The sequence below is a fragment of the Martes martes genome (assembly GCF_963455335.1).
Source record: "Martes martes genome assembly, chromosome: 15".
In the NCBI taxonomy this organism is placed as follows: Eukaryota; Metazoa; Chordata; class Mammalia; order Carnivora; family Mustelidae; genus Martes; species Martes martes.
Genome location: NC_137903.1, coordinates 28759550 through 28829634, shown reverse-complemented (window position 1 = coordinate 28829634; position 70085 = coordinate 28759550). Strand labels below are relative to the sequence as shown.

Below are 70085 nucleotides of genomic sequence, written 5' to 3'. Positions count from 1 at the left end.
CTCAGTCCAGGCTGCCTCCCTCCCTACCATCCCCTGCCACTCCTCACCCCACACCCCCTCCTCCAGCTCTGCTGGTCTTCTGGACTCTTCTCTGAATGAGCCGTGCTCCTCTCCTTGACACCTCCTGCCTTCTGCCGGAATCCATGGCTTTGCCACCTCCCCTTCCCATGCTCTGAATCCTTTATACGTCCTTCAAGATCCAGCCCAGAGATCTGACCTCTCCCCACAGCGGCCAGCTCCCCACGTTCATCCTGTCACAGCACTGACCACACTGTGCTGTCATCCCATCTTTATTTGTACGGTCTCCCTGGGGAGATGCTAAGTTCCTTAAGGACAGCGGCCTCAGAACCCAGTGCAGGGCTGGCAGAGCAGAGCTCGGGGAAGAGGCCCAGTGAGCAAGCTACTGCCAAGGGTGTTCTGAAGGCGCGGCCACTTAGCCTGCCTTTACCGAACAGTGCTCCTGACCAAGATCACAGGCCCCACATTCAGAAAGAGGGAAGTGAGCTCAGGAAGGCAAAGTGGCATTGCCACCACAATGAGGTCAGGACCCAGATCCTGATCCTCGGCTCATCCTTCCATATGACGCTCCGTCTCGGGGGGCCTGTGCCTGTGCTCAGCTCTTTACTTGGGCCTCTCGATCGGTCCCGGGCCTTCTTCAGATCAGCAGGTTTCAACAGATACGGTTCAAGACCACAGTAAGCAAATGACCTCGAGAATGCACCTTGATCATTACCACTGGGGGAAGTCAACCACACTCTCAGAGGTTCGCAGAGGCAAACCAGGCATCACACTGCGAAAGACAGCCAGGTCTGGGGCTCTGTGCCTACGTCCTCCTCTCTGGGTTGCAGGGACTGCACCAGATGACCTTTAAGGCCCTTCCAGCTCTTACAGGACCCTTGCAGGCAAGGGTCAATGGAGAGAACCTGGAGACGGTTCCATTAAGGGTAGTAGGTGGAAACAGGCTGGGCAGGATTCTAGGCCCCAGCAACAACACTGGCAATACCCCTGTAGTTGGTGGTGGTCGGGGGGCTTGACCTGTGGTCAGCAGGTCGAATATCCAGCTGGGTGACTACGGTTAACAGGACCACATAATAGGTCTTTCAGGTCTCTGCAAACAACCAGGCCTGTTCTGAGCTATCCCAGGGTCCTTCCAGACTCAGGCTGGGTTGCTGGCAGAGGCAACAAAGACACGTGATGTGAAGATCAGGTGTGGAAATAAAAATGAGATGTCCTCTAAAAGCCTCTGTTCCCCTTAAAAATCCAGTGTGTAGCACTCGTGATTTCCTCTAAACCCCTGAAGATTCCAGTTCCACCTCTGGGTAACAACTTCAACACATCACTCCCTGCTGCGTGAGTGGGTCTCCTACGAAACTAACTGCACCATTTCTAGACCCTACACGCTGCCCCTCTGGGAGGAGCTGATGGACAAGGCCAGGTTCATGCACAGCACTGATAATCACTACTGGGACCTTCTGTTCTCCAGGAAGTCCCTATAAGCCTTCTGAGGACCAGATGCCTCCCTTGCTGAGCCACACGGGGTTCTGGTGTGGAAGGCCACTCCAGTACTGCAGTGGGATATGTGCACTCCCCACCAAGGGCAAGCCAGGTGGGGTGGCAGCGGCAGCTGGGAGGAGTGAACCCAGGTTCTTCAAACTGGAATCCTGTTATGGGAATAGGCTGTAAAGGGGTTCGGGGAACAGTAAATGGAAAGCTGAAAGCTTTCTGCTGTCTCTGGCCTCTTGCGAGTCAGTAAAACCCTAAACATGATCTTGCTCTTTAAGGATTTCATTTACCTTCCTGGGGATCGGTGATATCAAAAGACTTCAAGGACTGGTCAGAGGACATTAAGGGTGAGGTCTACAGAGAAAGATAAACTGGGTTTAATTCTCTGCTCCACCACGTCTTTTGTGATGGCAAGTAATTTACTTATACCCTCTGGGTCCCCATTTCCTTCTTTATAAATGGAGGTTGAACTCATCAGTGCCTTCCAGGCTGTGTTCCCTTCGGTACCCCAGGAGCCACTGGGCAAGAAGGCGGTGGACGTAGCAGCTGAGGGACCGGTCTCTCCTGGTGCCAGGTCTGATTTTGTTTCACATGTTGTGTTTCCAACACAGATTGTCTCTAGAAAGGTTTGATCTCTAGAAGTCAGAAAGACACTGAACCTACTTGGTTCCTTCCCACTCTGGGATGCCTCTGCCACGTATCTCCTTGGCAGACCCACCAACAGAGCATCACTGTTAGGGTTTCTGCCCTCCTGCAGGCGTGGTTATGAACTCCCAGCACTAGACGGTAGAACAACAGCAACGTGGGAACATAAATGCGGTGACCTGAGAGGCCCGCAGCTCAGACAGTTCTGGCTTCACTCCCCACAACAAAGGGCGCGAATATTCTCCCAGTCGTGGACCCAGGTGAAGCAGAGCAGTGACAGTGGCAGAGACCTGAAGACTGGTCTCTTCTGGCCCATGCCAGGGGACTGGAAGACCACAGGTCAAGCCCTACCCCACGCCTCAGGGATGTCACCAATGTTGTCGCTGGGTCCTAGAATCCGGCCCAGCCTCAGTTTCCACCTACTATCCTTAACGCAACTGTCTCCATGTTCTCAATTTAAGATTGTTCTTTGGGGGATCCCCTAATTCTGACTTGTAAGGAGAAGAAAATAAACTCTAGCCTGAGAGGTCCGGACAGCACTCTCTTCTCTCGGGCATCCAAGCCTGGGTCTGCAGGCCATACTCTCCGCCAGTGCCAGAGACAGGGCTACTAAAATCTGCTGTTGCCTTTGGGAGGCAGCCTTACTATCTGCTGTGGGGCTCAGTCTCTCAATTTATTTACTCATGTCATCTGAGCTATAACTGCAACATACAAGGAGGTCAAAGGGGCTCCTTCCAAGACTTCACATCTTAGGGCTTTGTGAATCCATCAGGACAGGCGAAACAAGATGCAAAGAGTCTGCTGTGCCAGCAGCTCCAGTCTTCTGGGCTGGGCTGTAAGTCTTATGATGAGTATCTATGTGACCTCTAACAAGGCCTGATAATATATATTAATATTAGCTAACATTTATACAGCACTTACTACGTGCCAGGCATTGTCCTAAGTGCTCCAATGACACAGGCATGTACAAGTGCGCGCGCACACACACACATTCTCTCTCTCAATACTCAAAATACTGCCATCCATCTTACAGATGAGGAAACTGAGGTACACTGGACATCAAGAAGTCACTTGTCACACGATGAACAAGGGGCCAACCTGGATCTGAAGCCAGGTGGGCCGGATCCCGAGTCTGCAGGTCTAGTTAGTCCACCTCTTGGAAAATCACTGACTATCTCAGAACTGAAGAAGTTCCAATTTCCCAAAGGCTGTACTGAACCAACCCCATAACCACCTAAGGAACTTTAAGAAAATGTTACTCCTGCTCCCCGATATTTCCTGAATTCAAATCATAGAGGGAAGGGATCGAATGTACAGCAGGGAAACTATAGTTAACACCATATCATATACTTGAAAGTAAAGAGAGCAGATCTTAAATGTTCTCACAACACGTGCACGAACACACACACATGCACGCGGTAATTATTGGAGGTGACGGAGGTAATCACTAACCTTACCATAGTAACATTTCACCATACGTATGTCCATCAGACCATCAGGTTGTACACCTTAAACTTACAGTGCTATGTCTAATGGATCTCAATAAACCTGACAAGAAAGAAAACAACGAAACCCCAAATCTTGGGGGCAGGTAGTGCTGGGAATCTGTATTTCCTCAAAGCCCACCTGATATTAACGCACAACGAAGCAGGGAACCTGACTGGGACACCCCCTCTCTGTGATGTGAATCCCTTCCACAGTGCCCTTAGCAAAGAATCACTCCATCTGTGCTCAGATCCCTCCAAGGATGGGGCTTCCCAACCCTTAAAATAGCCTGGATTAGAAACGCTTCCTCACCTCGCACTTACATCTGTTTCCCTGAAGCTACCCTTGAAGCTGTTTCTACTGGCTCCAATTCTACACTAAAAAACCACATTGAACATAACTGATGCCCACTGCCATGTGCCCCACTTCCCAGAGCATGCCAGCACTGCTCCTGGTGTTTGTCAGCCACTAGTTGTCTCCAAGTCCTTTCCTCTTCAAGCCTCCCTTAAGCCACTCCTTCTAGGAGATGATGCTGAAACTTCCCTTCACCAAGCTGGTCACCTTTCTCTGAATGAATCTGAGCTTCTTTTTCTCCTTTTTAAAGGGAAGCATCCAGAAATGAATTCAGGACTCCAGAAGTATAACTGAAATTTCCTCTTTAAGTTTTAGTCTCTGCAATTATAAAAAGCAAACACTACCTATCCCAATCTATCCCATCTACCTTACAAGGCATTAATGACACTGGTACAGAATAACACACGTAACAGAGCTTTGCAAAAGTACACAAAAGGTCCCATGTATGTGAGCATACTATCTACCTCACCCAATTTCTGTTACCATTTTGCATTACTAATAAACACCCAAATCAAAGCAAAATAACAAAATCCACTTCTCTGACCAGGAACCCCTCAGCTAGAATTCAAGACACCTGGGTCCTGTTCCCAACTGGCTGTGTGACCATGGACAAAACAGTCCTTTGTAGGCTCTAGTGGGAATGAAGGAGCAAGCTTATCCTCCAGGGATCCAAGAACCCCACTAAACACCTGTAACTTCAACTAGCGATAGCAACCATGAGCCAGCCTGTATGGTGCCTTACCAGTCCTTCTGTGACACATTCTGGTTGTAAATGTGACCACTGATGTTTCTGTATGGTGGACAGATGCATTTGCAACGGATGTCTTCAGAGCTCTGGAAGAGAGAGCACATGGTAGGCAGTCAGGCAGGGTCCCTGGCTTCAGGTTCTAGCAAGACTTTCAACTTTGAGTTCCCTGTTCCACATGTGAATGCTCTTGACCTCTCCCATCTCCAAGTTCAGAAAGGAAGGACTTCTGCAAAAAGGATGCTAATATCATAGGACCCTCAAGACAGAAACTGTCCAGGTGGCAAATGAGACTCACAGAAAGCTGCCTAGGGATGCCATTCCCCAGTAGGGTGCTTGGGAGCAGGGGGTGTGCGTGTGGCAAGCAAAGTGCCAGCCCTCTACACCGGGCCCCACACCTGCTGTGTGCATCTTGGTCCAGCAAAGGTGAGCCCCTTCCCAACCACCATCCCATCTCCAACTACGTAGCTTAGGGCTGGGGGGAGGTAAAGGTCAGGGGTACACAAAAAGTGGATCATTTCCATGGGAATACCGAAGCAACCCCTCAGAAAGTTCCTCCTCTCTGAAATGGGTAAGAGACACTACCACAAATACTTTCATTCCTATCAGGAATTCCCCAGAGGGGACGGAAGCAAACCCTCAGACTCAACCTTGCTTAAAGCCTTGGTGACCTTCAGGATTTTAAATTCCACAGAGCTACCCAAGGCCAGTTCTGGGTCATTTACCCTTAAAGAATGGAAATTTCTCAGGAGTCCCAGCGCTTAGGTTGGTCACCCTCCGTGTAACAGAAACTCCCAGCTGTGTAAGACTTCACACTGAAGGAGCATTTCCACCAACTATATTACTTGGCTCTCCTTAGGTAGACCAGTAGACATAACCACCCAGATTTTACCCAGGGGCAAAGGAAGCTATGGGAAACTTAAGTAACTCCTCCAAACACAAACTCCCTCGCTGGAATCCCACCTAGGTTTGGTCTGATCCAGAACCCGTGCTCTGGGCTCCACCCCTCTCCCCTCACTCCACCCTTACAAAGGCCTGCAGTCTGGCGCCCGCAAGAACACTCCCGAACCTATGGTCCACTGATGACTGAAGGACAGGGCTGGAGCAGCAGCCCTCTCTGGGGGCGGGGGGGGGGGGGGGGGCGGAGGCCCTGTCCTCAGGCACGGTGGTCGCGCACGAGGTGCTGCTGGCTCACCTCCCTCACCTTGTTGGCTTGCGCTGGGGACAACAGCAAGCATCCGACCACGGCCACCAAACATAGGAGCTTCATGCTGATCGGGCTTGGGAGGCCAGCCAGACCGGACACCTGCATAAGAGACAGGAAGTCGGGAAGGGGAAGGCGGCCACACCATACCCGGCACTCTCGGCCCTTGAGCCCTCCCGCCGGGACGTAGGAATGGAGTGGGAGGCTGGATTCAGCATTCCAGGGCCTCCCAAAACCCTGTGGCCAAATACTGCCTTCCCTCTCCAAGTCTCCGGCTCTCCATCGTCCACCTGGAGCGCCCGGGAAGAGGGGGCCTCCCGGGGCCACGGCCGCCGGGGGCCTCGAGTTCCTAGGACCAGGCCCTACTCTGACCCTCGCGGCGCGTTCCACCGCCCTCCGCCATCTCCGCCTCCGCCCGCCCGCTCGCCCAGCAGCTCCTCCCCACTCAAGGCCCGATGAAAACTTTCGGGGTACAGGCTGGGAGCCCTGATCCGACCGCCAAGGCCAGTGCCCACCTAATCAGGGGTCTCGGGCCAGCCCGGGACCCCCCGCGTGCCCCCGGGATCCCCGTACCCCACCCCCAACGCCCAGTCCGCTAACCTACGAGCCCCGCCGCCGCCGCAGAAGATCCAGCTGGTCCCGCCCCCTCCCGGCCTCTATTGGCTGCCGGAGCGGCCTCTCAGCCCAACCTCGCTATCGCCAAGGTAACAAGGCCCACCTTCGCCCGGGCTTGGAGGCTCCCGCGCAAGGGAGAGGAAGGCATTTCTCAAACCCGACCAAACAAGAAAAGGGAGCGTCAACCTTCCAGACGGAAACGAGGAAGGGTCTTGCCTTTGTGTGGCCTGTAAAACCCCCACAGCAGTGCTTCGCCGCTTCTCGTATTACACAACTCGGGGTCCGGAGCGGGGCTAAGTGTGTTTCATCGTGTTGTTTTATAAAGAGAAAGCACTTTATACACAATAAGCTAGTAACAACAACAATAACCTTAAAAACCCAGTAAAGGGCTTTGTCCTCGCTCCCAATTTGGAAATGTTAGTTAGGGACGCAGATCTTTGCTGCGGAGGACTTTAACTAGGCCCCAGCGCTGCTCTCCCCTCACTTAGCGCCCTGAGGAGAAGGAAACCAGGGGTGGCAATGAGGTGGTGGGCTGGGCCTGCGAGGAGCGGGTTCAGCTGCTGCTTACCTGGTCTCCCTGCCCCGAGAGCTGTCTGGACCTGGAGGACTGGGGCGAGGTGTGCAAGGCCCGCATGGGAAGCGGGGAGCGGGAAGCTGGTGGGGAGGGAGGGAGGGAAGTCTGGGGTGCTGAGGGGCAGATGTGAACTTCTTGCCAGCTGTGAGGACAGAGGAGCCATCCGAGTCCAGGGTACCAGACGTGGAATGAGGCCACCCAGGTTTTGGCCCTGGTTTGGCCACTGAGCAGCTTTGTGAGCCACCGCCCCTTTCTGGGCCTCAGTTTCCTTATCTGTAAAATCAATCGGTTGGATAGAAGGTGTCTTTCACCTTTGAAATGTGGGGATTCCTGGGAGTGGCCCACCCTGGCTGTTGGGGGCTAGAACCGGCATATGGGGTGGGTGCCGGCAGAATTAAACCCCTCTCAGCCACTGCGGACTGTGGTGGGCTCCTTGTGTGGAGGTAGTTGGGTTTATATTTGTTACTCCTACTCAAGTCTCACGCCTCTTTAATTCCTCACCACCTGGCAGACCACCGAACTCTTCACGGTGCTCAGGAAAAGTGTGCTCAACAGAACTGAATAGAATTAAATTAAACCTCACTGGACAGCAGGCAGGAGTCATAATGGTGTGACAAAGTCATAGCTCAGTGAGCTCAATGACTAGGGCATGAATCCTGGTTCTCCCCACTCCTTCCTAGTTGTAAAGATGGGGGTGGTTAGCTTCTCCTCTAGGGGAGCTTCGGTTTCCACATCCATAAAATGGGGCTAATATTACCTACCTTCCAAGGTCGTTATAAGAGTATAATGAATCTATATTGGCAAAACCCCTGGAACAATGGCTAGCCCCAGGTGGGAGAGGGATCTATAAATGGCAATGAGAGCTCATTCTGGGGGTCAGAATGTCTGCTTTGGTGAATGGGCTGGGGCAAAGGCAGGGTGCCTGCCACATGGGAGCAGAAGGGACAGTTCAGGCCCTGGACAAATACCCTCCTTCTCCCACTTCATCTGCTCTGTGGAGGTGAGGGTCTTCACGGGGACAACAGCAATGGGGCTGAGTCTCCATCGCCTCTGAGGCCTGCCCTTCTGATATCCAACACGAAAGGGGCCCAACGCTGAGTTCACCGTCTTGCTCACCTAATGGAAGCCAGATCTCCATCATCCTGCTTTTCTCAGGCCCCAGACAGTGGTGTCAAATTATCTTTAACTCCACTATCTCCCGTCTCCACATCTAGTCTGTCTAGGTGTCCCCGTGGGGCAGCTACATTCCCCTGTCTACATCCTGCCACAGCCAGCACTTCGCTCCCTGAAATACACTCCCTTCATCTGTCCTCCTGCTTCCATCCCGTCTTCCTCCAACCCTGTTTTCAGCACAACGCTCATTGCTCAGTAATCCCCAGTACCACGCTGTCGCATCAAATCCAGATCTTGCCACCTGACATCCAAGCCCTGGCCGCCATTTCTGCCCCCCCATCTCATCTCTGGTTACTGCCCCCCTCCACCAGCCATCTTTCCCATGTTCGACTTGGCTCACACCCGTCCTCCCATAGGTTGTCCTCATCCCCTCAGCCCTGCCCATCCTTACCCTTCATTTCTTTCCAACCACTGTCCCAAGCGTTTCTCTTCCAGAAACTTTCAAGTTGACCCAGGGTACCCCATCCTCACCCATTCCACCCTGTGCCCTTTGCTCAAGAACCAGACCATTGACGTGAGTCTGAACCCATTTGTTTGATTCAATTCTACAAACATGTACAGAGCATGTCAAGATGCCCCAGCGGACACAACTGATAAGCCACATGTGAACCCTGCTTTCAAGAAGTGAGTAGTCTCACAGAGGAGAAATCATAAGGCCAGGATATAACTTAAAATAGAAAGTGAGGTGTCACAGGAGAGTTTTCCCCTCCAAATACTGTTGAGCACCGTGTGCCAGGCTGTGTGCTAGTTGCCAGGGATATGTCAGTAGACAAGATCACCCTGTCCCTGCTCTCATGGACCTTGAAGCTTATCGCAGGAAAATGACAAATCCACTCGTAATCACAATTCCAGGTGATCAGAGCTATGGTGGGGAAGATCTGCTGGGGCTGGGCCAGGGTGGAAGGCAAAAGAGTGGCCTTGCCCAAAATCCCCACATCCAATCCCTAGAACCTGTGACTAGGGTACCTCCCAAGGCAAAAGGGATTTTTCAGATGTAGTTAAATGAAGTTTGTTGGACTGAGGAGAGCAGCTGGGATTATCCAGAGGAGCCGAATCTGGTCAGATGACCACAACCAGAAGCCTTTTCTGGTTGTGGTCAGAGAAGAAGATGACACAGTGAAGGGGAAGTCGGAGATGAAAGGGGCCATGAGCCAAGGAATGCGGGTGACATTTAAAGCTGGTGAGGCCAAGGATCGGATTCCTCCCTCTGCCCTCCTCCCCGCTCCCAGAGCCTCCAGAAGGAACTTCACTTTAATTCAGGGATATCTATGTGGACTTCTGACCTACAGAACTGTAAGCTAATAAATTTGTGTAGTTTGAAGCCACTAAGTTCATGGGAATTTGTTACAACAACAACAGAAAACAAATACGGCCAGGAGGATGGACAAGATTTGGAACAGAATTCAGGAGCCCGGTGAAGGTGGGGAAGGACATTCTGAGTAGCTCAGGGGTAGGAGGAGAAAAGAGATGGCCCTGGGAAGACACAGGAGGAGAAGAGTGAATAGTTCCGTTTGGCTCAAACCCAGGGCAGATGAATGGGAAGGGAGGGCAGAAAGATAAACCGGGGCCAGAACCTCATGACAGCAGAGGGTTGATGTGAGCCAGGGAATGAGCCCAGGCCCCTGGCTCGGGGGGTCTCAGACAGGGCTATAGGACGTTAGGCGACCTCAGGAATGTGCTCCCTCCAGCAGAATGCAGCTGAAGGTGACTTTGAGCTTCCCGGTGTTTCCTCCTGGGAATCTTGGTCTCCATCCTGCACTTTGCTCCCTACTCTCCCTACTCTCAGATTTGGAACTTAGACCACTGGAACTTAGACCACAGCCCAGGGCCTTGGTTTCCCTCTCTGGTACCTGCCTTTACCCCAAGAACCCTAATATTAGTTGGCTTGAAAGGGCCAGGTCTTGACATCTGTGCCAGAGCTGAAGGTCTCGTGTCCTCCTCACTCCCTGCCCCACTCTTGGTTCTCCTGGAGAGGAACTGGACTGCTGTCATCACCCCCAAACTGTTCCTACTGTCCTTGGCACTGGCGATATGCCCCTGCTTTTCCTCTATCCCCCAGCAAAGCTTATCTGTTCAGTGCCTTGCGGCCTCCAGCTCCCATGAGAAGATTAACTTCCTAATTTGTACACCAACACACATGTTTTAGTCCCCCCAGGGAATAGCTACACTAAGGTGTCATCCAACCCAAGCACAGAATAAAGCTCAAGGGCTAGAATTCAGACACCTGTAACAGGTTCCAAGGGGCAGTGATTGGCGATTTGGAGTACAGAGAAACCCTAGATTCCCCTCTAATGGGAAGTCATCCCTCCACTGCTAGATGGCAGGTCAGGGGCCCAGGGATGTCCTTGAGACTGGGTGGGAACCATCCTCACACACCCTGAGTGGGGTCTGCTCTCTCTGACCACAGCAGGATTTCTCAGGCGGCAGGGGGCCCAGAGCTGAGAACGGAGGGTGCCGTGCTGTGTAGCACACTCTCCCAGCTTGGCGGCAGCCTGAACCTGTGTACTGTGTTTTGTCTGGGCCCCCGGAGTCATGGTCAGGCTGCTGTCCCGAAACCAAATGATTAAGACACCTCGTCAAAGAGGAATTATATTTAATTGAATAAAACTGAATGAAAATACCATTCCATCTAAAGTGTAATATATGATGCAAACTTTGTCCAGTCATACACACATACACACACACACGTATGTAGTACACAAATATTTAAATGTTAAATTTAAATTCTGGACTCACTTTATGCCAGTCATTCTACCAGAAGTCATTAATGAGGCACGGTTCTGTGTGTGATCTCGCATCAAGTTGTCCCTCTCGCTCTGTCGTACCTTTCTTGGCTCAGCTTCTGCCACTGTACGTCCTCTTCTGGACACAGGCCTGACAGCATCACGGAAGTATGGAATGGTAGTTCACTTTGGGTTTCAATGTTCTTAACCACATCAAGTATCTTGGGTTCTATTTGATCAGCTCCCAAAAGGACATGAGGCAGGATGGGGTGTAGGTAAGTCCCTTGGACCAGAAATCACAAGATCTGGGTTCTAATTTGAACTCACTCCTGTCCAAGCACTAGCCCCCCAAGGTCTCAGTTTGGAATTTGTCTGGATTTGTTTGGAATAGCAGCTTTAAATCTTTAAATCTTTAAATCTTTCTGGCCTCATGCCCTGGGAAATAATAGAAAAAAATATATATATATAGGTCTTTGCCATATATATATGGCACAAAATTCCTGACACAAAATTCCTCAAATCTTTTCATTTTCTGAAGGTCAGCAACCTCTGGCATATATATTACTAAACTCTTGGGGATTCCTGGCTGATAGGAGCATCTTTTGTTCTAAAGAAACAACTCTTGGTACACTCCTGGGTGAGGGCTGATCACCAGGAAGACCAAACCAGGATTAGAAGCCTGGAACTTTCGGCCTCATCCCCTACCATCTGCAGAGGGAAGAGGGGCTGGAAAATGAGTTAATAATTGGCCATGCCTGCATGATGAAGCCTCCATAAAAATCTCAAAGTATAAGGTTCAGAAAGCTTTCGAGCTCCTGAACCCATAGAGGTACTGGCGAAGGACGTGTGCCTGAGAAGACCAGAAAACTCTGCCCATGTCTCCACAGCTTGCCTTCTGCACCTCTTCCATCTGGCTGTTCCTCACTTGTGTCCTTTTATAATAAACTGGTACTCTAATAATGCAAGTGCTTTCCTGAGTTCTGGGAACAAATTATTGAACCTGAGGAGGGGGTCATGGGAACCCCGATTTACAGTTGGCTGGCTGGAAACACAAGGGACATCAGGCGACTTGCAACTGGCATCTGAAGTAGGACAAAAGGGACAGTCTGGTGGGACTGAGTCCCCAGCCTGTGGGGTCTGCGCTAATACCGATTAGTGTCAGCATCGAATAGAATTGTCGCAGAATTGTTGGGCGTGAGCAAGCCCCACACTTCTGGCATCCGAAGTGTTGATGTGTGAGTGTGAGCAGAGAAGGGGAAACAGGAGGTTCCCCCTATTTTCATGTCCCCTTTACACTTAAGATTATTGAGGACCCTGAAGCGCTTTATGTTATCATCTCCATCAGTATTTACAGTATTAAAATTAAAACATAAATTTTAAAAGCAATTTGTTTTAAAATAACAATAATAAACTGATGGGGGTGCATAAACATCTTTTGATTAAAAAAAAAAACCCTGTATTTTTCAAAAGAACAGTGAGAAGAGTGGTATTGTTAAAAAGAAAAGAGAAAGAAAGCAGTATTGTTTTCCATTTTTTGCTCGATTGCCTTACTGTCTGGTTTCATAGACGATGGCCGGATTCTCACATCTGCTTTTGCACTCAGTCAGTTGTGAATTACGTGTCAGCACATGGCCTCTGCCTCTGGAAACCTGCCCCCTGCTCCGCCCCGTATGCCTGGAAGAAAATGAGAGTGGAAAAGGTGATGAGGAAAATCGTTTGACCTCGTGATTGCCCTGAGTCTTGGGGGCCCACTCGGCCCTCAGACCGCACTTTGAAAACTGCTGGCCTAGAGACCCTAACACGTCTGCCAGATCTGACATTCTGTGGTCTTTCTGAGAACGCTCTGTGGTAGTGTTTTTCAGAATACATAACAAGGATCACACTCCCAGGAATAATTTCATGGGATGTTACTCTATGTAGGGAACTGTGGTTTCTGTGAGTAAATTAGTTTGAGAAGGCTTGGTTTAAAGTAAATAATGTCGGGGGTGCCTGGGGAGCTCAGTCGGTTAAGCGTCTGCCTTCAGCTTGGGTCATGATCTCAGGAGCCCGGGATGGAGCCCCATGTCAGGTTTCTTGCTCCGTGGGGAGCCTGCTTCTCCCTCTGCCTCTGTCTGCCGCTCTGCCTACTTGTGCTCTCTCTTTCTCTCTAGCAAATAAATAAATAAAATCTTTAAAAGATAAGTAAATTATGTGGATGGATTTTACTGCAGGACTTTTTAGATGCTTCGATATGGTAATACATGTTACAAATCTCTTTTAAAAATACGACTGTGTATAGGATTTCCCCATGGTTTCAGCCAGAAACTCTTTTTTTTTTTTTTTTTTGAGAAGTCTCTTTAAAGACTAGTGTAACAGGGAACATAATTTGGGAAAGGCTGCTCCTGCGACTCCTGGATACTTGTTCTGAGTATTAACAGATCAGATTCTACCATCTGGAATCCATTTTCTCTAAACAAAATTCTGCATGCACACTTTTTGATTCTTTTAATACAGATACTTTATGACAGTCATGTCGAGGGCTTAGAGAACTACAGGTTGCTAAAAATTTGGCCTCTAGATAAGTTGCTGAAAATTAAATAGGAAGAATGTTACCAATTATATGAATAGTAATATATATATATATATATATATATATATATATATATATATACACGTATTTGTAGGACTGGTTTTGACTTAGAAAAATTTGACTTAGAAAAATCATATCAGTCAGTCTAACCCAACAGGAATACATTAGTTCACAGAAGCACTCATAAAGGGAGAAAAGAAAACCTCATCCTGGCAAATATTTTGTTTTTTTCTTTAACTTTTTTAATGGGGGTAAAACAAATCTATAGTAAAGTATGTAAAGGGTCCATCTCAATCAATTTTTACTATGTCAGACTCAGGCGTGGGAGTCAGGGGTCCTGGTCCTGTCCCCAGCTCTTCTGTTAAATCTCTGCATGATTGAAGGGGGCATGTCCCTTCCTCTGAATTCCAGTTGCCTCAACTATAAGGCAACAGTGTTGAACTAGATCAGTGTTGGGGTGCCTGGGTGGCTCAGTGGGTTAAGCCTCTGCCTTCGCCTCGGGTCATGATCCCAGGGTCCTGGGATCGAGCCCTGCATGGGGCTCTCTGCTTGGCAGGGAGCCTGCTTCCTCCTCTCTTTCTGCCTGCCTCTCTGCCTACTTGTGATCTCTGCCTGTCAAAAATAAATAAAATCTTAAAAAAAAAAAAAAAACTAGATCAGTGTTTCCCGAAGTGTGATGTGTATAGGCAGGATGATTCAAAGTATACCTAGAAGAATAGTTTTTTTGCTTTGCTAGGTATGCAGTTTCTTTTTTAAACTTCCATATGAAGTTATACTTCATGTACAAGAAAATGCACAAAATTTTTATTGAACAGTTCAGTGGATTTTTACCTAGGTATATAACATAATGCATATAAACCACTTCCAGCTCCTCAGAAAGCGCTCTGTGCCCCCACCCCAGTCAGCATGCATCCCTGGCTCCCAAGGTAACCAGCACGCTGAGTTCTAGCAATATTAATGGGGTTTTGACTGTCCTTGAACATCACATAATTAAATCACACAGTATCTACTCTTCATCTCTACCTGGCTGTTTGTTCACCACTGTGTCTGTGAAAACTACCCACATTGTCACCTGTAGTGGTAGTTCATTCCTTTGCATTGCCAAAGAGTATCCCGTTGGATGAATATATCACAATTTATTTATGTCATTGCAGCTGGGTATTCGAATTATTTCTAGTTTGGGGCTATTGTGAACAAAGCTGCTCTTATTGTAGATGTCTTTCGGTGGCTGTATGTCCTCATCTCTCTTGAGTATGTTCCTAGGAGTGAAATTGCTGAGTGATAGAGTACTTTTGTTTTCCAAACTGGACGTACCAGTGTCCACTCCACCAGCGGATGAGAGTTTTAGGTGACCTGCATTGTTGCCAACTCCCAGTGTTATTACGTAATATCTTGTGTGAATCTGAGGAGGCACAGCAGTCGTGGGCAGAGGGGGAAATAGAGACAATCTCAAAACTTTTAAGATTTTTGCGGGGATCTTCTGACTCAAGGTGGGGGTGGGGGGTTAGTGTCCTGGTAAACACAGCCCTAGAGGGAGGAATTTACAGGGGACATATATGGGTAAAGAACTTGAAGAAAGAGCATATGCTTACCAAAATATAGAGACCACAAAGCTGTGTGTTTGTATAGAGGTGGAGTGGGGAAGATGGTCCAAGAAAAAGCAATATTTTGGTGGAGTGAATCAGGGTCTAAAAGATCTTGTAACACTGTAATGAAAGCTGGATAGGTTTCCCCACTTACACAAATACAGGATGGGAGAGATATATAATGTAGCCAAAGATACGTTAGCACTTTACACTAATGCAGCTGCAAACTCATTCGACTCAGGCTGAATTCGCAGCAGACCTACGAAATCCTTTTGATTAGAACAGAGCATTTTATCTTTGCTCTGCTCTCTACCAGAAACCCACTTCTGGGGTGTTCTGTTCCATTTCAGAGATATATGCTTATGAGGAGCACAGACAGCAGGCATTCAGAGCACAGTGGCCGGCACGCTGGAGACCTCGAAACCCTGCCATGCAAGGAACAGCTGTAGGAAACGGGACATTGTTCTGGGAAAGAGCAGCCGCAGAGGTATGACAGCTGTCTTTGGCCATCTGAGGGAATGTCACGTGGACGAGGAATAGAATTCACAGTGCATGACTCCAAAAGGTCAGCACTAACAGAGAAAGCTTTTAGTATGGCAGCAGGAAGGATGTTTACCAAGGTTGGCTAAGGAAGGAATAGCCAGGGGAGACAGTTCTAGCACCGACCGTGTTCACGTATCTTTTGGTCAGCGACTTGCTGAAGCTACCTCAGAGGGAATTTAAGCATCTGATGAAAGGTTTGACATATGACTCTAAGTTCCCTTTTGGCTCTGAGATCCCATGAGTCTGGCTATGTGACTTTGGATTTCCTGGAACCCCAGGTCTTTATAAAACGGGGTATGGGTTAAGGATTCTTCAACACCAAACACGTTTCCTTGTGAGCTACTTCCCCCAAGCGCTAGCGGGTGAATGATACACACTCCCCAACACCAGCTGTGACCCCGGCAGCTAGAGGTCTTTGGTCGTTAGCAACATTAACTGATTGGCTAACCTAAGGAAAAAAGGGAGTTTGTTGGAAAGAAGGGGAAAATCTATAGACTGTAAGAGGGAGCTGAAGAATGCAGCATAAAGAGAGCAGAAAACTAGGTGTTCTCGCAGAGCTTCACCACGGGGGCGAAATGGCAATGCATGGTCCCTGCCAGCGCCATCCTTAGCTCTCAAGTCCAGGAGAGGGAAAGTGCCATGGGCCTAATTAGGTCTTACACCTGCCCCTTGGCAAGAAAACTCAGGACACATGGGTTGTCACCCCAAGGTCATCTCCCAAGATGAAATCAGAAGCTATTATCAGAAGAGGCAACCAACGGTGTCCCCTGTATACATCACCCCTTTCTCTCCTACTCAGGATCGTACATCAAGAGCTCAAGAGAGTGAGTATTAGATACGTTAGGAGAAAAACAATCTTCGACCTACTCGGCTTTATCTTTAGAAGGGAAACATGCACCCATCTGGATGCTTACGTTATTTACTAGGAGCAGATGTGACACATGCTTTAACTGTGTGTTGAAAAGCTAGAAGCCTATGAACCCGACGCTCCCGGGGAGACAGACACGCCGATGTGGGCTTGCGCATCAACAAACAGGTATCAGATGCCTACGATGTGTCAAGCCCTGTACTAGACACCAACACTTATTAAGCCAGTGCAAAAATGGAAAGGTTAAATATTTGCCCCGTGTCAACGCACAGGGGGAGGAGGGCCATGCGCTGGGGCTCAACGGTGTGGGGCTGGCCAGGGAGGGAGTACTTCGGTCCGGTCCCAAGGTGGCCCGCGCGCGCCCCACCCACCAGGGACCTCCCGCTCCCGCCGTCCAATCGCCGGGCACCCCACCCCGTCTGGCCAGCCCCTGGCGTCCGCAGCCCTCCGGAGGAGGTGACGCCCCCAGAGTGAGGACATTTCGGTCCGGGCCAGCAGCTGTCACCTGAGAAAGATTGAGAACCGCCCACCAGGTGACGAGGCTTGTTGTAGCCGAGACAGGCACAGCTCAGATTCCCTCCCCGAAGTAATTAACCCCGGGGCGGGGTGGGGGGAGTGACAAATCTCTGGGGCAGCCGCCCTTCAGCCGGTTGGCCGCTTGCTCCAACCTCTCCTAGACAGGGCGGGAGCCTGGAAGCTTTCGGGGAGCAATCCGGTGGGAGGAGGGGCGGACCCTGCCCTTTCTCGGGGTGCGGGTGCCCGCGGGGGGACGTCCAGGGCTGCAGAGCAGCTCCAGCCCGGAGCAGGTGGCGAGGTAGAAGCACGAGGCTGAGGTCAAAGAAAGTGAGCCTGGACCACAGCGTGGGTGAGCTGCCCGGCGCCAGCGGCATGTACTCAGCTCTGAGGTCAGGGCTCTGAGTTCTCGCCCAGCACCGGAGGGGGTGCAGGGAAGGGGGGGTGGAGGCTGTGTCCTGCGGATCCCAGGAGGCATGGCAGCACGGGAGACACTAATCCGCAGTTTTTACACATAATCACTTCAGACAGGAAAGATTAAGTACCTGTACCTCAAATTGCACTCACAGCTGGAAGGACTAGTGGTTTCAGAGGTTTCGGCTCCTGTTCTCAGGGGCCCTGTGGGCCAGAGCTTTCCAGGGAGGGAGGGACCAGGGGCCCTGTCTCTGATCCCAAAGCTGCCGCTCACTCACAACATCTCCCTGGACCTCAGTTTTCTCTCCTGTTTAATGGGCTAAACTAAACCTGATGCATTTTACCGCCTTTTAAGAACAAAAGAGAGGATCCAAAGAGTGTTTGAAAATTAAAACATGGCAGAAGTCTATGAGTCTCACAGCCCTCTCTTTGGCAGGTGTGTTTGGTCACCATAGAACACGAATTTGGGGGGAGAGGTCTTTAATTGACTTGAAGGAAATTAGCCTAATAGCTTGGCCAGATGAGGCCAGGAGGTGGCGTGGGGGGTTACAGTGTGGGAAGGGCTGCTTCATTTGTAGGGATTCTCTCAAGGAATAAAGGAACCAAAGGAAAGCCTGCCTTGTGACTTCTGTAAAGATTCCTGTAATCAGAGATGCTACCGAGTCCACTGATGAGAGTAGGAAACTCCTCACGGAACAGATAAAGAAACTGAGGTGCAGACAAGGGGAAGTGACTTGCCCAAGGGCACCTGGATATTGACCAGAGTCAGTTCTGGAATTTCTTTGCGGCTTCTTAAAACTAGCTTCCGTGACCCAGACCTCAGTCTTGCCTCCCCCTATCTTCAGGTTTTAGGATGTGGGCCTTTTCCCCAAAGGGATCGTGGCATTGTTTCGTGATTCCAAAGCATCTTAAACTGCCCCTGTGGAGCCGTTTTCGGATCCTCTCTCTCAACCTGCAAGAGGCAGGAGGTGCCAGGGTTAAAGAGCATTCCCTGGTGTGGGATTCAGCCGGGGTGAGATGTTCACAGGCAGTCGCTCAGTTTACAACTTGCTGTTAATAGACGCCATTAATCACAGCCAAGTGCAGCTGGCTCCGCCTGGGATAGGGACGGCTCACCATGCCCGGGCGGGGCAGGCAGGCAGGCCGGAGGACACAGGACAGGGCCTCCTTCACTTACCCCTGAGGCCCAGAAATCTGTCCCAGGAAGTAGGCAGTGGACTAAGGGCTCCCACAGTGGGGACCCTGGCACATAGCTTCGGTGACTTGCTCTTTCCAGCTGAGTTTCCCAAATGCCCAACCCAAGTCAAATGCCTGACCCGGTGTCTGGCACACCTTAGGTACTTCATGAGTACTTTGAAAGAGTCTGGTGTTTGGGAGACCTTGCCCCAAAACAGCAGGAGAGAGGGAGGGAGAAGTTTAAGTGGTGTCCACTGCCATCTGGGTTAGCAGAAGCCTGCTGCTTAGTCTCCAGGGCAGTAGAAGCTGTTGCTGGGTCCGTAGCTTGGGACAGAGTTTTCCTTGCAAGGGGGCAGTGGGATGGGGGCACTAGCCCGGTCAGTGGGCTCAAGATGTGAGCTTCAGGTCTCAGAGCTTGCTTCTTTTTCTGTGGCCTCTGGTGGGGCCCACACTGCTGGGAGTCTTGGACATCCCTAACATCTCTACCTGGAGACTCCAGACCCTCTTGGATTTACTCGGGGTCGAGTTTAGAATTCTAGGCAGGCCTCCTAACACAGTTCTCGGTGCTCAGTGCTGAGGAGATAGAAAAGCCAGCTATCACGGTCCAGAATGTTCTATCCCAGTTTCAGATTGTGCCCTGGTGCCAAACACTGAATCATCAGGACCCAACATACTGTTAGGCCTCTTGAGGTCTAAATCAGAGGAAGTATCTGTTGTCTTTTGTCAATTACTTATTTTAAAGCTTGAGCATAGAATAAGACCAAGTGAATGTAAGTGAGGGGAAGGATTTAATAACTTGATTGAGTCTAACAGCGACCATGTATGTGGAACTGACCTATGCATTACACATTATTAAAATATTACCTCACTTAGAACTCCCAACAACCCCGTGAAGCGGGTATGGTTTTATCCCCATTTTGCAAGTGTGGAAACAGAGGTGCAAAGAGGTTAAATTATTTGACCAACGTCACAGAGCAAGGAAGTGACGGAGCTGGGTTTCACACCTGGGCTATCAGGCTTCAGAGTCTATGCTCTTAGCCACCTAGAAAGGAGGGACCTAGGAAGAACCTTGCAGGTGTGGTTGTCAGACCCAGATGTCATGCCCTCACAAGATTCCCCCTCCAGTCCAGTGTGTGCAGCCCTCCCTGGAGAAGGGGGAGAGCGAGATGACCTCTGGAGGTCCTTTCACACAAACAGGCCTCCAGCTCTCCCTGGAGAATTCCTCCCTCTTGGTCTTCACTTGCTTCTCTTTCTGGCCAGTCCAGCAGGCTGGTCTGGGTCTCCTGATTGAGTTCAGCTGTCGCCGTGGGACCAGGGGAGCAGCGTGCAAACCCCTGCAGGATTAGGGGTGCCGATGAGGCAGCCACCAGAGAACAGCATCACTTGACAGCCCTCTCTCTGTCAGCAGTCACAAGGGCTGAGCCTGGAGCTGTCTTCCTGCTCCTCAGGTCGCCCTGGCCTCCCTGTGACCCAGCGCTTCTGGTTGCCATCCCCCCCTTCTCTCACAGCTGCTATTTTTGTCATTTTTTGTTAGACCCTCAAAGCCATCCCTCTGTCCTCCGGTCTCAGCTCCCAGAGGAGGCTGGAAGGTTCAGAAGGGCACGTCCTGCTTCTCGGCAGCCTATGCCCTTCTCCATGCCCACCTGACAGTATCCCAAATCTCCCACGGAGATAACCAAATCTCCTTGGGAGGAAATGCTTCATGTTCTTTGTCAACATGTCCCAGCACTGACAAAGTTGTGAGGCCAAGGAATTTGGTGAGATGGAATTTCTGGGGGCAAGCTTCCAGGAATTTGTTGGGGGCACACACAAAGGTTTAAAGTATTCAGTTCTTCCAGCCCAGGGATGCACAAAGGGCCAGGTGGTGAATACCTTTTATGCAGACCCTACAAGTTCTGTTGCAGCTACTCGATTTCGCTGTCTTAACACAAAAGCACCTCGAGGGGATAAGTAAATGAATAGGTGTGGCTGTTACCAATAAAACTTTATTTACAAAAACAGGCTATGGGTTAGGGTTGGCTGATCCCTGACAGAAGGCAGCAGTGGGCAGCTTCTGTGTCATACCTCCCACTGGCTAGGGAGCACCCTTGACCTGCACGAGCAGGGACATCTACCTTACCCACCCCACCAGAGGCCATGTGTAGACAGAGGCCAAGGGAGAGCACTGACCAAGGGTCAGGACTGCTGTCTCGGCAGCAGCCTGGAATGGGGTGCTGGGATACTCTCTTAAGGGGGAAGAGCCCTCCCACCCCCCCTTGGCCTTCTAACCAATGTATTCAGTCCTTATGCCCTGTGCAGACAGTGTTCTTCTTAAGAGAGGGGTTCCCACAAGCCTTCTCATTGACTAACACTTCTGTCTTCTGTGGCTGGAGCTACGGAGGCCCAAGGCTGATGCACTTAGGAGAAAACACAAACCCATACAGCTGTGTATGGCTGGTGAGGTGCTTCCTGTCTGGGACTTGGTGCTCAATGGCCTTTGAGAAGTCCTTGATGGGGATGGGCCTTGAGGAATCATCTCAGATGTCACAGAAATATTTCACTGTCTCTCGGGCACCTCTCTCTTTTCCACCTCTGCATCTCTACATGTGCTGTTCTCTCTACCCAGAACACTCTTCCTCCATCTTCTTCACTTAGCCTGCTCATCCTGTCACCTTCTCCAGGAAGCCTCCTCCGATTGCTCCTGTTCCCCAGCTCTGGGTTGGACTCGCCACCTGTGCTCCTGTTAAACACCAACAGTCCCCTAGCACAGCCTTTATTGTGTTTCATCGTGACCACTGGCTTGCCTGAATCCTCTGTTAGAGGGCCCCCAGCACCCAGCGCGAGACCTGTTGCCCAGTTAGTAGTCATACAGTAGCTGGTCAATTAAATATTTATCAAAGGAATAATCTCACCCACGTCACTGGACCAGGCTTTCCCTTAACTATTGTGGGAATACATGTGCCCATCACGTTCTCTATAAACTTCCCGAGAAGTTTGAGGGAGCTGAGGTCCTTTCCTGTGGTCATAGAACCAGTCTTTCCCACTGAGATTCTGTTTCCATTAAGTCTGAACACTTGTGCATCATAAATTCCAAGGGTTGTTTGAACAGAGGCAGACATCTTGTCTTAGTGAGCCTTTGTCTGGGGAGGGAAGTGACAGGAGGACTATTTCCCTGGACTCTGGAAGGGGGACTTCCCATCTTCCTCTATGCTTGGGTACCCTATTATTTCTCTATGACTTTTTAAAAATAGGGGGGTGCCATGTTTGTGGGAGGGAGGGATAAATGAGTAAAGGAACCCTTGAGAGAGTGAATGTTTACCTCTAGAGCAGTTGAGGAGTTTCTGAGCTCACGTTTTCTTCAGAACACTCCACCTGTAATTGGGATTGGGATTTTCACAAAACTGAAAATTAACGCAAACCCCCTCCTCCCTGCCAGCTGGGGGAACACGGACCAGATTTGCAGTCTAAGGTTCTGATAATACCCCTTGGGCCCAGCAACTAGCTCCCAAAGAATGAGAAGAACTTCCCAGATATTACCATACCAACCGTTCCAATCCCCCCAGACAGAGGGAAGAGACAGAAATGGGTGTTGTAAAGCCAGGGAAACCAGGACCCAGGTGGAGGAAGATCAGGTCAGAAAGCCAGTGAGAATCTGAAACCAAACAACAGCCCCCCATCCATTGCCCAGCTGGACAGACCAGCGCAGGTCCCTGCAGTGAGAGAGGCAGACACGAACACTGGGGAGGGGAGGAGGAGAGCTGTGTTTCCATCCTAATGGTTTTCTCATGTCCATGCCCAGCTCTCCCCAACTCTTTAGAAAAACCGTTCTGCTCTTTCCCCCTTTGCTTTAGAGCTAGCTGTAAACGGCCAGAGCCGCAGCCCTTGGGCCATGCCAGGCCTGTGACTGGGGACTTGCTACCTCTCTTGATTTCAGGATTTTGTGCCTTCGATGGGAGGTATTCTTGGGGGGCAACTGGAATGAGCCTGCCTGGCTTAGCTGGGCCTTGGTTACAAGCAAGTCATGTCTGTGTGTTATTAAAAATAGATTGCAAGCAAATGTATTATTTTCTTTCTACTCTTGGCTTTTCGCCTCTGCTATCACACCTCTTGGGGGGACTCTTGAGATTTGATTTGCCCAGATTCCCTTTGACTCCCCAACTCCCTGCCTTAGGACACCTGCCCTCCCTGTTCCAGGTTGTTCTAGGTTCTTCTCACCTTCTCTCCTCACCAGGGAGCATGTCTCTGGCAGGAAAGCTGACAAAGCAATTAACAGCCTGGGCAGCTCATTAAATGCTAGAGCTGAGAGGTGCTAAATTTTCTCCAACTTGTCAAGGGCAACCTGTAGGTCGTTCAATAGGAAAGATCTCTTTCAAGTACAGAGACTGGCCTTGCTGGGTGGGGAGCTTAACCCCAGCACCCACAGTCCTGAACGAGTCACCCTCTTACCAACCTGCCCCCATACCCCGGCCTCCCCTTGCCTCATGCAGTCACTTGTGAACATGCGATATGCTGAGCCTGCTCAGGTCTCTGCTTTAAGGCTCCCGTCTCTTGGCAGAACACCCAAAGCTGAGTAATTCCTGGGCAGAACCCAGGATGGGGTGGTACAGGGATAACCAGAGGGAAAAGGAGACATCGTCCTCTCCTCAGGGAGTTCACAGAGATTGTGTATAAATACGTAGAGGGAGAGAAGGGGGCACAAGAAAGACACACGGGCCCAGTCCTTGGCAAACTTGCTTGCGTTTGTGGGATGCTAGGATGGCAGCAGATGACAGGGGAGGGCAGGAGGGAAAGGAGTCAAGAGGAATTAAGCAGGGAAAGTTTCTGGCAGAGAAGGGCTTTCAACCAGCTTTGAACAACACTTGAAAGAAAGAAAGAGATCCAGAGTCAGGGCAGATCAAGTGACCTCAACACAAGGCTCAGAGGCAGCAGAGGGGGCCTTTGATGGGAAGGACCGGTAAAGTCAAGTCCTTGGAGGTATAGGGGCTAGGATAAAATTACAGCACCACAAAAGTTTTCCCTGTCTAGATCAGACCTAGGAGAAGAATGATCCGGAAAGACTTCACATCTCAGGGAAGGACTTAGGATCATGAGATTAACTTGCCTGGTGCCCATTGACCTGGAGCCCAGGATGTGTGTGTGTGTGTGTGTGTGTGTGTGTGCATGGGCACGCGTGCACACACACGGGCACTCATGCATGTTGGACAATCCAATGTATGGATTCTTCTGTGGGGCAGTGGAAGAAGCAAGTCAGGTGCACACGGGTGCTACAGGTGAGCTGGGTGGGAAGAATGAGGGGAGAGCGAGCTCGTGAGCTTGTGGGAATGGCCACGGAGGGCAGCGACCAGAAGTGATGACCCTGGCACCACGTGGAAGGATCGCTAATTTAAAAGAAGACAGTATGGAAAGTCAGCCAGGAGAGGGGCAGTGCTGGACCTCCAGGTCCCTGACCTGCAAACCCCTTTCTCGCCTTCTTCAGATTCCCACCATGGCTCCCTCCTTTGTCCTCCTTGCCCTTCCGCTGATACCTCCCTCCTCCCTCACCTAGGCCCCTGCCACATCTCCAGCCACCCACGTCCCCTTCCATCCCACCCAAGAGCCACCGGGCTACAGAAGGGGCAGACCTTTGACCCTGGCGCTGGGGGAGGAGCAGAGCCCCCAGCCCCATGGCTTGCAGGGTTCCTGCTGTGAAGTCCATCCCCACCTTGCCCCCAACCCCATGTCGCTGGTGGGCTGATCTCAGAGGAGCGTGTGCACAGACAAGCGATTCTCTGGGAAAGGTCTGTCTCTCTCCTCCTTCCTCCTGACTCATTCTCCCATCGCCCACGTCTTCTCTTCGGCCTTGTGATTCTTCAGGCTGCTGAGCACATCCTTCTCCCAACCCTTCCCACGGGCTCCATCATCTCCAGTCCCTTGGGCTGATGCCTGCAACCCCTCCCCGGCCTCAGAGGACTGCTGGCAGGAGCAGGGAGGGTGGGCAACAGGTCATCTGCTCGGGGGTAGCACAGGCAAAGGCCGTCAAGGAGAGGCCCCAGATCCTCCATTCCTCCCTCAGATGTTGCCAAACTGGGCTCAACCCGGGAAATCCATCAATAAAGAAAACACACCTATGATTCGTGCCCCATAGAGACGTTAGTCTACTGCAACAATACTTAAAAATAACTATTCGAGGGGTGCCTGGGTGGCTCAGTGGGTTAAGGCCTCTGCCTTCAGCTTAGGTCATGGTCTCAGGGTCCTGGGATTGAGCCCCGCGTCGGACTCTCTACTCAGCGGGGAGCCTGCTTCCTCCTCTCTCTCTCTGCCTGCCTCTCTGACTACTTGTGATCTGTCAAATGAATAAATAAAAATCTTTAAAAAAAAAAACACCTACTCGAATATGTAATGATAAACCGGGACAAGTCAGGAGATCCTACCGTGGCCCCCTGCAGAGTCATCCAGAATCTGACCACTGCCCACAGCCCCACGGCTCCAAGAGGCTCCAAGGCATCTTCTTCTCCCTGGGTCACGGTGGGGGCTGCTTGTCTGGTCTTCCTCCTTCCACTCTTATCTCCCTGCAGTCTGTTTCCAACCCACCATCCAGAGCGGTCCTTTCCACACGTGAGCCAGATCTTGTGATGTCGCTGCTGAGAACACCGCAGCAGCCGCCCATCTGAGAGTAAAAGGCAAGTCACTGTCATGGCCGATGGCCCTGTGTGATTGATGACCCCTCGCCTCTTTGATAAAATCTCCCACTCTCCCTCTGCTCAAGCCACTCCAGGCCAACAGCCTCCAGACAGCAGAAGGAGTATTTAAACCTGGGTCTGTCGGATTCAAGAGTCCAACACTAACAACATTATCATCCCCTTTTTACAAATGAGGAAACAGACGTTCAATAAGTTTAAGACGAGGCTAGAGTCACGTGACTAAGAAATGTGACTATTACTGCAAATTGAATCTGTAATTATCTGCATAATGGCAAATCCAGGATAGACCCCCTAGCACTTCTCATGGGAGGTCATAAGTGTCCACCAGTGTAGACCAGGAAATAATACTGTTGCCAATTCTAGTCACTTCCACCATACCAAATTCCCCTCAATTTTTAGTTCTACTGAGCTGTGCTCTTGGTCCTTTAAGCCTAAGATCATTAAATTTATCTCAGAAAGTCTGCCAGGAAATGAAACGTTTTCTTCCTTTAAATTCTCATGCTACCCACAACGTAGGGATAATTTTTCATCCCCGTAATTATTGTAAATAAAGCTGAGGGCAGCACCCAGGAAGTCTGAGATCCTATCTTCCCCTCCAGAGCCTCCTTCGGAGAGGTCCTCAGGGCCAGGTTCAGGAGAAACCAGTGAACCCCTTCACTGTACGGACAGTGAAACTGCTGTGGAGGAACAGAGGAAATCCCTTCAGACAAGGTAGCCCTGGGGACAACCAAGAGGCTCAGGGCACCGTCTTCTCCTCCTGTGGGTCAGATCACAACCGCGCAAAGAGAAGAAGCAGACCAGAGGGTCCCAGAGAGCTTTCTCCAGCACAGAGATGAACACCAGCATTGCTATCTCCAGGATGGACATAAGACTGGACCCAGAAGGGACCTCAGGTCTTCAGGTTCTTGGGTCCATGGAGCCACAATGCTGGTGCTCTGTCAAGTGGTTCCTGATTGAGTTCCTCCAGGGGCACAAGTCAGTCACCAGGCAATAAATCCCTCTTCCACTTTAGGCATTAATGAGATCCAGCCGGCTCCTGTCAATCTCCCAGGAGCAAGCATCTAACAACCTAGGCTGACAGGTGGCCCCTGGGATATGGTCTACAGTAGAGACCAGGGACTTCCCCGGGGCATTTTCCAGAATTAACTGCAGGGAGGGTGGGAGGCATGAGAGCTTCAGGAAAGGAAAGCGGAGACAGGATGGGGAGGCACACACTCTGGGTCCTGAAGTCTCTCGAGGCAGCCTGGGCTTTTAGAAGGAACAGCACCAAAGTGTGACACTGAGCTAAACCAAAAGGGTCTGTCACCTTCCCTCGTGACTGATACAACAGAATTTCTCTGGTGGAATTCCCTTTTCTCTTTCTTTTTTTCTCTCTTCTCTGTCTTCCTTCCTTCCACCCTCCCTCTCTCCCGCTCTCTTTCCTTTTGTCTTTTCGGGTTCTCCATGCAAGCTCCACAGGGCAAACTGGACAGGGTTGCAGTCAGATCTAGATCTCTCTCTTGTTTTAGAAATGGAGCAGCCCACGTTTTGAGGGGAAAATAGGCTTGCCTGCCTGGCTGCATTTCCAGCTCTGCCACTGCATCACTTAACTATTGCTCTGTGACCTCAACTCACTTCCCTTCTCAATGTTTCAGGTCTCCTCCAGGTAAAATGGGGATAAGACAGTTGTGGGATTAAAGGTGCCCATAGGTGGACGAGCCCAGGGTCACTAAGTCAAGGCTCTTGGTCACTAGCCTGGTGAAGGTCTTCACGTCCATCTGATTACTCCATCTGCCACTAGACTCTGACAGCAGCTCACACCTCCTGGAATGTTGAATTTCATCTTTGGAAAAGAAATCAAACATGTATCGGAGCCATGTTTGGGAAATTAAATGAAGGGGGATCAACTGTGGGGAAAACATTTGGAGGAAGTCAAAGATTTGATGTTTATCTGAAACAATAAGATCTCACTCACAAGGTTGGCTTTTCCACCCTGTGTGGGGACAAATGCCTGTGTAACACCAAACAAACAATTCTTGTAAGCTAAGAATTCTCCTTCTGCCTTTGTAGTGGACTGACGTCCTTCTGTGCTCAATGGTTATTTGCTGTTCTACTCTTTGAGAATATTTAACTATTTGATGGCATTTTCACACTTTACATCTCAAATTCTGGTTGGGTAGCTGAGCCCCTGATTGTGCTTTTTGAACCAAAATCGATAAAGAGAAGTTAGTTTCCACTACTGAATGTGTCTCTTTTGTGTCTTCAAACATTAACCAATTCTCCATCTCTGTCCGGAGCTGTGCAGGAGTTCGGCTTTGGTGACTGTAAGAGTTTGATAATGATGTGGTAAGGGCTGAGACAAGGACAAGTCACTCTATTAATCCCACATCCTGACACTCGGCCATCAGCATCTAACTTTGAGGGTATGACCTACCACGTTTCTAACAGCCTGTTGGTGGTGTCATGCCTAGTGAGTTCCATTCCTGTTTTGAATCTCACCATTCCCCCTTTTGTTTGGGACCTCTCCCTTCCCTATCTGCCAGTGTTATTACACAGAACCATGACAGGCATCTCCTTCCTGTCTTTTAATCATCTCCGTTACATAGGAGTCTCCAAACACGCCCACTTAAAATCAAATAGTGGTGGGAAGTTGCTTGTCACTCCCCAGTTAGAGTCAGGTAAATTATTCATGCATTCTCTGGCAGCACTGGGACACATTCATTCAACAAATGAATGCCAAGCACTGTTCTCGACTCAGTAAATAAAACAGAATCTCTCTCATGGGGTTTCTATCTCAAATTGAAGAGAGAGCCAATAAACAAATAGGTAGATTGGATCAATTTAGTATCAGTAAACGCTAGCTTCTGGGCACTGGATAATCAGATAAGAAGTTCGAACCAGTGACAAGGAGTCAACTGGATAGAGACAACAGCTTACATCCCTGCGATCCACAGTGGAAACAAAGTCAATGAAATAATTCAATGGTGTATTAAGTGCCTAGCTCAGTCACCCACTGTGGATGCTTCATACGTGCCAGTTTTCCTCTCTGCCACGGAGAGCTGCTGTCAGAACCAATTGCAGCAATGACAGACACCATTTATTGGTGACCTAACAGTGGAGACTATGTCTCTCCGATCAAATGAGAATCTCTGAGCTGGGCCTGTGCCTCTGCCACCATGTGGGGAAGGCGGGGGCTACCTCCCCACCAGAAAACGAACCCCATGAGGGCAGGAACGGTCTCCCCTCCAGTCCTCAGGGGAGGGTCCTGTCCTGGGGGCTTCTTGAGCAGGAGACTGACGGGCACCTTTCCTTCCCATGGCTGCATCTTGCAAGGACTTGAGGTGTCCAGCAGGCCCCGGGCTAGCTCCCCGCCCAGCCCTCCGCCAGGCCCCTGTCCATGGTGTTCCACTTTGGCATGCGGCCCCAGGGCCAAGAGACTGGTCGGGGATGGGGTTTCATCCTGAACTTTGCCATGAGCTGTATGTGGCCAGGCTGCTGGGAACTTGGGAAGCTGATGCCAGACTAAGGACAGCTGATCTCAGGGCAGGCGCCATACTGCCCTTGGAACCTGGGGCAGGGGGATTGCGTCATAGGGTCTTATCCCCATGGAACCGGTCTCAGCTGGCCAGTGGGAGTGGAGGTTCCAGGGACAAGTTATACCCCATCTGGGCCTTGATTTCCATCTTAGGCAAACTAGTCCACAAGACGGAGCTTTCCCTGGGTATGTGTCCAGGCTTAGGCACAGGGATTGGGAGTCTCTGCCGCTGCCCCTAGAAGCCCCTAGTCTGGTGTGGGATTGTTTTTGGGGAATGCCAGTCTAATGGGAGAGATAGGTCCTGGCTTCAGATTTTTCTTTCCACTCCAATCTAAACAATACACAACACCCAAGAGCTCTTTCTAAAACACGAATATATTATTTCTCTGCCTAAAAACCTCTCCTGGCTCCTCATGCACACCAAAATAAAGACCAAATCCCTTTGCAAGGCACAAAAAGCACTTTACTACCTCCCTGGGTATGAAGCCTGCAGGGTGGGTGAGCCTTTTGGTGAAGGGCTCTTTCCTTACCTGTCACAGAATTTGACCTGCCTAAGGGCTCTTTCAAAAATATGCTAAATTCCTGTTGAGCCAGAGATTTCTTCTAAAGGGAATGATTGCTTGCAGGGTGGGATGGGGATAGCAAGGAGAGCGTTTGACCATCTCCCACGCCCTGAGGCTACGGGTTCAGGAGAAACTGCCCTGCCCTCAAGCTGCCCTGGGAGCAGAGCCCTGTCCAGGGGCTACCGAGAGTGTGTCATGAGAGGAGAGACACACAGCCTGGCCTTCAGGAATTTCCAAGGACTTGGAGGGACACAGAATTTGTGTCCCCAGAACAGGCCTGAGGTACGAAAGCTGAGGTGATTAATGTGGTCACACAGATATGTCACTCAATATGGGTATCACAGGAAGGCAGGAAAGTCACCATTCTAGATGGCGCGGCTGGTGGGGGGCGGGGGAAGAATGAACTGGAGGACAAGTGCCAGCGAGTCTGAGTGGGAGAGAACAAGCTGGGAGGTCAGGAGGGAAGGACGCTGTTTGGTAGAAAGGCCTTGGATGCCATGAGGAGCTCAGATTTGGAGAAAGCAGGCTCCTTGCTTGCCACGGAGTTTCTGCCAGGCCCAGCCCTGATAGCGTCTGCTTCTAGTACAGGAGTCTGAGTCAGGCTGTCCCGTGGGGCTTCCAGGGGCAGTTCTAGAACTCAGGGCTCCCAACTCGCCCACCCTAGTCAGCCTCACGTCCCAGCTCAAGGTGGCTGGCTCCTCCGCGCCGCTGCGGCTTTCCCAGCTCCTCACTGCCTCCTGGACTCAGTTTCTCCTCCTGAGAGGAGGGAGTTCAGCTCTGCGTTCTCAGAGTTGCTCTGGGCAGCAATCTGACAGAGAGCTGGGTGGGGAATTCCAGGGCGTGGCCCAGGTGGGGTCTCCAGTCCTCCCTGTCCCCCTTCTGCCCACAGAAAGCTGCTTGCTGTGAGGCCCATGACTGTCAGGGGCACGTGGTGTGGATGCCAGGAGAGATCTTGGGAAAGATGGTAGAGATGAGGGAGCAGAAGGCTGGCTGAGGATAAAGCAAAAGGCTGACACCACGCAATCTCCTCCTCACCCCCACTCCTGGGTGGGACAAATGTGACATTCTTTAAGATGTCCCAACTATCTTAATGTTAATGGCTTGCTAAAAGGGAAAGACAACCTTGACCCCAGCAAGACCTCCAGACGTCTGGTATCCTGTACCTTGTGGATCCTCTTTAGCATATGAAAGTTCTATTGAAACCTCCCTTTCCCTTACCTTCCCCCAGACCCATGGTATGGAACCTGCCATCCCTCACAACCCAGGGCAGCAGCTCTTCCTGCCCATGGGTCCTATCCCCGTGCTTTAATAAACAACCATTTTGCACCAAAGGTGTCTCAAGAATTCTTTCTTGGTCATCGGCTCTGGACCTCACCCCACCCAACCTCACCTATGTTCTAGAACTTCATCAGTAGGAGGGCGTCCTCTCCCCAGTCGGCTTGCCACCTCTTCCCACAATGGCCATCGCTGGCTGGGGCTGCCAAGGACACAGAGCTGGGGTGACCTGCTAAGAGCTGGGGGGGCTGGTGAAGGGGTGACACCGAGCTCTTTCTGAACCACACAGATCTTCCTCCCACCGTCCCCTGAGTGCCGCTCTTGCCCTGGGCAGAGCCCATCCCGGGCAACGGCAGGGCACTTCAAGCAAGGCAGGGTCACCTCCTTGAGCACGACTGGTTCATTTACTTCCTCACCATCTGATGGACACCTCAAGGGAGCAGTTTTCTGGAATAACTCAGTAATTGTGGGGTCTACGCAGTTACCGCCTTTTGACAGGTCAGGTTCGTCTCCATTAACGACTAGAAACCTGTGGATCTCTCTACCTCCCTCCTTTGCAGAGACAGGACCTGAGGTCCGGAGAGGAGCCTCATCTCTGGGATGGAGGGAAGCCGAGTAGATCCACAGACTACCAGTTGTTAAGAGTGCAGATGTAAGAGTTAATGTATTTAAAGACCCAGGAGAATGTTTGGAACATAGCAAGAGCTCTGTAAAAGTACTGTTGTCGTTGTGTTGTGGGTGTTAAATGCTCTCAAAGGTTCTGTCCAGCTCTGATCTTCTAGAAGGTTCTACACTGCCCTAGTAGGCTGACATCCACTGTGGCCTAGCCCCTCCTGGAAACTAAAGCAGAGACTCCTCCTGCCCTCTGCTCCTTAGGGGTCCAGACCCCTTTCTGTGACCTTCAGGTCAGCGGGGACTCCTCTCTGATGATGAAAGCTGGCTTTGCAAGCATGAAATCGCCCTTGGGGTCTCTAAGATCTTCAGTTCCACAGGCCTCATTCCCTCCCTGCAGGTGGGTGAGAAAGACAGGAACTGAGGTTGACATGTGGGCTGCGCTGGAGACAGGGAGGCATACCAGCAGGGCAGGCAGCTGGGCGAAAGGTGGGGGCATGGGAGGAGTGGTTTGGGAGTGGAGGGTGGAAGGGCCACCCTGATGGTGTCCAGGGAAGCTGGGGGGAAGCACAGGAAAGGAGAATGTCTGCCCCCATCCCACTCTCTCACTTCCATCTTCGTGGGTAAGGACTGGTCCTGGGCCTTAGCCCTACACTCAGAAATGGATCTAAACCCCTGAAGCCATCCCCGCAGGGCAGCAGGTGGCCTATTACCTTTCTGGAGAGTCCAGCTGTATTGGTGACAGTGTGTGTGTGTCTGTGTCTGTGTGTCTTTGAGTAGAACCGTGTGTGTCTTTGAGTAGAACCATGCCCTCCCAACCCATCTACCTGGACCTCAGCGGGGATGAGAGAGGACATGGTCCCATCGAGGGTGTCTTCAGTGGCTTGACCAGCTGGAGCAGAGCCATTTCCCACACCAAGACACAGAGACAGTAGCAGCCTGCAAATTAATTCAAATTCTCTCTGAGTCACATGAAATCACCCCGCTTTACAAGTCCACGAAGCCTTTATAGGCCTTGCCTATGGAACCCACTCAGCAAGTCATAGGGCTCTAGAAGACTCAAGTTGGCCAGGATCTCAGAGATCATCCCACCCCACCCATGCCATAGGGAATAAGAGGGCCCCTAGAGGGAGGCCCATATGGGGCCTGAGCCTCTTGGCACCTGCCATAGAATAATGCATTTCCCTCTTCTGGGGATGAGGGAGCAATAATACATTGTGATCATTTCATTACCCAAAGTCACTGAGCCCTTCCCATAAGACACTGTGGAAGAAGGAATGTATATGAATCCTGCCCAAAGCTCTTCTGATATGGACAGTCCCCTAATAACGAAGGCCCAAACTGGTTCCTTTATCTCCCAAAGAAAAAGTCTATCGGGGGTGTAATAAGGTTACATTATAAAGAGAAGTCGTGTGAACATTTTACCACTGGCTAAAACCTGGGCACTGGGAAAGATCACTGCGTAAGGTCAGAACGCTCTATCATCGGCCTGCGGCAGGTAGCCAGAAAATTCCTTAAAGGAGCTGGGCTGTGGGCTGGGCACCCCCGTGTCACCCCCTTTGTTACCTACTGCCAATCTTAAGGAGCAACACCAGTGTCTGACCCAGGATCTTTCATACCATTGAGGATTCTCACCTTCAGGCAGATGGCTGAACATGCCAGGCATAGCTAAATATTATTGGACATTCCATCTGATAAAGGATAAAGGATAAAAAACAGAGGATAGAGGATGGGTGAAAACCATTTGACCCATTTTAGTTGCTTGGAATCGTGAAATTTCCATCTTACTGCAATGAGAGGGATTCGAGTATGGGACAGTGCAGAGCAGATAGGCATGCCTACTGTAGTCTTCTGGCCATCCCCAGGCCTCAGGGAAGAACCTACCAGCTCCCTGGGGGCCAGTGGAGGCACATACAATGCTGAAGGGCTCTGTACTGGGCCACGTTCCCAGCCTCCCTCTTCCCCTGGGACGATGGAGCATTGTGGCTCAGAAGGTCCCCTGGAGCCCAGGACCCCACTATCAGAAAGAACACCTTGGGTTTATTGGACCAGGCTTCTGGCAGTTGGACTCCTGCTTCTCACTTCCACTCTCCTCTGTTCCTTTTCTGCCCTGCACCAGAATGAGTTTCTAAAAATGCAAACTGGATCCTGTCACTCTTCCAGGTTAAATAAACCTCAACAGCCCTTGGGTCAGAGATCAAAATTCTTCAATGGCTTCTCAAACCTACCTGTCCAAGCTCAGCTCATGTCACTCTTGCCCTAGGTCTCTGAGCTCCAGCTCTCCTGGCCCTCTACCGTTTCCTTCGGAGCACATGCCGCGGTTTATAACTGGCTATTTATCACGCATCTGACCTATTAGACCTATGAGACTATAAGCTGTAAACTCCTGGAGGGGAAGGCCCTGTCATGTGCTTACCTTTGTATTCCCTGTGCTGAACACAGTGCCAGACCCAGGACCTGACACAGGGTAGGTGTTTGACACATACTTACTGAATAAACGAAACACCAGCCTCTGACACTTAGAAACACACACGGGACACACAACTATACATGTGCGCGTGCACACACACACACACACATCCTGGAGTGGAAGAGGTCAAACACCTCGCTTCTCAGAACACATGCAGAGGCAGCCCCTACAGCATTAGCAACATGCTGATGAGTACATGTAAATACCCAGCGGCCTCCCGTGGAAGGTGGCTCTTTCAAAGCAGACCAGGTGGCCTTCTCATCATCTCCTGGGCCTTGCTTCCCCTCCACACTCCTTAAGAAAATCTGTTAGCAGCAGCCATCCTATCACCAATTCCCATCTCCCATCCCCACATCCTCAAAAACCCAACCATCTGCCTGCCACTTTCAGCCTCCAGCTCCCCGCTTCTATCCCGAGAAAGCTCACCTTATCCCAGAAGGCCTCCTGGCTGCAGGACTCCCAGGGTCTCCCCCTCTCAGGGGAGTGCACCCCTACAGTAGAACTTCGGGATCATGCCCTTCTGTCTAGTTCCCGAAGTTTGTTGCCTGTTTGGTGCCATTTTGGGTTGTGATTCCCAAGGGTGGGGGTGGCTTTATGTATTTGTGTGACTTACGGCGTCAAGGGTCTCAAGGGATCAGCTTAGCTGCAAAATTAGGGCTTTGGGTGGTGTACCCCACCCCTGCTAAAAGCGGTTATCTAAACCGGGCACCATGGAACAAACCTAACCAAGCCAGTTTAGCTAAGAGCTTAGAGCTTTGCAAACCGAGGAGCTGGATGAGCTAATGTCACAGGACCCTTCCATCTCTGACCTCCGCAGAGGTCATTAACCCTGGGGCGGGGGCCCTGCCCTGCCAAGCCTGGGCCAGAGCAGGAGGAGGGAGGCGGGGTGAGTGGGAGGGGCGAAGAGAGCCTGGGCAGTCCGCAGTGACCTACATCTGCTCCCAGCACGGCCGGTCCACCAGCAGTCCATTCAGAGTCTCGGGCAGCGCGCAGCAGCTGGAAACAGGGAGGAGGAAGCAGACAGGAGGCTGGAGGGCAGCAGTGCATCAGGTAAGTGGGCACTGCGCACCTGGCTGCCTACACCGGGCAGAAATAGAGATGCTGGAATTCTCTCTAACTTTCTACTCAGGAAGGGGCAGCAGCGGACATGAGATCAGCCTGGGGAACAGTGAGCTGTAAACAGCTGATTATACCATGGGGTGCATGCTCAGTCGCCTCTAAGTGACTCCAGGATATTTGGAAGAGAGAGCTTCAGTGAGTTCTGTCCAGGTGGTTCTGTCCTGGCTCTGATTTTCCAGGCACTGTTTGGCTTAGGGTGTGAAATGACGACCAGGTTAAAAATCTGACTAGCTGTCTAGAATGAGGATCTCAGATCTAGGACTTGTGACGTCTTGACTGAGACCAACCCCATTTGGCTCTTCCTGCCTCAACCCTACCAGTTTGGAAGGTGAGAGCAGCAGCTACCCACAGGCGCAAGATGAAGGCAGGTGGGGCAGGGAGTTGGGGGGGCTGTGGGTCCTGGAGGGACCAGGAGACCGGGGGGCCAGGACCGAGAGTCATGGTGGGATAAGCAGAAGTGAGGGCACTGCTGCTGTTTGGGGCTGAGAAACATTAAGGTTTTTTTCTCAAAAGGGGAAATGAATCATGGGAAGAAAGATCGTTTCCTTCCCCAGCCCCTCTAATTGAGACCACATCCCTCTAGTCTCCAACCAAGCAGACCTCTTGCCCGTTTGTCACTAACCGGGTCCCGAATCTGGCTTCCTGAAGAGAATGGAGGTCTAGAGGGTGAGATGGCTTCATATGAGACCCTTAAGTTCCCAGAGGGGTCTGCTTCTCTCTCCCTTCTCAGCTGGGACCTGCAGGCAGGAGGCTGGAGGGAGAGTAGCCGTGTTAGCATTACACTTCATGTGTGGCGAACGGCAGAATAAGGGACTGAGAGCTGGTCGTGGGGCTGACGGATGTGATGAGGAAGATGAGGAGGACAACTAAGGTGTCCGTGTTAAATTCAAATTACACCAGGGCAGGGATCGTGGACAGGTGCGAGATGAGGTACTGGGGAACAGTCGGGACGCAGACCCCTGCAGCTCCCACCACTCGTAGTCAGCTGCGTTCTCCTCCGCCGGTGGCCGCTCCATCCTCGCCCTCCCTCCTGACTCCCTGCTGCGCGGCGGCTGTAGCCCTGTGACCGCTCCAGAACGCAGTTGGCGCACCATGGCATTCCAGCGCACTGGGGGGCAGTCACTGGGCTATAGATGGGACACCTTGAGGCCAGAAGTGCCAGTGGGTGGGCAGTTGTGAAATGGAAGTGTCAGTTGGAGGGAGGAATTTGCTCTGTCATGTGTGATTCTATCCTGAACACAAGGCTCTTTGGGCAGGGAATGGCGTCTTCAAAATGGAACCCGTTGGCCACGGGCCAACCGCACAGGAGGTAGGACTATTGGAGAACTCTTTCAAGAAATCCGCCGCACCCCCCCTCCAAGTCATGGCCCTCATCAAGGCTCTCATCTCAGCCCAGAGCCAAGCCCCCTCTCTCCCCGGGGTGGCAGTCCCCAGCAGCCATGATGGAAGGATGTTATTGTGAGAAAATCGGGGGGAGAGAGTGGTGATGATGGCTGGGAGAGCCTGGAAGGCATTTTGTTCACCTGACGCCATAACTCACTGGCTTCGGAGGGGAGCGGATGGATTTATGAGTATCCTGTCAGCCTGGGTCAAGAAGAGCTAAAAAGCAGCCAACTGAGGGTTCTCCCCCACCGACACAGTGATCAAAAGCATTCCAGATTGGTTGAGGGTGGGAGGTAGAAGGCCACTGGGCGCTGCTAGAAAATCTCAGAGTTGGGGTTGGAGCCAAGTGCCCCAGAGAATATCCAGGGAAAATTGATACTCCATAGTCAAGAGGGAGCAGGCTGCAAAATCACTAAAGAAATTCTAGATGACAGGCATTTGATTTCCTGAGGTTCAGGGAGGCTATGTCTCACCCTCTGAGTCGCCATTGGGTCTGGGGACCCAGCCAAAGGCCAGGCCACCGGCATAAGTTGCAGGCTCAGCCCCGTGGGCTCCCTTACCTGGGAAAGGTACAACCGAGCAGCAGCCCACCCTCTTCTGGGCTCAGGGAAATTGGTTTTGCCAAGGCAGGGACGGATTGGTACCATTAGGTGGGGTTAGTTAGACAAGCTCTCAGGGCGCAGCAGCTCTACCCAGCTCCCAGGTGAGAGACCAGCCAATGCATGGACAGTGTGGGGGCGATGGGGTAAGACCAGCTGCACCTCTCATAAGGAATTCTGTCTTCTGTTCTCAGCAGATCAGTTGCCACCCTCAGTAACCAAACAGGAATCCAAACTATGGCAGGTGAGAGAAGAGCTGACCTCCCCCCACCCCCATCCCAGTCCCTCACTGGCGCTCCTCATGCGAGAGAGACAGAGAAGGGCTTGGAGATCTTTGGGAACTCATTTGTCTGCTTTTCTAGTCTTGGCTTTGGGTTTTAACTTGTTTTCCTGAATAAAGAATGCCCAGCTCCCCCATGTGAGCCCCTTCCCATTCTCCCTTCTCCAGCTTCACCCCAGTGACGCTCCCAGGGTCTTCGTTAGGTGCCCCTGCCACTTCCCAGGGACTCCATGCACGCTGCTGGAGGACCACTACCTGAATCCACTAGAAAATTCCAAAGCCCTGCTCATAGGCAGGAGCAGTGGGAGACAATCCCACTCGATGGTGGGATAGGGAGGAGGGGCTCATGTTCCTTGGGTTCTTGCGTCAGTGCTCCATTGTATTAAAGGGCCACCCATGAGGAAGAGTAGGGAGGGTTCATCTCCATTTCTCCCACCTTCCAGAGAAGCCCCCCAGGAAGTCCGCCCTTCATGGGGTGAGCATCCGGCAGCTGGTGGAGGAGATCCCCGAAGGCTGCAGCACACCAGACTTCCAGCAGAAGCCCGTCGCCCTGGCGCTGCAGGAAGGTGAGATCCGGGAGGGGAGCTGCTGAGAGCCTGAAGGAGGGGGCTCAGTCCTGTCCTTCCCAGCCTGCCTCCCGGCCCCCCTATCTAGCGCAAGGCCACACCATATCTCCCTCTACTTGTGGGGTGCCTGCCTGGGTCCCCAGAAGGGCAAGGGATCTGAGGGGCAGAATGGGCAAAGGGAATGAAGATACACTATGGTATGCTGAAACAAGAGATATTTGGGAACAAGGTTGGGGGCTGCTCACTGGGAAGCGGGAGAGGTGGTGGTATTTCCGAGCTCCCCTCCCTGCGCCTGGGCTCTGAGCAGCTGCTGCAGACGTTATTAAAATGAGATTCATGAGAGGAGTGTCCAGGAAAGTGATGGGAGCAAAAACTCTTGAGGGAAGGGGTGAGAACTGGTGGTCTTTTCCCAGCACAGGTTCCTACAATACCTTGCAATTTACATCATTTTGGTATAAGAAAAAGAAGAACACTTTATTTTTCTAAATCTGACTCTCAGTCCTCACTCAAAATACAAACAAAGGTCATGAGCAAGTGTCTTTCATCACAGGGGAGGGCCCTTGGTCTTCACTCTGCACTGCTCTCTCAGGAGATGTTCCTGGCAGGAGCCCAAGGGATTTCTTGAGGGTAGGAAGCTCCCAGGCTCTCATGCCAAAAACAGAGCTTGGGCTCTTTCCTGAGGCTGGAACCCTGTGTCTCAGGGTCATCCCGCCTTGAGAGAGGACAGGGAACTCCCAAAAGACCCGTCCCCTTCCCAGTCTTGGGAGAGTCCTTCAGACTCTCCCCTCACCCTTGCAAAGAAACGCACCCGTCCACCCCAAGCCCTGCTTGCCCCCCCTTCCACCATGGACTGTCCAGCCGCACCTTTTCCTCAAGGAGCCCACACTCTGGGATGCAGAAGCCAGGCGGGGGTCTGTCTTCTGGGCGTCTGGAAACTGCTGCTTTCTGCCTGGCATCATAAGAGTCCTTGAGTCAGGGCGCCAAGGCCAGACATGCTTCTTGGAATGGGCAATTGAAACCTCTAGAGCCGTGAACACAACAAATTAAGGTCTCAAGAGAGGATAGTCTCAGCCCTCCCCCAGGGGGCCAATCTCTTGACCATCTTTTCCTGCCACAGGGAAAAATGCCATCTTCCGGGCCCTGGTCTGTGGGGAGCCCCAGCCTGAGGTGCATTGGCAGAGCACCAAAGGTCACCTCAGTAACTCCAGCAAGTACCACATCTCCTCCTCCCCCGGCGGCAAGGAGCATGTGCTACAGGTAAGATGGGACACTCCCCCATCCCCCCATCCCCCAACCCCCCAACCCAGGTCTACTAGTCTTTCCCTGGGCCCTTGAAGGGCTCCTCGGCAGCCTCCAGAACCCAGACGACTATGAGATGCTCCCCGTTGGGGTTGAGACCACTCAGCTCCATCCTGTGGCCCAGGTGACCAGAGCCGGGTGGGGACCTGGCAGGCCTGCAGGTACTCTGCTGATACCCTGGCGGGTGGCAGAGGCTGGAGTCTGACAACCTGGGTTCCAATTACAGGCCCACCATCTTGGCCTTGGCAAGTTCCTTACTTCTCCGTACTTCCGTTTCCTCCCCTGTGACGTGGGGGTAATAACAGTACTTACTTTGCGGTGTTGTCATGGGTATGAAAAGTTTATGTAAAGTATCTCGCCAGTGTCTGGCCTCCAGGGGGTTCTCTATTCCCGCCGGCCAATATTAGTAATAATTAGAGCTACGAGTCACAGAACACCCACTCTGTGCTGGGCTTTGGGCTAAACATTTGGCAGAGACTATATCATTTACTCCTAACCATTCGCTACTTTTGGAGCCATTATTATCCTCACCTTATAAGAAAGTAAGGATCAGAGAGGTTAGGTAATTTACCCCAGGTCCCACAGCCCATACTACATGACAGAGACGATATGCAGTCCCAGACCCATTTGACCCCAAAAAGCCATCTCTTTCTACAACACCAGATTGCCTCTGCTGGCCAAAAGGTCCTCCCTCAACCCGCTCCCTGTCACCCTCCTGCTTTTTGTTTTGGGGTCTGATTCCTTGATGAAGACTGTGGGCTCTATAAGGAAAGGGCTGTGTCTTATCCATCCTGATAGACCTCCAGCCATGTCTCATAAGGGGAGGAAGGGGGCGGCGCTAGCCCTGTTCCCCTGGCCTGGGCCTCTCTGCAGATCAATAAGCTGACGGGCGAGGACTCGGACCTGTACCGCTGCACTGCAGTGAACGTCTACGGCGAAGCCACGTGCTCCACGAGGCTCCTGGTCATCGAAGGTGGGCTTGTCCCCTTCCCTCATCGGTGCTTGGGGTGCTAGCCCCAGCTTTCTCCTCAGAGAGCCCTCCGAGGCCTCAGAGACGGGGCAGCTGGTGGGGTGAAAGGAGAGAGGGACAGCAAGGCCGCTATCCCATCTGGTGCCAGCGCCCTTGGCTTCACCCACTCACACGCCAACTCTGCGTGTGGTCCAAAAGGCGCTCGCTCAGCAGATGCCCACTGCAGGAGCTCTGAAGGATATTCTCTTAACCCTGCAGCGTGAGGGCGGGACCTCGAGCTCCGTTTCTGGGCCTGACCCTTTTGCTAACTCCTTCAGCGGGCTTCGTTTCCTGCTCTGAGCCCCATTTCTCCACTCTGCGGGGGATATCTTATCCAGGCCTACATCAGAGGGGCAAAGAGGTCATATGAAGGCCAAATCCTTGCTCAGACATGGTGGGGGTGGGGAGGAGGGAGGTTGTTGGTTTGTCTTGACTTGCAGAGTTTCCAAATTTTAAATCAATTGTTGACGTACAATAACGGGAAGGGGCATGTCTCTTGAGAAAGCGGGTCTAGTCTTTTGATGGCTTATGCTTTTGCCTACTAGTAACAGAAAACCCTACTACGAATAGCCCAAGAAATAAAGACACTTGATTATGTCACATGATAAGAAGTCCTAAGGTTAGAGTCCAGGGCTCAAACCACAGCTCAGCGCTGTCACGGGTCAGCCAGACGCTTCCTGTCTCCCTGAGCTGTCACCCAAAGACATTGGCTTAGAGCCTCACAGTCATAAGACTGCTGCTGTCGATCCAAACTGAATCCATGTTCAAGGTGGGAAGAAGGAGAAAGAGGTGGCCCCAGGTACAGCTGGCCCTTTTATCAAGAAAGCAAAAGTGGGGCGCCTGGGTGGCTCAGTGGGTTAAAGCCTCTGCCTTCGGCTCAGGTCATGATTCCAGGGTCCTGGGATCAAGCCCCACATAAGGCTCTCTGCTCAGCAGGGAGCCTGCTTCCCCCTCCCCCCCTCCGCCTGCCTACTTGTGATCTCTCTCTCTCTCTCTCTCTGTGTCAAATGAATAAATAAAATCTTTAAAAAAAAAAAAAAAAAAAAAAGAAAGCAAAAGTATTCTCAGAAACACCTTGGATACTTCCGTTTGTATCTCATTGACCAGACCCGTGTCACATGGCCACTCCTGGTGCCAAGGGCAGCTGGGAAGGCGAGGAGTTAGCTTTCCAGCCTCCTTCCTGCCAGTGGGAGTAGGTGATGAGGACAAGGACTGGGAATGGCTGCAGGATCAGCCAAACAGCAGCGTCGGCCTTCCTGGGCAACATCTGACCCGTACTCTGAAATGGCAGCTCCTGGGAGGCACGGGAGAGCCACTGCCCTCGCTTCTGCCGCCCCCCTCCTGCCCCTGCAGACATGTTAGTGGGCTCCCCTAACCAGGTCAGCTCCACCTCAGTCACACTAAGGCTCTGGGTATCAAAGCTTATGATGGACAGACCCTCTGCCCTGCATATCCCTCTTGCTGAGCTGTTGCCTTGCCTTTGTGGACAGTGGGGAGGACAGGGCCGTGGCACTCAGCTGGTTCTCAGGAAGACCCTCAGTGTGTCTCGCTTCTCTCCCTATCTGTCCATATTAATTCCCTCCTCTCCTCCTGATGATCCAGTTGGCTTTCGGAAGAATCGGAAGAGGCACAAGGAGCCCCAGGAGGGTAGGTGAAAGGGTTGTCAGAAATCTTCTTGGGTTTTGGGGAACAGGCTACTCCACTCCTGGTGCTCCCGACTTGACCAAGGCCCTACCAACACGTTACAGATCATCACCGGTCCACAGGAGAGCACCGTCCAAAAGCTCGGTTGTCAGCCGTGGACCACAGGTCCTCCGACTGCACCCCATGACTCCCCCCCAACTCCCATTGCCACAGAAAAGCCCTGCATTAGCCCCTTGGAATCTCCCCCTGGGCTTGGGGCCTCATTGCTGGTTCTTTTCTAGACCTCAGGAAGGAGCTGATGGACTACCGAAATCTTCTGAAAAAGAGGTGGGTGTGGGCCTCTCCAGGGCAGGGCTGGAGGTTCCCCAGCTACGTCTATGAGCCATGGGGCTCAGCTCTCCCCTCGGCTGGCTAGAAAACTAGACTGCAGGTAGCCAGCGGGAGGAGGAAAGAGCTCTGACCCTATAATTCTGTTGCCTTTAAGCTCTGTGTCCTTGAATGAATCCTCATTCCTCTCTGGGTCCTGACTCACTCATTCTTAAAATGGGGTGCTCCACTAGAACCATGATTTAAAAAAAAAAAAAAAAGTGTTAAGGTAACAGAATAATGCGCTCCCCCCCCCCGCCCCAATCTTTCTGAGCAATCCACAATACAAGGTGTTAGGAATGGAGTTTCTCCCCCTGAAAGTTCGGACTGTGGGGGGCGAGGGGGGAGGCCGCCCTTGCCCATCCTGGGTCCCCCGTGTCCCGACAGAGCTCAGGTCCAGGGCCCAGCCCCCTACACCCACCCCCTCCATCCCGTCCCTTTCTTCTAATGCGGAGAGGGCAGCTCCCCACAGCCTCTCAGGGTGGCAGGCCCAGGGGACCAGCTCCTGGGGCTCTGCTGGGGCTCCCCTGGCCTCTGACCTGCCTGCCCTGCTCCCCAGGGCTCCGCCTCCCGCCAAGAAAAAGGTGGACCTGGAGCAGGTGTGGCAGCTTCTGATGACGGCCGACCGCAAGGACTACGAGCGCATCTGCCTGAAGTACGGCATCGTGGACTACCGCGGCATGCTGCGCAAGCTCAAGGAGATGCGGAAGGAGCACGAGGACAAGATGGCGCAGGTACTTCCGCCCGGCCGCCGCCTCGCGGGCGCCCCCACCCGGAGCTGGGCCCCACGCAGGGCCGGCTGCGTGTGGCTGGGACCCAGGCCTCCAGTCAACGTTCTGGCTTCAAAATCTGGCTCAGATACTAAAATCCGGGGCATCGGGAAAGTTGGGGCCTCCACGTCTTGATTTCCTTATCTGCAAAATGGGTGTTATAGTTGTGCCTGCCCCTTAGGATCAGGGAGAGGATGAACTAGACAATGTAATTAAAGCCCTTAATTGTGCTTTAACTACTTAATAGTGCCTGACACCTGGCAAGGGCTTCCTGTCCGCTGTCATCCTCCCCAGACTTTGGATGTGTATCTTATTTCTAAAGGCTTCCAGTGGAAGGGATTTCAGCATTGTCTGCTTATCCCAGTGTCTTGTAGACTGTATAGGAAGTTCTTTCCTGGGTCTAACCTAACTATAGCATGTCTAATTCATCTTCTGGAAATGCAAAACAACTAGTTTTCACCATCCTGAAAATAGTATTTTATCACCTTGAAGGTGGTTCATCAAATATTCTGGGACTTAGTTTTCTGTCCTCCATGCTTTCTCATTGACTTTAACACAGGGCTTTGCCCATGGTAGGTGCTCAACTAATTTTTATTGCCTGGAATAGCAGATGAACAGAAATGCCCTACCATGTTCTCGGAAAACCTGGACTCCTGGGGTCCTTTCTCACTTTGCTTTCTGACCTGATGTCTCTCATCTTGGAAAATTTCTTCCCACCTGTAAAATGGGCAAATGCATGCTTGAGTGAGACATGGGGGGGGGGGACTGGGGTCCAAGTGTGTGGAGTGCCCCAAAGAGAGAGCTCAGAGAGATCCCCTGGTATGTTTGTCTTTCCTAGTACGTTAACACCGTCTCCAACTTAAGACACATCAGGGTCAGCAAGGAGGGGGTCGCAACATTTGATCTGGAGCTGGATCTCAAGGATCCCGGGAGCAAGGTTTACCTGTATAAGGTGAGGCCGGAGGAGTCATTGAGGGGGGAGGGATCTGACAGGGAGGCTGCTGGTCCTGTGGGGAGGAGCTATGGGTCCCTTGGATTCCCCTTTGGGAGCAACTCCAGCGCACAGACGGTGAGCCTTGCCTCCCCTGGAGTTCCTGATTGGAGGGAAGTCAAACTGTGGTGTGGACATTTCACAGACTCCTCTTACTCTCACAGAGCAAACCAGTTCTCTAGCCAGGGCACCAGGAGTAAAAAGAGAATTCTAAGAAAGTGCACCCCCACCCCCCTGCATCTGTTCCTTGGCTCTAGCTGGTCCTGCTCCCTGTCACCGTCTTCCCTTGTATCCACACAGCTAATTCCCTCACCCACACCCAGATGTCCCCTGACTACCCTCTCTGACACTGTTGTGTCCCGCCCTGCCCCATCCTGCATCCCGGAATCCATATCTTCCTTTCTCTTTTTTCCCTACTTCTATCTCTGTCTAATATAGATTATATGATCTGCTTATGATATGTGTTATTTGTGTCCCTCCTAGAAGTTTAGCTCCCTGGGGGGCAGGAATCTTTGTTTTATTCACTGTTGTGCCCCAAGTACTTAACCCAGGGCCTGGCACACAGTAGGCCACCGAAGGTGAGCTGTTGTTAATATCTGGCAAGTGACAAATATATCTAGGTTTTAGCTAAAGGGGGCATGTGCATGGATTACTGGTTTCTGTGGAGCTCCGAAAATACCTGATGGCTCTCTTGTTCCCCTCTGAAAATGAATGTGTCTCAGGTGTCTCTCTCAGGACACTTGCCAATTATTCACTTCATGGTCAGAGTCAGGGACCACCCTCCCCTCCCTGTTCTCAAAGTCTCTGAACCCTGCTCTCCACCCCTGTCCCTGCCCCCCTCCCCATCTCCTCTGTGGTTGCAGCAATGTTGTCTGGTGCCGGGGGCCAGTGGGAGAAAAGGGGGCCGGGGCAGGAGGTGCTGGGGACCCACGGAGGCCCTGAGCCTCCCTCTTCCTTTCTCTGCCTCAGGATGGTGAGATGGTCCCCTACAGCCTTGACAATCAGACCAAGCACTGTCTACGGCGGCTGGGGAAGCGCTATCAGTTCCAGATCCGGGACCTGCAGGCTGAGGATGCCGGCATTTACCAGGTCAAGGTGGAGGATGCCGAAATCTTCTCCACGGAACTGGATGCCAGCGGTGGGTGGTGTTCCCCCTGCAGAAGCTGGAGCGGAGATCTGTTAGGAGGGGGCCCATGTTAGTGCCATGGCTGGGGATAGGAGGGGCGGAGTGTGGAAGATAGATAAATGTGCCCCCCTCTCGCCTTGCAAAGACTGTGAGGGAGCAGAATGCACACCCACGTGGTTACACTGAAATGATCTCTGCTTTCCAGAAGTCTGGGTCCGAGGTCTGTGTTCTCTTGGTGGTGAGCTTGGCCCTCCTGGGTTCCAACTGCAGACATAGTGTCTGTGCCGTGGTCCTGCTTACAGACCTTCTGCAGCAGAGATTCAATCTCCAGATTCGATCCAGACGAATTTCACAGGCTCTAGCCACAGCCCCACTCTTTTCTGCTGCATACTTCTCCCTCCCACACTCCCCAGTAAGAAGCCCCTCCCAGGTGGAACACCCTTATGCCCTGTACAGACGTCTTCCTTCCCCACCTTCTGTGCCCCCTCCCCACCTGGGAACTGTCCCGTCCTCTCTCATCACACTCTATCCCTTCCCCTCGAGTAGATGTGTACGCATCACCGCCCCTGCAGGCCCCCCTTGGAGTACTTTACAGTTCCGGAGGCCTCCTGGGAGGAGGAGAGGCCTGGAGAGGAAAGCTTTGGGCAGACAGAATATAAAGAACATGGTTCTAAATCAAGATTAAGGAAGAAAGAGGGCATGAGATCTCCAGCAGGCCTGGTACACCTGGACAGGGCTTTGAAAAGCTGAGAAATGGCTTGGCATAGGGGAAGGGGAGAGAGACTTTGGCTTCAGCCGGACCTGGGTGTGAATTCTGCCCAGGCTGCCTCTTAGTTGGGTAAGACTTGGTTTCCCCACTTGTAAAAAGGAAATAATAATACCTATATGGGAGGTGGTCCTAGGATTCATAAGAGACCATGACTGTCAGCACGTCGGTTTTCTTCACGTACCCATCTTACCCCCAGACATAATCTCTGGATTTAGGATCACGGAATTCCAGAGCTGAAAACGGTCTTACAGTTTGTAACCTCGTTATAAGCCCTCATTTTATGTTGGGAACTGTCACCTGGGGTAAGGAGGTGACCTACCCCAGGTGAGGCAGGAGGTCTGCGGCTGAGCTGGTCTACAACTGAGCTGGGCTCCTGAGCTCCTGGCCGTGCTGTGTCAGGTCACACCGGGTTACGCCGCCAAGCTAACGTCCCCATTCCTGCTTTCCCGAAAGCCATCCCCTCCAGAGTGGTGGTCCCGCTGGTTGAGGCTCACTGTGAAGAGCAGGGCGATGCTGTCTTCGAGTGTGTTCTCTCCAGCCCCTGCCCCCATGCCGCCTGGAATTTCCGGCACCGGCCCCTCCAACCCAGCGACAAATATGAAGTGTTTGTGTCCCCTGATGGGCTGACCCACCGGCTGGTGGTCAGGGGGGCCCATTTGTCAGACATGGGCCCTTACTCACTGGGCACTGGATTCCACAGCTCTACTGCCTGGCTGGTCGTTGGAGGTGAGTGGTTCATACCTCTGTCTTTCTCTCTCTACCCAGACAAGAGTCTGAGAAGGGCACGGAAAAGGCTGGGGCCTGGGGCTTCCCTTGGGCAGTCATTTGCTTTTGATGATTCCTTTTGATGATTCCTTCAGTCTCCGAGAATGAGGACGGCTGCTGAGATCTATTCCTGACCCACTGCAAGGCCGGGCCTTCCCGGCCAGCCCGGTCCTCCTCCACTGTCTGGGCTCCGTGGGCCTCTAGGAATGCTTCTGGGGACACGGATCCAAGGTGGCCTGAGGGTGCTGACTAGGGCTTGGCTCCGATCCAGTATGGATGAGAACCTGGGTCAGGCCAAAGGACACCCTTAAATCCCCTACAGATAGGGGTTCAAGGTGATCCCAGGAAACTGTAAAGTAGGCATTTTTAAGGCAGATGGTGAACAAATGGCTCTTTTAAAAATCATGCAACTATTCATAGCTGTTTGATAAGCAGGTGAGTTTTGGGTTATGTATTTTCCCAAAAGTCCTTACGGACCATATAGCAGGGCACGGTGGTCTATGGGCACAGGGCTGGGGGAGGTGGCAATAGGACTCATCTATCTCATCTATCAGGAAGCCGGCATACCCTGGCTTCCTTCTGAGATGGTCAGCTTTTTCTCTACTGGGGAAACTGAGAGTCAGGCAAAGCAGTGGAGGTCAGACAGGTGCCTTGGACTGATTTAACAGGTCTTTTCTTTTGTCTCTCAATGGGGGCATTGACCTCTTCTCAAAGCAGGGAAAGAGAAAAGCCTTCTGACTGCAAGTGCTGACCGTCAGCAGCAAGCCCAAAGAGCCCAGACCTCAGAAGTAGAAGATTCCAGGAGCATCAGTGGCAAGGGAGGGAAACCCAGAAAGCAGGGCCTGCTGGAGGGCTCCCTTAATGGGGCCAGGCCTGCTTCTGGGCTCCAGCTCACAGCTGACCTAGAGACAGGTGGCCTTGGTGGGCATGGCTACTCCCTGGTAGGGAGTGATGGGGCAGCTGGCTCAGTCTGGGGCCCTGCGCAGGCAGGAAAGGGCTTTCTGGAAGGAGAGGGAGGCACAGTCACTGCCCTTGGAGAAAATCAACTCCACAGAGAGGGTGGCTGGGGCAGGAGCCTTCCAGGGAGCCCCTATGCACAGGGAGAGGGCCTAGAATCAGGTTTGGGTCTCATGGAAGTTCAACAGCAAGATCATGGCACAGGCAGTGATGGGGACAGATGCCGTACGACAGTAGGAGGCTGGGAGGCTGAGTCCAAGTACCCTCAGGTGGGAGGACTGGGGAGCGGCAGGGAAGGAGAGGAGTACAGAGAGGACCACGGGAGTCCCCTAGACAGGCATAACCAGGAACAACACTTCAGTGCTCATTTGGGACCTGGAAGAGGAAAGACAGCCCTGAAGGGATCCCAGTCTGGTCCTATGGACTCTTGGTCAGAAGGGGGAGTGATGGAAGAGATTTTGCAGGGGGAAGACCTGGGTGAGGTGGAGGGAGGGGGTGATTTGAGCAGGGGAAGACAGAAAGGAGCCACAAGGGCAGTGTGGGGCAGGGGGACCGGCCTGGGGGAAGCTGGAGACATCAGTGGGGCGGGTGGTCCTGGGGCCCAGGAGTATCCTGGAGAACGAGCTTCTAGCTCCAAGACAGGCATAGGCCCTGAGTCCTGGGGCTCTCAGAGAGGCAGAGATGCTGATGATGGGGAAGAAGAGGGCTGCTGGGGGCCAGGGGAGTCTCGAGGGCAGATACCTAAAGGAAAGAACTCCCAGGAACCATCAATATCTGGTAGCAGAAGTTTCCTCCTGGGACGAGGGGGGCCTGAGGCCAAAGCTGAGGGTTCACTACAGACAGCTGGTCAAGGCCCAGAGAAGTCTGTGGGTGGGGGAAAGGTCTACAAAACCAGCCCCACAGGCCCAGGAGGTCCCAGGGGCTGGGAGAAGGGCCTACAGGGGCCCAGGGGAAGGGAGGGCCAGAAGACAGTAGGAGACTTGGGTGAGTCAGGGGATGGCTCTGGAAGGTTCCAGTATTCCCAAGGCTGGCCAGCAGGTCAGTGGGGGGCAGAGGATGCTGGCAGAATAGAGTCTGAGAGAACAGATGCTTGGGATGACACAGGGTCCAGCCTCAGCAAAACTGGGGCCCACCACAGGCCTGGACTTTTGGGGTCTGGGGATGGGGAAAGTGGTGCGGGTGGTACCCAGGGGGCTGGACTGATGGGGTCTGGTCAGGGGGTGGATACCAGAAGCCACAAGCTAATTGGGTCTCCAAGCCTGGGTGCTCAGGGTTCTGGGAAGACACTAGGAGACATTGGTGGATTAAAAGGTCCAGGGACAATGGGCTCTGAACCAGATTTCTGGAATGGGTCATGGAACTCCAGAGGAAAAGGACCCAGAGGTGAGACAGGCTACAAGGATGGCTTAGGAGGTCCAGGGAGGGTGGAATCTAGGTATGGCGATGGCACAAGGTATGCTAGAGGAGTAGGTCCTGAAACTGGGGCTGGCTTTAGTGACGGCTCAGCAGTGTCGGGAGAAATGGGATTCGGTTATGGCACTTGTGGCAGAGTGGCCTCTGGGGCACCTGGCGGAACAGAGTTTGAGGAAGGGGGTGGTTATACGCATGGCTCAGGGGTGCCTGGGGGAATGTGGGCTGGAAACAGAGATAGTGATGGTCCTGCAATACAGCAGTCTGGGAGACTTGCTAATCTCAAGAGTGGCTCAGGTGGCCGTGATAGAGGGCCCAGCGATGAAGCCAGGATGCCTCCGGAGGCCAGGGATGCATCCGAAGCCCAGGGGGATGCTGGCCCTGGGGGAAGGCATCATTCCAGCAGTGGCCTAGGGAGCCCTGGGACAGTGGGGTCTGTGGGGAGAGGTGGCCTTGGGGCCTCGGCAACTATGGAGGCTGTTGGGGAAGGACATGCAGAAGCAGAACCAGGAGTCTCTGGAAGAATAAGGCCTTGGGGTCAGACTGGAGACTACGGGGACTTCAGAGCCTCAGGGGCTCTAGGGGCCTTTGGAGAAGGAGGCCATAAAGAGGGCCCTGGGGAAGCCATGGAGCAGAGGTATCTGAAGGCAGGGGACAAAGTGAATGATGGGGTTGGGACCAGGGGCCTTGGTGCTAGGGTCCCTGGAGCTGGAGCTGGTCATTGGGACGATACCAAGGTCCCCGAGGCACTGGCTCCTCAACCTGGAGCCAATTCTGAGAGCCAAGGGGCTTATGGGTCTGGTGGCATCCCTGGTCATGGGGGTGGATCAGGGATTCAAGGGTCTCAGCAAACTGGAAGCAGAACAGCTTATAGAGGAAGGTCAAAGGGTCTTGGGTCTGGGGGGATGGGGTCAGGGGGTGAGGCAGATTATAAGGATGGTATTGGGGTTTCTGGGGAGATGGGGTCAGTAGATGAGGCAGACTATAGGAAAGATTTGGGGACTCCTGAGGGAATGAGTTCATTGGGTAAGGCAGATCATAGGGATGATTTAGGGGGCTCTGGGAGAATGGGGATGAGGGGTGAGGCTGGTTATGGGGATGGCTTGGGGGGTTCTGGAAAAATGGGGGCAGGGGGTGAGGCAGGTTATAGGGATGGCTTAGGAGTTCCTGGGAGAATTGGGTTAAAGGGTGAGAAAGGTTATAAGGATGGTTTGGGGGGTTCTGGGAGAATGGGGATGGGGGGTGAGGCAGGTTATGGGGATGGCTTAGGAGGTCCTGGAAAAATGGGGTCAGGGGCTGGGGAAGGTTATAGGGATGGCTTAGGAGGTCCTGGGAGAATTGGGTCGGGGGGTGAGGCAGGTTATAAGGATGGTTTGGGGGGTTCTGGGAGAATGGGGATGGGGGGTGAGGCAGGTTATGGGGATGGCTTAGGAGGTCCTGGAAAAATGGGGTCAGGTGCTGGGGAAGGTTATAGGGATGGCTTAGGAGGCCCTGGGAGAATTGGGTCAGGGGGTGAGGCAGGTTATAAGGCTGGTTTGGGGGGTCCTGGGAGAATGGGGATGGGGGGTGAGGCAGGTTATGGGGATGGCTTAGGAGGTCCTGGAAAAATGGGGTCAGGTGCTGGGGAAGGTTATAGGGATGGCTTAGGAGGGCCTGGGAGAATTGGGTCAGGGGGTGAGGCAGGTTATAAGGATGGCTTGGGGGGTCCTGGGAGAATGGGGATGGGGGGTGAGGCAGGTTATGGGGATGGCTTAGGAGGTCCTGGAAAAATGGGGGCAGGGGCTGGGGAAGGTTATAGGGATGGCTTAGGAGGTCCTGGAAAAATGGGGGCAGGGGCTGGGGAAGGTTATAGGGATGGCTTAGGAGGTCCTGGGAGAATTGGGTCAGGGGGTGAGGCAGGTTATAAAGATGGTTTGGGGGGTTCTGGGAGAGTGGGGATGGGGGGTGAGGGAGGTTATGGGGATGGCTTAGGAGGTCCTGGAAAAATGGGGGCAGGGGCTGGGGAAGGTTATAGGGATGGCTTAGGAGGTCCTGGAAAAATGGGGGCAGGGGCTGGGGAAGGTTATAGGGATGGCTTAGGAGGTCCTGGGAGAATTGGGTCAGGGGGTGAGGCAGGTTATAAAGATGGTTTGGGGGGTTCTGGGAGAGTGGGGATGGGGGGTGAGGGAGGTTATGGGGATGGCTTAGGAGGTCCTGGAAAAATGGGGGCAGGGGCTGGGGAAGGTTATAGGGATGGCTTAGGAGGGCCTGGGAGAATTGGGTCAGGGGGTGAGGCAGGTTATAAGGCTGGTTTGGGGGGTTCTGGGAGAATGGGGGCAGAGGGTGAGGCAGGTTATAAGGCTGGTTTGGGGGGTTCTGGGAGAATGGGGATGGGGGGTGAGGCAGGTTATGGGGATGGCTTAGGAGGTCCTGGAAAAATGGGGGCAGGGGCTGGGGAAGGTTATAGGGATGGCTTAGGAGGTCCTGGGAGAATTGGGTCAGGGGTTGAAGCAAGTTATAAGGCTGGTTTGGGGGGTTCTGGGAGAATGGGGATGGGGGGTGAGGCAGGTTATGGGGATGGCTTAGGAGGTCCTGGAAAAATGGGGGCAGGGCCTGGGGAAGGTTATAGGGATGGCTTAGGAGGGCCTGGGAGAATTGGGTCAGGGGGTGAGGCAGGTTATAAGGCTGGTTTGGGGGGTTCTGGGAGAATGGGGGCAGAGGGTGAGGCAGGTTATAAGGCTGGTTTGGGGGGTCCTGGGAGAATGGGGATGGGGGGTGAGGCAGGTTATGGGGATGGCTTAGGAGGTCCTGGAAAAATGGGGGCAGGGGCTGGGGAAGGTTATAGGGATGGCTTAGGAGGTCCTGGGAGAATTGGGTCAGGGGGTGAGGCAGGTTATAAAGATGGTTTGGGGGGTTCTGGGAGAGTGGGGATGGGGGGTGAGGGAGGTTATGGGGATGGCTTAGGAGGTCCTGGGAGAATTGGGTCGGGGGGTGAGGCAGGTTATAAAGATGGTTTGGGGGGTTCTGGGAGAGTGGGGATGGGGGGTGAGGGAGGTTATGGGGATGGCTTAAGAGGTCCTGGAAAAATGGGGGCAGGGGCTGGGGAAAGTTATGAGGATGGCTTAGGAGGTCCTGGGAGAATTGGGTCAGGGGGTGAGGCAGGTTATAAGGATGGCTTGGGGGGTCCTGGGAGAATGGGGTTGGGGGGTGAGGCAGGTTATGGGGATGGCTTAGGAGTTCCTGGAAAAATGGGGGCAGGGCCTGGGGAAGGTTATAGGGATGGCTTAGGAGGTCCTGGGAGAATTGGGTCAGGGGGTGAGGCAGGTTATAAGGCTGGTTTGGGGGGTTCTGGGAGAATGGGGGCAGAGGGTGAGGCAGGTTATGGGGATAGCTTGGGGGATTCTGGGAGAATTGGGTCAAAGAGTGGGAAAGATTATGGTGATGGCTTAGGGGATTCTGGGAGAATGGGGATGGGGGGTGAGGCAGGTTATAAGGCTGGTTTGGGGGGTCCTGGGAGAATGGGGATGGGGGATGAGGCAGGTTATGGGGATGGCTTAGGAGGTCCTGGAAAAATGGGGGCAGGGCCTGGGGAAGGTTATAGGGATGGCTTAGGAGGGCCTGGGAGAATTGGGTCAGGGGGTGAGGCAGGTTATAAGGCTGGTTTGGGGGGTTCTGGGAGAATGGGGGCAGAGGGTGAGGCAGGTTATGGGGATAGCTTGGGGGATTCTGGGAGAATTGGGTCAAAGAGTGGGAAAGATTATGGTGATGGCTTAGGGGATTCTGGGAGAATGGGGATGGGGGGTGAGGCAGGTTATAAGGCTGGTTTGGGGGGTCCTGGGAGAATGGGGATGGGGGATGAGGCAGGTTATGGGGATGGCTTAGGAGGTCCTGGAAAAATGGGGGCAGGGCCTGGGGAAGGTTATAGGGATGGCTTAGGAGGGCCTGGGAGAATTGGGTCGGGGGGTGAGGCAGGTTATAAGGATGGTTTGGGGGGTTCTGGGAGAATGGGGATGGGGGGTGAGGCAGGTTATGGGGATAGCTTGGGGGATTCTGGGAGAATTGGGTCAAAGAGTGGGAAAGATTATGGTGATGGCTTAGGGGATTCTGGGAGAATGGGGATGGGGGGTGAGGCAGGTTATGGGGATGGCTTAGGAGGTCCTGGAAAAATGGGGGCAGGGGCTGGGGAAGGTTATAGGGATGGCTTAGGAGGTCCTGGGAGAATTGGGTCGGGGGGTGAGGCAGGTTATAAAGATGGTTTGGGGGGTTCTGGGAGAGTGGGGATGGGGGGTGAGGGAGGTTATGGGGATGGCTTAAGAGGTCCTGGAAAAATGGGGGCAGGGGCTGGGGAAGGTTATAGGGATGGCTTAGGAGGTCCTGGGAGAATTGGGTCAAGGAGTGAGGCAGGTTATAAGGCTGGTTTGGGAGGTTCTGGGAGAGTGGGGATGGGGGGTGAGGGAGGTTATGGGGATGGCTTAGGAGGTCCTGGAAAAATGGGGTCAGGAGCTGGGGAAGGTTATAGGGATGGCTTAGGAGGGCCTGGGAGAATTGGGTCGGGGGATGAGGCAGGTTATAAGGATGGTTTGGGGGGTTCTGGGAGAATGGGGATGGGGGGTGAGGCAGGTTATGGGGATGGCTTGGGAGGTCCTGGAAAAATGGGGGCAGGGGCTGGGGAAGGTTATAGGGATGGCTTAGGAGGTCCTGGGAGAATTGGGTCGGGGGGTGAGGCAGGTTATAAGGATGGTTTGGGGGGTTCTGGGAGAATGGGGATGGGGGGTGAGGGAGGTTATGGGGATAGCTTGGGGGATTCTGGGAGAATTGGGTCAAAGAGTGGGAAAGATTATGGTGATGGCTTAGGGGATTCTGGGAGAATGGGGATGGGTGGTGAGGCAGGTTATGGGGATGGCTTTGGAGGTCCAGGGAGAATTGGGTCAGGGGGTGAGGCAGGTTATAAGGATGGTTTGGGGGTGTCTGGGAGAATCGGGATGGGGGATGAGGCAGGTTATGGGGATGGCTCTGGAGGTCTTGGAAAAATGGGGGCAGGGGCTGGGGAAGGTTATAGGGATGGCTTAGGAGGTCCTGGGAGAATTGGGTCAGGAGGTGAGGCAGGTTATGGGGATAGCTTGGGGGATTCTGGGAGAATTGGATCAAAGGGTGAGATAGGTTATAAGGATGGTTTGAGGGGTTCCAAGAGAATAGGGGAAGGGGGTGAAGCAAGTTATGGGGATGGCTTAGGGGAATCTGGGAGAATGGGGATGGGAGGTGGGACATCTTATAAGAATGGCTTAATGGGTTCTGGGAGAATGGGGGCAGGGGGCGAGGAACATTATAAGGATGGCTTGGGGGTTTCTGGAAGAATTGGATCAGGGGATGAGGTAGGTTATGGGGATGGTCTGGGGCATTCTGGGAGAATGGGAACAGAGGATGAGGCAGGTCATGGGGATGCCTTAGGGGAATCTGGGAGAACTGGGTCAAAGGGTGAGAAAGGTTATGGGGATGGCTTGGAAGGTTCTGGTAGAATTGGGTCAAGGGGTGAGGCAGGTTTTAAGGATGGTTTGGGGGGTTCTGAGAAAATGGGGTCAGGGGGTACAGGTTATAGGGATGGCTTGGGAGGTCCTGGAAGAGTTGGGTCACGGGGTGAGGCAGGTTATAAGGATGGTTTGGGGGGTTCTGGGTCAATGGGGATGGGGGGTGAGGCAGGTTATGGAGATGGCTTGGTAGAGTCTGGAAGAATTGGGTCAGGAGGTGATGCAGGTTATAAGGATGGTTTGGGGGCTTCTGAGAGAATGGGGGCAGGGGGTAAAGCAGGTTATGGGGCTGGCTTGGGGGAGTCTGAGAGAATTGGGCCAAGAGGTTACAAAGGTTTTAAAGATGGTTTGGGGGTTTCTGGGAGACTTGGGTCAGGGAGAGGAGCAGGTTATAAGGATGGTTTGGGGAGTTCTGGGAGACTCAGGTCAGGAGATGAAGCAGGCTATAGGGATGGTTTGGGGGGTGCTAGGGGACTGGGGTCAGGAAGTGAGGCAGATTATAGGGGAGGCTCAGGAGGATCTGGAGAAATGGGGTCAGAAGGTAAGGTGGGCTACAGAGATGTTTCAGGGAAGTTCAGAGTAACGGGCACACAGGCTGGAGTGGGATATGAAGGTGGACCCAAGAGCCAAGAAACCATAGATCATGCTCCAGGCCAAGAAGGGGCTGGTGGGTGTCAAGACCCACGGTTCCTGGATAGCAAAGTTTCAGGTCTTGGAAGGGGCAGGTCTACTGGCTCAGGGGACTCAGGCATCCTGGATAAGGGGAATTTCACTGATAGGGAGAATAGTCTCACCCAAAAACCTGGGGATTTAGGGCCTCGGGGAGCCTGGAATCGTCTAGATGGTCCCTTGGGCAGAAAAGACTCTATGGACAAATCAGGGGGTATCCAGGGCCTGGGCTTTCAGCTAGACAAAGGGCAAAGAGGAGAAAGAGGATCCCTGGGATATCAGGGGTCCCTGGGGGCTGAGAATGACAGAGCCCAAGGTCCAGGGGCCCTAAAGGAGTATGAGGGATGGGGAGCAGAAGAGTCTGGAGGGTCAGATAGAAGGCCTGGCCAGTTCAGCAGGTCTCAAAGACAGTTGGGGGTAGAGGCTGGAACTGCAAAGGGAAGGGGAGCAGACAAGGCCAGAGCCTCGGGGCAGCCACTGGGAGGAGAGGACCGAGAGAGCCGAAGGGTGACCCTGCACGAAGACCAGAGCTGGGAGCCCCTGAGTCATCTTGGCAGCAGGAGAGGTGGCCTGGAGGGCAGGTCAGACATCTATGGCCAGGGGAGGGATGCCACTCAGAGTCCCAGATCCAGACACAAGCATGGCACTGACGGTTTCTCCAAGGAGGCCCAAGGTAGGTATTTCTCACGGGAATGGCTCTGGTGGGGTAAAGCCAAGGGGGACAGGGATGACTGCGTCAGTCTCACTTCTGCCTCCAGCCCCAGGAGATTGTCCCTGCCAGTGCCCCCCGTTTTCAGGGATCGCTTTCCATCCAGGAAAACCCCTTCCTCCTTATGCAGGTGGACCCCAGACCGCATGGGGCCGAGAGGTCTCTGGGTCTCTGTCTTAACAGCCTATGTCCAAAGACCTGGAGCTGTTGAAATACACCCTGTGGGTTACTCAGACTTCCTGTCTGCGTACTCAAAGGGGACCCTTCGTCCACCTCGCACCCCAGGTCCCCCATACAACCCTAGGTCCTGTGGAGAAAAATGGCTGGCACGGGTTCAGCCCAGTCGGCAGGACACGGTGGTCTCCCAGAGCTCAGTGTAGGCAACGGTCTGGGAGGCTGGCCTTGGGGGAAATCCCTGGGTGACTAGCCCCCAACTCCCTCTTGTCTCTCCAGGCCCCAGGGGCTACTTCTCCCAGGGCCTGGCTGACACAGAAGTGCAGCAGGGAGAGGCTGCTGTGCTCTCCTGCACCCTCACCCGCGACCTGGGCCCCGGTGCCTGGTTTAAAGATGGAGTCAAGGTACTGCCCCCATGCTTTACTGACAGTTTAGGGGGTGGGGGGTGAAACAGTGAAGAGTAGAGGGTAGAGACTTTGCAAGAATGATTTTTTTATTCTTTTTTAAAGATTTTATTTGAGAGAGCGAGAGAGCGCACAAGCTGGGGAGGTGGGGAGGGACAGAGGGAGAAGCAGACTCCCCACTGAGGCTGAGCAGGGAGCGCAGTGTTGGGCTCGATCCCAGGACCCCGGGATCGTGACCTGAGCCAAAGGCAGACGCTTAACCGACTGAGCCACCCAGGCGCCCCAAGATTTTTCATTCTTCATATTACTAGAGCACCTACCCTGTGATCTGTCGAAATAGCCAGCACGTTGATGTTTTTAAAATAAAACCGGGTTTTTAGGTAGATGTGTACCCTCTTCACGTCCCCCTGGACATACCCCTTCCTCTCCCAGATGCCTCCTCCTCATCTAAAACGCCTGTTGTGTCCCAACACCTGTTGAATTCCACTGTCCTTCAAGGCGTGGTACAAAGGCCACCTCAACCCAGCCAGACGGGACCTCTCCTCTCTCTGAACAGCCCTTCTGTCCTCCGCCACGGCTGTCCTCTCAGGAGGACCGACGACGTCACAGTGGTCCAGTGGCTCGGGCTAAACCAGGCTTCAGATCCCAGCTCTGCCTCTTACCTCTGGTTTCACCTATAAGATGGGGCCAATAATAATACTGACATAAGGTCGTTGCAATATTAAATGAGGTGCTGAGCTTGGAGGGCACTAGTCGCACCTGGGGCGTGGCAAGGGTTTCCCGGACACCGCTGTTACTACAGGTCCTACATTGCATTAGTAAGGGGCCCTGCTTCCCCCCTCCCCCTGCCTGGGGGAGCTGGGCAGGATGGGGATGACGGTCTCCTCCACGGCCCCTGTTTGCAGCTCAGCGCCCAGGATGGAGTCATCTTTGAGCAAGATGGTCTCACGCACAAGCTCCTCATTGCCCACGTGCAGGGGACCCAGGCTGGGAGGTACACCTTTGTAGCCGGCAACCAGCGGAGCGAGGCCACCCTGAGTGTCCACGGTGAGGCTCAGCCCCACCCTCCCCTGCTCCACAGGCTCTCTGCTCCAGGGGGTCTGCAGCCAGTGCCTAATCTCATCCTCAGTCTGAGAAAGACTTTCTAAAAAGGCAGCCATATCCTCCCTATTCTTTGTCAGGAAATCCTTGGGGAGGTCTAGCTCTGGTGCCTCCTGCTGCAGACGAAGCCCACGCATCCCCTCCATAGTCCTCGGGGGGGGGGGGGGTGGTCTTTACACTCAGCCTACACTTCCTTCCCCGGGTCTTTCTTTCCCCACACCCCCGGTGCACAGCGCCCAGGCTGTCTTTGACTCCCTGTCCCCGTTATATCTCTAGATCGCCCCGTCATCCCTGCTGATGTGACAGAGAAACTGAGAGAGCCACTGGTGGTCAAGGCTGGGAAGCCGGTGACGGTGAAGATCCCCTTCCAGAGCCGCCTCCCAGTTCAGGCTTCCTGGAAGAAGGACGGGACGGAAGTGGTGGACAGCGGCCGCCGCCAGGGGGCGCAGGTGGCCCTGGGGGAAGGCTTCACTCGGCTGTGCCTCCCTAGCGCCGGCAGGAAGGACGGTGGCCGGTACCGCGTGACACTGAAGAGCGAGGGCGGCTCTGTGCAGGCTGAGCTCACCCTGCAAGTTATAGGTGCCAGCCCCAGCCTTCTCCCCAGACGAGGCCCAAGCGCTCCCAGGGTTCTGGGGCCTCCCTGCTGGCAGGAGCCGGCCCAGTGTGTGCCCCCCAGCCCCGACCCTCATTTGCATGTTCTCTAAGATACAAACCTACTCCACCTTGTCCTCTCTCCCCTCCTCAGACTGGTTAGGAGGAAGACAGGGCTGGTGGCTCCTCTCTGGGAGCTAAGGCACTGGGCCCGGGGCGGGGTGGGGGGCTGCTGGGGCGGGATGGTGGCCCTCAGCCTTGAGCAGTGCCAGCAAGTTAGGACTGCCCGTGGCCAGAGACCCGAGCAGGTGCCTGTACTGGCCACAGGGATGCATTCCCGGTCACCTCTGTGTGTGTGTGTGTGTGTGTGTGTTGGGGGGTGGAGACCAGGGATACCTCCAGGTAATGCCCGAGGTTCTCCGGGCATTCCACCCTGTGGCCGGCCTATCTGCTGATGAGGGGGGAGGTCTCGCACCCCTCCCCTCCAGCTCCTTTGACTCCCCCTTCTCTTCCTGCTCCTCTCCGTGGGACCCCAGACAAGCCCCAGGCCCCACAAGGTCCCCTGGAGGTAGAGGATCGCCGGGGGGCTGGTGTCTGCCTCCACTGGCGGCCCCCAAAGGACAACGGGGGCCGGGCCGTGGAGCACTACGTGGTGGAGAGGCGGCAAGCCGGCCGGACCGCTTGGCTGAAGGTGGGTGAGCCCCCTGCTGGCAGCACCACCTTCACCGATGCCCACGTGGAGCAGGGCAGGAAATACACCTTCCGGGTGCGAGCTGTGACCTCTGAGGGGGCTGGGGAAGCCTTGGAGTCCACGGAGGTGCTGGTGGCTCCTGAGGGTAAGAGGATGAACCGGGCCTTAGCGTTCCCCAGAGGGTGGGCAGGGCTGCCTCAGACACTGAGGGACGTGACGGTGGGGGTGGTAGAGGTGGGGGGTGTCTTGGGGCCCTTGTAGAGGGCACTGTGGAGACTCCTCACGCAGGTTCACTTGGGATTTGGCAGGCGATCAGGAAACAAGGGTTATGGGGTCTTCTCCCGGGCAGGGCTCTCCGGGAGTTGGGGTGGACACTCAGAGCATACTCTCTCAGGAACCTGGGTGGGGCAGACACCATCCTCCATCAGATGCCCTCCCTCTGAAGCACCTGTCAGGAGACTGAGGCTGAGGGGCCTCCGGGCTGCCTCTAAGGCTACTAGGCCACAGCCAGAACAGTGTCCTAGGGCAAGCTGGCTCAGCGCCCCTCATACCGTCTGGGAAAGAACAGTGTGGGCTGCTCCCAGGTGTCCCACTCGCTGTCCCCCAGGACCTTGCTGTGAACCGGCACCTTTCCTCGGCCTCTGGGGCTGACCTGCACCTTCTCTCCCCCCCACCCCCAGCTCTCCCCGGGCCCCCTTCAAGCCCAGCCATCCAGTCGGCCTCCAGCCAGGGCATCACGCTGACGTGGACGGCACCTCGGGGCCCTGGCAGTGCCCACATCCTGGGCTACCTGATTGAGAAACGCAAGAAGGGAAGCAGCGCCTGGACAGCAGTGAATGCCCAGCCCGTGCCTGGTGAGTGGGCCTGAGGGGACACTCTGCGTTATCCTGGCCTCCACAGCCTCCCTGGATGACCTCCTGGCTCCAGGGCCCTGTGCCACCAGCTTGCCAGTCCCTTTAGTACAGCAGATCTCACTTGGGGAGGTTTCACCCCCCGGGGACATTTGGCAATTGTCTGGCGATTTGGGGTTGTCATAACTGAAGTGCGGGAAGCTGGGGGGTAGCACTAATGTGAAGAGGTCAGCGATGCTGCTAGATGCCCTGCAGTTCACAGGGCCACGCCCCTGTCCCATTCCCATGTCCCCAAACACAGAATTATCTGGCTATAAATGCCAATAGAGCCAAGGTTAGGAAACCCTGGTTTAACAGAAGTCTCAGGACGGAAGCCAGAGCTGGAGCTATTAGCCTTGACCCCTCTCCTCCTGGCCTTGACCTCGGGCAGTGTGCTCTTTTCTCTGGATCTTACCTTTCTCATCCATAAGATGAGGAGACGTGTTCCCTGTCCTACTCACTTCCCTACAGTTTCCAGGAAACTACTTTCTGAGATCAGACAGAATTCAGAAACATCCAAGCCAACGTTTGCAGGATAAAGAACAGATTCCAAGCCCCGAGCATGTTGTCAAGAGGCCCGGTTTCTAGCCAGGGCTGTGCCACTTAGGACCTCGGGATCCTCATCTCTGGAAAGAGGGGGTGAACTAAGGGCACTCTTCCAACTTTACTCTCCTAGTCATTCTGTCTTATTTATAAATCTATATAGCTTTGTAACCACTTTTAGAAGTCTGTAAGGCAGAGAGAACCAGAGAGATTAAGGCACTTGTCCAAGACACCCAGCAAGTTAGTGGCAGAACCAGAGAGGGATTGGGGCCTCTCGCACCCTGAGCATCGCTCTTTTTACCTTGGAGACCCCCGAGTCACCCCTAGCCGGCTGGCTGGAGAGGAGGAATGTGTCGGGGCCCTAGGCTTGGTCTTTTCCAGAGCTTGGAGGCACCAGGCCTTCTGTGTGCCCATGGCCTGGTCCTGTCACAGGCAGACGAACGTGGGGTGTGCTTTTCACAGAGAGGAGGTGGACCGTGGCAGACGTGCGACAGGGCTGTCAGTATGAGTTTCGGGTCACAGCTGTGTCTCCCTCTGGCCCTGGAGAGCCTGGGCCACCATCGGATGCCGTCTTTGCTCGGGACCCCATGAGTAAGTAGAACACCAGCCCAGGTTGGGGAGGGGGATGACGAGCAGAGGATAGCTCTGGAGCCCGTGGTCCAAGACAGGGGCTGTAAGAAGGTCAGGGTTGGACCTGAAGGCCATGGTCAGGAAGGCTGGGAGACAAAGGTCAAAGGGCCTCTGGAGTAAGGTGTATTTTAGGGGCTCTGGAGGATTGAGATCAAACAGGCCCAGAGGCCAGGCAGTGGGGATTAGAAGATCCCTTCCCAAGATCACTTAACTCACTCTTCAGCCTCTGGGCAGGTCTGTCCTCAAGCTGGCCCACCTGCTCTCATCCTGTCACCGCCTACCCACCCCAGTAAGGGCTTGTCATCACTGTGGGGCAGGTGGGAGGTCACCGTGGAACCTCATTCCTAACTATCCAGCAGATCTTTGCTCATTGCCTTCATCGCAATGGCTGACATTGGGCCAGGAACTAGGTAAAAAATGATGGCCTCTGCTTCCGGTCTAGAACTGCATTTCCCTCTCTGTGATTTCAGACATCCAGGCACAGACAGATGTCAATAGACATGCTGAGAATAATGCAAACAGCCAAAAAAATCTCTGATCAAAGATGTTTCTAACATGTAGCCTGTGATATTTCCAAGACCTACAGGAAAGGGACCTGTCCTACTTTGAGCCACATTTTCCAAATTTGAGTAGGGAATACCTTCTCCACAAAACCCCCATCAAAAACCTCATTCCGGGGCATAGCGCTTAGGAAATGCTGCTCTGTAGGCCTCATGAGCCCTATGAGCCTGCTAATGACAAGCCATCAAGGGAGTAGCACATTTCTGGCACTTGCCAGACTGGCCACATGGTCACCTTGAAAGCAGCTTTGTATCCCTACAGGGTCTGGTGCACGGTATGGGTCTGGGCTGTTAGAATGAATCCAGAAAAAAAAAGAACATTGTACAAATTTAACAGATTGAATGGTGTCTAAGTTTTAGTCCTAAAAAGGGCAGAGTGTGGAATGCGGAGGGGAAAGCGGACCCATGCATTTGACTCCTGGCAAGGGGACCAACCCTATCCTAGTTTATCTTCCTCTCTCCCTCTGATCACTGATAGGGAGTGGGGACAGCAAGCTGCGAGAGCAGTGGCTACAGCAGCCGCCCCGATCACGACCGTTCCTAGGCCCTCGCTGCTGAGCATGATCACCGACTGGCAGCCTGACCTGGGGGCTTGTTAGGAATGCAGAGTCTCAGGCCCCACCCAGGCCTTCTGTATTAGGATCTGTACGCTTAACCAAATCTCCCAATGGCTTATAAACAAATTAAACTTAAGAGAAGCACTATCCTAGACCAGATTTAGAAACACCTGGGCAACTCTTTAAACTCCAGCTGCCTGGGCTGCACCCCAGCCACATCTCTGGGGATGGGCCCTGGGCACCAGGGTCTTCAAGGCTTCCCACAAAAGTCCACTGTGCAGCCAGCTTGGGTAGACAGCTCTGCAATGGACAAAGCCCTTTACACACATCATACCTTTGTTCCAAAACCCCCGTGGCTGGGTAGGGCCTGTGTTATCTTCCTTCTCACTTAACAGGTGAAAAATAAGAAGGGACTGAGTGCCCACAAGGCAGTCTTTTTTTTTTTTTTTTTTTAAAGATTGTATTTATTTATTTGGAGGAGAGAGAGCATGAGAGTAGAGAAGGTCAGAGGGAGACGGAGACTCCCTATGGAGCAGGGAGCCCGATGTGGGACTTGATCCCGGGACTCCGGGATCATGACCTGAGTCGAAGGCAGTGGCTTAACCAACTGAGCCACCCAGGTGCCCCCACAAGGCAGTCTTGACTAACTTAGAGCTCAGAATCAAAAGATACAGAATTCTAGTCTTCGGGGATCATAGAGCCCAGGAAGTCATCCACTAATATGCCAGATTTCAGGAATTACAGAAGGGTGGTTAGGGAAAGTGGGTTAACAGGTGGGTGAAGAAATTCCAAGCCCCAACAGGAAAATTAATGAACAGCCACATGGAGTGGCCTCCTTTAAGAGAGGGTGATGCCATTCTTGACCTTTCCTCGGTGCCTGGCCAGGACCCCCCGGGCCCGTGCGGGACCTCCAAGTCACAGACACATCGCACACCAGCATCACCTTGAGCTGGGCCCAGCCAGACACACAGGACGGGGATACAGCCCAGGGTTACGTGGTGGAGCTGCGCGGCTCAGACAGTCTGCAGTGGAGCCCCTGCCACGAGGGCACCGTGCCAGTCACCACCTTCACTGCCAAAGGGCTTCGGCCCCAAGAGAGCTACTTTGTGAGGGTGACAGCTGTCAATGATGGAGGCCGTGGCCAGCCCACCTCTCTGGACACGTTAGTGCAAGTCGTGCCCGTTGCCGGTGAGTGCCATCGTCTTCCGCTTCCTGCAGGCCCTTCCTGAGCAGGACCTCTGAGCAGCAGCCAGGATCCCCTTCCCAGTTTAATGACGTGCCCTTGATCGAGCACCTGTTAGGAGCCAGGCACTGGACGAGGCAGGCCCATTCAGAAATGTTTTCTCATTACAACTCATAAAAATCCTAAAGGGTTAGTGATATTTACCTCCGAGTTACAGATAAGGAAGCTGAGGTCAAAGGGGCTTTGCCCGGGGTCACGCCACTTGTATGTGGCAGGGCCAGGATTTAAGCCCCTGACTGTGACTCCAGAGTCCATGCCTTCTCCAGGGTCCTTGGCTGCTGCCTGAGCATGACCCGAGAAGGTGTAAGTGCTGCTTAGTACTCACGGTTCACATGCAGAGTAGAAGACACCCAGATCCCCATCATCCAAAGGCAGAGGGTCCTTTCCCTTGAGTTTAATCGCTGGAAGCAGCTGCCCTGGGCCATCCCAACAGGCCCTTGTTGTCACAGTAACAGTTAGGGAGATGTGTACAATGAACAGCACACTGCACCTGGAGTCCAGAGCCCTGGAACCTTGTCCTGGCTCTGCCCCTGACTGGAGGTGGCTTCCTGCCTCCCATCAGTGTTTATCTCATCTGCAAAACAAGAGTTGGATGACTTTTTCACTGTCCTCTGTTCTGGCCCAACCTTAACCCTCTCCCTGATGGCTTTCCTTTCTCAGCGCCCATTCCTTCCCGGCTTGCATCTCCCCCACCAGCTCCTGCAGCAGCTTCTCTCCCACCCCCACCCCTCGCCCCAGGATTCTCCTTCCAGCGTCCTCTGCATTTCCATCAGAGCCCCTCCCCCAGCCCACCACGGATCTCTGCCTCATTTAGTCCGCCCCAGATATCCTGCTCCAGTCCTGCCTTGCTGGAGACCTGGGGCTGGGGCCCAAGTGTGGAGGGAGGTGCTCGCTTCGGCAGCACATATACCAAGTGTGGAGGGAGGTGACAAGCCATCTTGTGTGTTCCAGTCCGTCCCAAGTTCCTCATGGACTCCAGCAGAAGGGACTCGCTGATGGTCAGAGCTGGGGACACCATTCGTGTGCCTGTCTCCTTTGAAGTGAGTATAGCTAATGAGGAGTGGGGAGAGGGGCCCAGAGTGGCCAAGGGAGCCAGAGTCAGCACTGTGATTCTCTTTCACCACCACCCCCCATTTTTGGTCCCCGACTGGTGGCCCAGTCTTGTGCTGGAAATCAAGCCAGAGTGAGGATGTGAGAGGGTCCTCCTTGAAGACAGGATCCACACCTGGCCACTGGGTGGCCATTCCGCGCTCATCTACACCTCCCTCTAGTGGTCACTTCTGTTACTGCGCCTCTAAGCTATGACGCCCCCTTTCCTCTCCCCTCACTTAGTCTGGGAATTCCGTGCGTCTGCAGCACCGACAGTCCGTTTTGACTTTAGAAAGTCCTGAGTGTGAGTACTGTACAGGCACATGAACTGCGTTTGACTCGGGATGGTCCTCCACCAACATCACCTTTCCTGTAGGATAGTAGAGCCGTAGAGTGTGGGGGCTGGAATCACAGAGGGCCTGGGGTCAAATTCTAGCATCGTTACTCACTAGTTGTTTGACTTTGGACAACTTCTCCCCAAGGATTTTTCTGAGGATTCAAGGAATTAATACACTGAAAGCACATAAGTAGTGCTTGACATATGGCAAGAACCCAGTTCTGTTATCTAGTACTAATTGTTGTTGTTGTTGTTATTAAAATCATCATCATCATCATCTCTGTGGGAACTCATAGGTGGCAGCGCCTGATTCAAACCCAGATACAATTCTAAATTACATGTTCTTAACTGTTAGACCGTAATATGACGTAACGTGACAAAATATTTCATACACACACTGAGTATTCCTCAGCCCTGTTCTCTATACTTTCCACGTATTATTAACTCCTTCAATCTTCAGACACTCCTGTGAGGTAAGTGACTGTCCGCATCCCCATCTGACTCTGATGCCCAGTGTGACAGGTGCCAGAGGCTCTCACGGGGACTTGGCGGTTTGCCTTACTCCCCCTTTCCTGCTTCCTCGCTACCCCACACCCCCTCCCATCCCTCCCTGGATCCCTCTCTCAACCAGCCCTTCCCTAGGTAGGCATCTCCCACCTCTGTGCTTTAGCTCAAACACTTCTCCCCCCGGGAATGCCCTTCTCCCCATTTATACCTTAGGCCCAGCTTCAATGCCATCCATCCCACGAAATATCCCCTCTTTACCTTTCTTTCCTCTCATTTCCCAGGCTGTCCCCATGCCTGAGGTGACCTGGCTGAAGGACGGCTTGCCCTTGCTTAAAAGTAATGTGACCTCCACCAAGGAGGGCCTCACCCAGCTTCTGATTCCTGTGGCCAGCCTCTCAGACAGTGGCGTCTACACCGTGTTGCTGAGGAGCCCTCAGGGCTCCGAGGCTGTCTACCGCTTCTCCCTCAGGGTAGCAGGTGAGGCCGGCCTGGGCAGGGGCTCCCGACACCAGCTTGCTACTCACCAAGGCATGGAGCTCTCCAGCTGTCCTGGTCACATGTCTCAGCTATTCACCCAAACCTGGGTACACAGGGGACCACACCACCAGCCCTTCCTGAGAGCAGGAGGAAAGGAAGGAAGAAAGGCAGAGGGAGAGTCTGGGGCGGGGCGTGGGGGGGTCCATTATTCTTCTGCCCCAGGAACTTAGGGACTGTTAAGCCACAGCCCTTCCCCCATCTGGGACTATCAGTGAGCAGAGACAGTCCCCACCATTACCTCACTTGAAAGAGCCTTGGAAGGACTGTGTGGGGTCCTTGCATGGGATACATGTTGCCCTCCCCACGGGGACTCCCGCACCGCCCCTGCCCACCCTGGAGGAGCGTCTGGAACACAAAAACAACCAACGGCTAACAATGGGGACTCCGCAACTCGGTCTTGTGAAAGCCCCTCTGCTGTCCATGTCCTGGGTCATTTTACTTACAAGTCAGAGTGATTTCAAGTGACTCTTGTTGGAGAGGCTTTCCATGCTCTAGAGATCGCTGTAGACCCCCAGCGGAGCTCTTTCTGGCTCCAGTGCCGACATGGCCAGACTGCATTCCCCAAGACCCCAGAAGACTTGGGGACCTGGGGGAGGGTCATGCAGAAGCCTGTGGGTATTCTGGGGTGCCCTGCTGGGTCCCCCCTAAACTTGGCTGCCTTTGCTCTCTCGTGCAGCATGTCCGAAGGCACCTGGGCCCATCCGCCTGCAGGAGAACGTGCCCGGCACAGTGACGGCCGAGTGGGAGCCCTCTCCAGATGAGGCCGGGGGTGTCCCCCTGTACTACGAGGTGCTGACACGCTCCTCGGTGCACGGGCCCTGGCGCCAGGCGGCCGACCGCGTGCATACCAATCACTTCACCCTCCTGGGCGTGCTCCCTGGCCACGAATACCACTTCCGGGTGGTGGCCAAGAACGAGCTGGGGGCCAGCCTGCCCTCGGACACCAGCCAGCCCTGGTGTATCCCCCGGCAGCGAGGTGAGCTCTCGGGAACTCGAGCTGCATCTGGGGCAGCCCCGGCAGAGGTGCCCCAGTGTGGCTCAACATGTCACTGGCCCCACCACCCGGTGGAGGCCAAGAGCTGTTGCCCTGCCCTCCTCCCCACCTGCCCAGCTCCCCACCTGTCCAGCTTCCCAGCTGGCTCAACCCACCTGCACTGCTGTTCTCTGTGTCCCTGACTTGGGATGGGTCTGGAGAGGGCAGAGGGCTGTGGGTGTCTGCGTGTCCAGGATGCCTTTGGGTGAGGTCTCAAATCAGCAGCAGGCCATACCGCAAAGAGAGGTTAATGTTTCTCTGAAAACCAAGTGTATTTTACAATCAAACAGATGTAGGCCTTCAAAGTAATTGCTAGAAAAAGCAGATCATAAAATTGAATGTGTGATTCCATATTTCTAAAACACAAAAATGTCTAAAAGGTTCCACACCAAAATGTTAGCTCTGGTCATTGAAGGCAGTGAGATTATGCTTGGTTTTGATTCCTTCCTGCTTTGATTTTCTTACACATTCTAGTTTGTTCACAGTGAATGGGTGTTAGCTTATAGGAAAAAAAAATCCAAATGTATTTTAAGAAAAGGATAAAAAAGTGAGTCCAGCTATGGGGGCCAAATTGACGGTAAGATGTGGCAGAAGGACCCAGAAAGTGCCTAAGTTCCACCAGGAACTGGTTATCCTGATTCGTGCCTCAGCCATCCCTTCCTGGATTACCGACCCTTCTCCCTCTCGCCCTGGTTTCTGCCACAGACAAGTTCACGGTGAAGGCTCCAAGCTACCGGGAGCCTAACCTGAGCCAGAAGCCCCGGTTCCTGGTGGGGCTGCGGACCCACCTGCTGCCGCAGGGCTGCGAGTGCTGCATGAGCTGTGCTGTGCAGGGCTGGCCGCGGCCCCATGTCACCTGGTTCAAGGACGACCAGAGCCTGGCCGGAAACCCTGCCGTGTACAGCACCGACGTGCTGGGCGTGTGCTCCCTCATCATCCCCAGCGTCTCCCCCAAGGACAGCGGCCAGTACAAGGCAGTGGCAGAGAACGCACTGGGTCAGGCCGTCAGCACTGCCACCCTCATTGTCACAGGTGAAGGTACTGCCCTGGCAGAGGGGGGAGGGGAGGGAGAGTCGGGGAGCAGCCACCTTCAGGGAGCCCTCCCTGTCCCCTGAAGGGTGATTGGGCTGGAGGTCAGGATACCGGGGTTCTCTAACCCCTGTGGCTCTGCAGAGCTCTGTGACTCCAGCTGGCCATCACGTGGCCTCCTGGGGCCTTGATTTACCCACCTGCAAAATGTGGTATTAACTAGATCCTTGAGGACTAACTCACCTAACTCTTGGCTGAGGGACGATGCCTCCCCAGCTTAAGCTTCCCAGTATGGCCTGCAACGCATTTCAAGACGAGAGATAAAGGGGCCTCTTCTGTCTTCTACCTTCATAAATATGCCCAGACACAGACATTTTGTGCCCCAAAAGCCTTGCTGACTGTCTTACTGGTAGTCTCTTTTTCAGTAAAGCAAATAACCTACGTTAATAAGAAAACAGTTTTCCTTAAGAATACTTAGGACAGCTTATATTTTGAATAGAAAACAAAGTAACCCCTAAACATTTTAAATTATTCAGAATTGATCTTTATGCAAAAATGGCCCTTTCAGCACTGACCCAGAACATCTTTTCTCGCATTTGTGCCAAGGCCCTGGGGAAGCCATTTGCCAGGTGCCCCCGCACGTGCACACAATTTGTCCTGAAAAGGCTGTTTTCAGAAAAGTGTTCGGGGGCTGGTTGCCAGGGGAGGAATTGGCCCACGCTCGGAGAGTGTGTGCTGTCTCTGGATTTGAGCCCTTGGGACTAACCATGACCTTCACCACGGAACAGGGGTGGGAGGGGCAGCTGCTCCTTCAGGACCAGCCTGACTGCCCCAGTGCTCCCTGTCTTGCAGAATCCAGCTCCTAACCCTGCCTCACCCCGGGACAGTCCTGTCTGGCTCGATGGTCGTGGATGACGACGGATCCCTGAAACTTCGCTCTTGACACCCACACTGGCCCAGAGAGACAGTCCTAAAGGACGGAGGACACCGGTCGTGCCTGGAGCCCCAGGGAGACAGGAGTGAGGAGCAGGAGGGCATGGAGGCCTTGGGGAAGAAAAAGAAGAAGGGGGCGAACTTCAGCCTCTCCACCCCAAAGCCAAGTCCCTGAATGTGACCATGAGCCTCCTCCACTCTCTCCATGGGGGCTTCTTTCTTCTCAACATCTTGCGAGAGATCCGGAGTGAACCCGTCTTCGAGAGCGAGGCCTAGTCCTTGTTTTCCGGAAGAGGGTTCTTAGCAGAGCTGGGCCTGCTGTGAGCGCAGGAGGGAGGAATGGGGAGGTCAGAGGACCTGCATGAGGGCCGGCGGACCCAGGGGCTGTCTGGAGGGTGTGCTTTCTGTACTTTTCATCATTAAAACATTAGGCAAACACAAGCCTATCCATGGCAAGTTGACTTGGGGCTCGTGTGTTGGAGGAAAGATTCCCACCGCAGAGCCTTCATCCCAGGCTCCCACAGCGAGGACAGGTGGTTCTGCGCCTGCTTCTGAGGGCCAGAAGTCAGAGAGGGTTTGGAGGGTCTGCATGGAGAAGAGACCCACCCTTCACTCCTCACCCACGTGTCCCTCACGCCGCTGGCAAAAATCCTGTGAGCAACAGAGCGAGAGGCTTTCCTGGGTGTTAGAGTGTGGGGGACCCAGAGCCAGGGCTGCCTGAGACCACTGTTTGTCTGTCCCTCCCTGGGGCCAGAAAGAGTCTGGGCTGAGGAAAATCCTACTCCAGGATGTGATCTCGGGGACCCTGTCAGAAGGTGCTGAGGGAGACCACCACATGCGTGGGGATTTAGCTCTCATTCAGGGGTCTCATTCAGCCCCCGCTCACCTCCTCCACAGTCCCCGCTGCCCGGTGTTACACACAGGATGGGACGCCTCCCTTTCCAGAGAAGGACCTCTACGTGACCTCCCGCAGAAACTCTTGTCCTTCTCCATCCTCAAGGCCCCCGAACCTCCCAGGCTCCCAGGAAACGCTCCAGAGTTCCTGTGGGTGAGAAGGAAGGAGGGAGCCCCAGGAAGGCTGAGCCCCACTCTGTCCCAGTGTGTCGGCTCCAAGGCCTAGCTGGTGGCCTGACACCACGTGTTCTTTACTCCTGCGGCTGGGATGCAGGCTTCTGCCTTCCCCTGTCTCCTCTCACACCTGATTGAAGACAGAGGAAGAGGGAAGCACAAGCCACAAGGGGAGATGGAGGGTGGATGTCAAAAACACCTTTCTGAGGCATGGGAACACGTAGCCCAGGGAATGGGTTATCTCTGGATGCCAGAGAGAACTGTCCACCCAAAAGAGACCAAGAGTGCTCCCAGAGGCAGGGGGATGGACTAGATGACTTTGTACAGGCCACGGCTCATTCCTACCCTCCCCAGAGAAACCTACAAGAGAGAGCTGTTTTCCTTGGGTTTTCTCTTGCCATCTTTGCCTTGCTACCGCAGCAGGCCACAGTGGGGCCAGGAGCAAAGAAA

At 53.3% G+C, this 70085-nt stretch overlaps 2 protein-coding genes across 8 annotated transcripts in view; one reads left to right on the top strand and one right to left on the bottom strand.

The window, feature by feature from the left end:
• Window positions 1-6601, bottom strand: part of TMEM9 (transmembrane protein 9) — a 19482-nt gene extending 12881 nt beyond the window's left edge. The window contains exons 1-3 of one of the 7 annotated variants that reach the window (XR_013968040.1): window positions 6537-6583; window positions 5937-6038; window positions 4730-4821 (exon numbers count right to left, since the gene is read on the bottom strand). Coding sequence is in view for 6 of the 7 variants with exons in the window: in XM_080824800.1 (XP_080680926.1) it covers window positions 4730-4821; window positions 5928-6002 (167 nt within the window). In the remaining variant the exon portion in view is untranslated. The other 6 variants (XM_080824800.1, XM_080824803.1, XM_080824805.1 and 3 more) reach the window with 6 other exon arrangements.
• Window positions 6602-37121: 30520 nt separating this feature from the next.
• IGFN1 (immunoglobulin like and fibronectin type III domain containing 1) lies at window positions 37122-69026 on the top strand (the record flags this gene model as incomplete). The annotated part of the gene is made up of 25 exons (XM_080824486.1): window positions 37122-37128; window positions 37608-37730; window positions 38848-38987; window positions 39903-40002; window positions 41641-41685; window positions 41964-42009; window positions 42608-42782; window positions 43657-43770; window positions 44779-44947; window positions 46158-46430; window positions 47187-49526; window positions 53478-53588; window positions 54954-55682; window positions 56172-56296; window positions 57202-57343; window positions 57674-57976; window positions 58525-58824; window positions 59360-59533; window positions 60575-60703; window positions 62745-63047; window positions 64054-64142; window positions 65317-65512; window positions 66249-66548; window positions 67311-67643; window positions 68487-69026. The coding sequence occupies 25 exons, from the start codon at window positions 37122-37124 to the stop codon at window positions 68498-68500; spliced, it is 6780 nt and encodes a 2259-aa protein (XP_080680612.1). The 3' UTR covers window positions 68501-69026.
• Between the last annotated feature and the right edge of the window lie 1059 nt (window positions 69027-70085).